We start from the raw sequence: 72089 nt of genomic DNA, 5'->3' as shown, positions 1-72089 counted from the left end.
AAACTCTTCCATGAAGTATTGTGTGTGTGTGTTTGTGTGAAGGAGTGCACTCGTGCATGCTTGTGAGAACTTGTGAGAACTTGTAAGAACTTGTGAGAACTTGTGAGAACTTGTGAGAACTTGTAAGAACTTGTAAGAACTTGTGAGAACTTGTGAGAACTTGTAAGAACTTGTGAGAACTTGTGAGAACTTGTAAGAACATGTGAGAACTTGTGAGAACTTGTGAGAACTTGTGTGCCCGTTCTGAAATACATTATGTAACTGGTACGTCATGCCACAATATTGGATTATTCCCACGTTGAGATGTTAAGATTCACTAATAAGACCTTACAGCTGCTTTTCATGTACCGCCACTTCTTACAACATCTCTCTGTGTTGGTACCAGCTCATCTACCACCAATGTTATCAATTCCCTGCATAATGGCATGCCATTGCTGCCCTTTTCTCATAGAAGCTGTAAGGTCCACTACCACTACCGTTGTTATTATTGTGTTACACAGGTAAAGATCTCAGCTGTTTTGGTTGACAACTGGAAGAGAAGAGGCAGAGGTCTCAGATGTTTTGGTTGACAACTGGAAGAGAAGAGGCAGAGGTCTCAGATGTTTTGGTTGACAACTGGAAGAGAAGAGGCAGAGGTCTCAGCTGTTTTGGTTGACAACTGGAGGAGAAGAGGCAGAGGTCTCAGCTGTTTTGGTTGACAACTGGAAGAGAAGAGGCAGAGGTCTCAGCTGTTTTGGTTGACAACTGGAGGAGAAGAGGCAGAGGTCTCAGCTGTTTTGGTTGACAACTGGAAGAGAACAGCTGTGTTCCTTAGTCTCCACTAGAGGACTCTTCAGCTTTTCCGTTTACTTTGGTTTCCTCCATGAATTAATACAATGATAAAAACGCACACACACACACACACACACACACACACACACACACACACACACACACACACACACACACAGACACACACACACAGACACACACACACACACACACACACACACACACACACACACACACACACACACACACACACACACACACACACACACACACACACACACACACACACCCACACACACACACATGTAATGTGTTGCTCATTCAATGGCTTTACAACAGTTTAGTTCATATTATCTCATGCTGCGTCGGTCCTTTCCCACCCTTCTCTCTTCCCCTCTAGTATCGTGTTTACATGTCTCCCCACAGTGGAAATACAGTGGAGAAGGAAACCGAGTGAGATTTAACAGTCAAGACAGAGTCATTTCTAACGGGCCAACCTCACCCACATCTCAACGTGGGTCTTTCAGACCTGCCAATGTGCAGACAGAGGAGCATGAACACGGATCAGAACCACTGGTTGAGAGAACAAGAGTGTGCAAAGCTTTCATCAAGGCAAAGGGGGGCTACTTTGAAGAATCTCAAATATAAAATATATTTTGATTTGTTTAACACTTTTTCATTACTGCATGATTCCATATATGTTATTTTATAGTTTTGATGTCTTCACTATTATTTTTCAATGTAGAAAATAGTCAAAATGAATGAGTAGGCATGTCCTAACTTTTGCCTGGTACTGTTCAAGTGTTTTACTCAACTGTTCTGCCTGCGGCTACGGAACCCTGAACTGTTCACCGGACGTGCTTCCTGTCCCAGACCTGCTGGTTTAAACTGTTCTGCCTGCGTCTACGGAACCCTGACCTGTTCACCGGACGTGCTTCCTGTCCCAGACCTGCTGGTTTCAACTGTTCTGCCCGCGGCTACAGAACCCTGACCTGTTCACCGGACGTGCTTCCTGTCCCAGACCTGCTGGTTTCAACTGTTCTGCCTGCGGCTACGGAACCCTGACATGTTCACCGGACGTGCTTCCTGTCCCAGACCTGCTGGTTTCAACTGTTCTGCCTGCGGCTACGGAACCCTGACCTGTTCACCGGACGTGCTTCCTGTCCCAGACCTGCTGGTTTCAACTGTTCTGCCTGCGGCTACTGAACCCTAACCTGTTCACTGGACGTGCTTCCTGTCCCACACCTGCTGGTTTCAACTGTTCTGCCTGCGGCTACGGAACCCTGACCTGTTCACCGGACGTGCTTCCTGTCCCAGACCTGCTGGTTTCAACTGTTCTGCCTGCGGCTACGGAACCCTGACCTGTTCACCGGACGTGCTTCCTGTCCCAGACCTGCTGGTTTCAACTGTTCTGCCTGCGGCTACGGAACCCTGACCTGTTCACCGGACGTGCTTCCTGTCCCAGACCTGCTGGTTTCAACTGTTCTGCCTGCGGCTACGGAACCCTGACCTGTTCACCGGACGTGCTTCCTGTCCCAGACCTGCTGGTTTCAACTGTTCTGCCTGCGGCTACGGAACCCTGACCTGTTCACCGGACGTGCTTCCTGTCCCAGACCTGCTGGTTTCAACTGTTCTGCCTGCGGCTACGGAACCCTGACCTGTTCACCGGACGTGCTTCCTGTCCCAGACCTGCTGGTTTCAACTCTCTAGAGACAGTAGGAGCGGTAGAGATACTCTCAATGAAAAGCCAACTGACATGTACTCCTGAGGTGCTGACCTGTTGCCCCCTCGACAACTACTGTGATTATTATTATTATTATTTGACCATGCTGGTCATCTATGAACATTTGAACATCTTGGCCATGTTCTGTTATAATCTCCACCCGGCACAGCCAGAAGAGGACTGGCCACCCCTCATAGCCTGTTTCCTCTCTAGGTTTCTTCCTAGGTTCTGGACTTTCATGGGAGTTTTTCCTAGCCACCGTGCTTCTACATCTGCATTGCTTGCTGTTTGGGGTTTTAGGCTGGGTTTCTGTACAGCACTTAGTGACATCAGCTGATGTAAGAAGGGCTTTATATATAAATACATTTGATTGATTGATACTGTATATATTCTACATGTAATGGTATGGACAGCATGGAAAAGGTGTGTACAGCATCAGTTACATTGGATGAGCCGTGACTAGAATACAGTATATACATATGAAGTGGGTAAAACAGGATGTAAACATTATTAAAGTGACCAGTGTTCAATGACTAGGTACGTCACAGGAGGCTTCTGTAGGGAGGGCGGCTCAAAATAATGTCCGGAACGGAGCAAATGGAATGGTATCAAACACATGGAAACCATGGAAACCATGGAAACCATTCGTTAAAATGGATTTGATACAATTCCACCTATTCCACTTGGTCATTAACACCAGCCTATCCTCCCCAATAAAGGTGCCTCCAACCTCCTGTGATGTACACAGGACAGCTGTCTCTAAGTGGCAGGCTAGAGTATGGGGTTTTCAGGAGGATAGTAACAGTGACTAAGTTCAGGGTAGGGTACTGGGTAGAAGCCGGCAAGTGGTGGATGTTTAACAGTCTGATGGCCTGGAGATAGAAGCTGTTTTTCAGTCTCTCGGTCACAGCTTTGATGCACCTGGACTGTCTCCGGCCTTGTAGTTGGTAGTGGGGTGAACAGGCCATGGCTCGGGTGGCTGAGGTGCTTGATGGGTTAGGGTTAGGATTGAGTTAAAAATGGCCCCTGAAGTGTAGAGTTTTAGTGATGTAGGTGGGGTTGCATCGCTGGCGTAGGCGTGGAAGGATACCATCCAGTACAGATAGTGTTAAACAGGATGCTCCAGACTGACAGCCAGCTGTTGTGCTAACTAAGTAAAACTGAGTTCAGCTTTCAATGTGTCTGAAATAGCACCCTATTCCCTATATAGTGCACTATTTTTTTTTACCCTGTTCTCTAGAGTGTTGGTTAAAAGTAGTGCACTATGTAGGGTCCAGGCTGCCATGTCAGAGAGTCTGGATCAGCTGCTGTCTCTCTACTAGAATAGATCAACCCTGTTCTCTCTACTAGAATAGATCAACCCTGTTCTCTCTACTAGAATAGATCAACCCTGTTCTCTCTACTAGAATAGATCGACCCTGTTCTCTCTAATAGAATAGATCAACCCTGTTCTCTCTACTAGAATAGATCGACCCTGTTCTCTCTACTAGAATAGATCAACCCTGTTCTCTCTACTAGAATAGATCGACCCTGTTCTCTCTAATAGAATAGATCAACCCTGTTCTCTCTACTAGAATAGATCAACCCTGTTCTCTCTCTACTAGAATAGATCAACCCTGTTCTCTCTACTAGAATAGATCAACCCTGTTCTCTCTACTGGACTAGATCAACCCTGTTCTCTCTACTAGAATAGATCATCCCTGTTCTCTCTACTGGACAAGATCAATACTGTTCTCTCTCTACTGGACTAGATTAACCCTGTTCTCTCTCTACTGGACTAAATCAACCCTGTTCTCTCTCTACTGGAATAGCTCAACCCTGTTCTCTCTCTACTGGACTAGATCAACCCTGCTCTCTCTCGACTGGACTAGATCAACCTTGTTCTCTCTCTACTGGACTAGATCAACCCTGTTCTCGCTCTACTGGACTAGATCAACCCTGTTCTCTCTCTACTGGACTAGATCAACCCTGTTCTCTCTCTACTAGAATAGATCAACCCTGTTCTCTCTCTACTGGACTAGATCAACCCTGTTCTCTCTCTACTAGAATAGATCAACCCTGTTCTCTCTCTACTGGACTAGATCAACCCTGTTCTCTCTCTACTAGAATAGATCAACCCTGTTCTCTCTCCTCCTGGAATAGATCAGCGCTGTTCTCTCTCTACTAGAATAGATCAACCCTGTTCTCTCTCTACTAGAATAGATCAACCCTGTTCTCTCCTCCTGAAATAGATCAACCTTGTTCTCTCTCTACTGGACTTGAACAACCCTGTTCTCTCTCTACTGGACTAGATCAACCCTGTTCTCTCTCTACTGGACCAGATCAACATTGTTCTCTCTCTACTGGACTAGATCAACCCTGTTCTCTCTCTACTAGAATAGATCAACCCTGTTCTCTCCTCCTGGAATAGATCAGCGCTGTTCTCTCTACTGAAATAGATCAACCTTGTTCTCTCTCTACTGGACTAGATCAACCCTGTTATCTCTCTACTAGAATAGATCAACCCTGTTCTCTCTCTACTGGACTAGATCAACCCTGTTCTCTCTCTCTCTACTCCTGGAATAGATCAGCACTGTTCTATCTCTCTCTACTCCTGGACTAGATCAACCCTGTTCTCTCTCTCTCTACTCCTGGACTAGATCAACCCTGTTCTCTCTCTCTCTCCTCCTGGAATAGATCAGCGCTGTTCTCTTTCTACTGGAATATATCAACCTTGTTTTTTCTCTCCTCCTGGAATAGATCAATTTTGTTCTCTCTCTGCTGGACTAGATCAACCACGTTCTCTCTCTACTAGAATAGATCAACCACGTTCTCTCTCTACTAGAATATATCAACCACGTTCTCTCTCTACTAGAATAGATCAACCACGTTCTCTCTCTGCTGGACTAGATCAACCATGTTCTCTCTCTACTAGAATATATCAACCATGTTCTCTCTCTACTAGAATGGATCAACCATGTTCTCTCTCTGCTGGACTAGATCAACCACGTTCTCCCGCTCAGAGAGTTGGTGGGTGAGATGGTGGGGTAGGACTGGCAAACTCTTTGCTGCCACACATTTATTCAAATATCCTTTTGTAAACAACACCACGGGTTCCCTATAACAATGTATGTGGTTAGAAATGATAAACAAAGGCCTTCAGTACATTGTGTACTATATCTGTATTTCTCTACCTGACATTATGAACTGCTGTAGGCAATGTGATACCTTATGATAAGCTGTAGACCACACTCTCTACCAAGAGAGCTCTCATCTGTATTATTCGTAGCCGTCTATGTACCACCACAAAGCGAAGCTGACACTAAGACCGCTCTCAACCAACTCTATAAGAACATAAGCAAAGAAGAAAATGCTCACCCAGAAGCGGCGCTCCTATTGGCTGGGATTTTAATGCAGGCAAACAAATCAGTTTAACCATATTTTTACCAGCATGTCACATGTGCAACCAGGGAAAACAAAATCCTAGACCACCTTTACTCCACACACAGAGATGCATACAAAGCTCTCCCCCGCCCTACATTTGGCAAATCTGACCACAATTCTATTCTCCTGATTCCTGATTATAAGCAAAAACTAAAGCAGGATGTACCAGTGACTCGCTCAATAAGGAAGTGGTCAGATGACGAGGATGCCACACTAAACCAGTTTATAATAACAGATAACACAACAGTGAGCTAAACCAGTTTAGAAAAACAGATAACACAACAGTGAACTAAACCAGTTTAGAAAAACAGATAACACAACAGTGAACTAAACCAGTTTATAATAACAGATAACACAACAGTGAGCTAAACCAGTTTAGAAAAACAGATAACACAACAGTGAGCTAAACCAGTTTAGAAAAACAGATAACACAACAGTGAGCTAAACCAGTTTAGAAAAACAGATAACACAACAGTGAACTAAACCAGTTTATAATAACAGATAACACAACAGTGAGCTAAACCAGTTTAGAAAAACAGATAACACAACAGTGAACTAAACCAGTTTATAATAACAGATAACACAACAGTGAACTAAACAAGTTTATAATAACAGATAACACAACAGTGAACTAAACCAGTTTATAATAACAGATAACACAACAGTGAACTAAACAAGTTTATAATAACAGATAACACAACAGTGAACTAAACCAGTTTATAAAAACAGATAACACAACAGTGAACTAAACCAGTTTATAATAACAGATAACACAACAGTGAACTAAACCAGTTTAGAAAAACAGATAACACAACAGTGAACTAAACCAGTTTATAATAACAGATAACACAACAGTGAGCTAAACCAGTTTAGAAAAACAGATAACACAACAGTGAACTAAACAAGTTTATAATAACAGATAACACAACAGTGAACTAAACCAGTTTATAATAACAGATAACACAACAGTGAACTAAACAAGTTTATAATAACAGATAACACAACAGTGAGCTAAACCAGTTTAGAAAAACAGATAACACAACAGTGAACTAAACCAGTTTATAATAACAGATAACACAACAGTGAACTAAACCAGTTTATAGTAACAGATAACACAACAGTGAGCTAAACCAGTTTATAATAACAGATAACACAACAGTGAACTAAACCAGTTTATAATAACAGATAACACAACAGTGAACTAAACCAGTTTATAATAACAGATAACACAACAGTGAACTAAACCAGTTTATAATAACAGATAACACAACAGTGAACTAAACCAGTTTATAATAACAGATAACACAACAGTGAGCTAAACCAGTTTATAATAACAGATAACACAACAGTGAGCTAAACCAGTTTTGAAAAACAGATAACACAACAGTGAGCTAAACCAGTTTTGAAAAACAGATAACACAACAGTGAGCTAAACCAGTTTTGAAAAACAGATAACACAACAGTGAGCTAAACCAGTTTAGAAAAACAGATAACACAACACTGAGCTAAACCAGTTTATAATAACAGATAACACAATGGTGAACTTAACTAGTTTCTAACAGCTGCTATGAGTCCCTGAGGGATTCATTGATCATAACAGGAATACACTCAGTTAGTGGACAAAGCAGGAAGGAGGTGTGAGCAGTAGCCAAGGGGTCACGTTTTGGGTTGTCTTGTGTTTAGCTCAGCTGAAGGGAGAACTGTGGATTTCTACGGGGCTGGGATCCAATTCTCTGTTTGGCTATAAGTGGTGTTGGCCAGAGTAACATTTTAAAACACTGCTGTGGATTTCTCATACAGAGAGAGAGAGACAGAGTGAGAGAGACAGAGAGAGAAAGAGTGAGAGATGCCAAAAACTGCAGTACAATGCTGGTTTGCTTGCAGGTCCTGGTTAGAGGAGGGGTTAGCCATGTTGAAAAGAAGCAGTTTGTTTGTGGAACAGTCAGCCAGACAGGCAGCAGGTAGTGGTTATGGGGCAGTGGGCATGGAGCACTGGGACTAGCTGTGTTACTTATGGGCCTTGGCAAAGTTGGCATGAAGCATTGTGCCTGTGTTATGGAATATGTGTGTGTGTGTAAGCAATGAATTCTGTGTGCCACACCATGCCGCAACAAGCTGCTAGGCTGGCAGATAATTAGCCATGCCTGGCAACGGCATAACCACTCCTGGAGTGTTGGAATGGACGGCCTCATAATCTGTTGTGAGGGAGACATGACAAGACATATCGCTAAACAGCTGATCACAGATATGCATCTTTCAAAATACCACCCTCCCTCCTCTTCAGGAAAGAGACCAGTTGTTTAGCGATGCATCTTGTGTCGTGTCATTACTATCGTTAAATTGAACACTTATAGTTTTTATCAAAGATTCTCTGTAATTAGTATTACGAGATCAACTGATTAATCATGTAACTGTAATTAACTAGGAAGTCGGGGCACCAAGGAAAAATATTCAGATGACAAAGTTGTCATTTCCTAAAATAACTTTTCAGATATTTTATCTGATCAATTAGTCTTCGAATTAATTAATTATTTACTTTACCTCATGTTAGTCTCATTCCAAACGTCGTAAATTGTTGGTTATCTGCACGAATCCAGTCTTCACTATGAGCCATCTATACATCAATTGTCTTAAATCATTTATTTATTACTAACTAATTCACAGAAATGCATAAACAAACAGTAAATGTGGTTACAAGAAATGATAGGAGAATGTGCCCTAGTGGGCTAAACCGGCATGGTGGCTTGTTAGACAAAGGGGGAAGTGGGGGTCGACTAAGAAGTCACTACAGAGTGATAATTCTAACAATTGAAATGCTAATCCTTTGCACATGAACGCTCACTCATTCGGGAACAATTGCAATCGATGTATATATTTACGCTCAGTGTGTCGTCTTGATCGCTGGTGAAAAGTTTGTTTATTTTGTAGAATTGTCAGGGTTTATCACTACTGTCTGCTATAATCACTACCCTGCATACCTCTACCACTGTAATACAGGGTTTATCACTACTGTCTGCTATAATCACTACCCTGCATACCTCTACCACTGTAATACAGGGTTTATCACTACTGTCTGCTATAATCACTACCCTGCATACCTGTACCACTGTAATACAGGGTTTATCACTACTGTCTGCTATAATCACTACCCTGCATACCTGTACCACTGTAATACAGGGTTTATCACTACTGTCTGCTATAATCACTACCCTGCATACCTCTACCACTGTAAAACAGGGTTTATCACTACTGTCTGCTATAATCACTACCCTGCATACCTCTACCACTGTAAAACAGGGTTTATCACTACCCTGCATACCTCTACCACTGTAAAACAGGGTTTATCACTACTGTCTGCTATAATCACTACCCTGCATACCTCTACCACTGTAATACAGGGTTTATCACTACTGTCTGCTATAATCACTACCCTGCATACCTCTACCACTGTAAAACAGGGTTTATCACTACTGTCTGCTATAATCACTACCCTGCATACCTCTACCACTGTAAAACAGGGTTTATCACTACCCTGCATACCTCTACCACTGTAAAACAGGGTGTATCACTACTGTCTGCTATAAACCACTGTAATACAGGGTTTATCACTACTGTCTGCTATAATCACTACCCTGCATACCTCTACCACTGTAAAACAGGGTTTATCACTACCCTGCATACCTCTACCACTGTAATACAGGGTTTATCACTACTGTCTGCTATAATCACTACCCTGCATACCTCTACCACTGCAAAACAGGGTTTATCACTACCCTGCATACCTCTACCACTGTAAGACAGGGTTTATCACTACCCTGGATACCTCTACCACTGTAATACAGGGTTTATCACTACTGTCTGCTATAATCACTACCCTGCATACCTCTACCACTGTAATACAGAGTTTATCACTACTGGCTGGCACCTATAATCATAACCTGCTCCCCCCTACCATCTCCCCTCCTCTCCCCTCCCCACCACCCTACACTGGCTCCCATTTGGGAGACCATTTAAAATGTTATTTATAATGTTTCTCAGCATGGTAGATGGGAAAGAAGCGTTAATGCAGATTCCTGCCGTTGTCATTGTGTGTGTATGTATTTCCCCCAAGCCTCCAGGCAGAAGCAAGTAATTAGCTCACCCCATCCTGATTAGCATGTACTTAACCAGTAGATATTACCTCTACAGTCTTAACTAGTAGAGACCACCTCTACAGTCTTAACCAGTAGAGACCACCTCTACAGTCTTAACCAGTAGATATCACCTCTACAGTCTTAACCAGTAGAGACCACCTCTACAGTCTTAACCAGTAGATATCACCTCTACAGTCTTAACTAGTAGAGACCACCTCTACAGTCTTAACCAGTAGAGACCACCTCTACAGTCTTAACCAGTAGATATCACCTCTACAGTCTTAACCAGTAGAGACCACCTCTACAGTCTTAACCAGTAGATATTACCTCTACAGTCTTAACTAGTAGAGACCACCTCTACAGTCTTAACCAGTAGAGACCATCTCTACAGAGTCTTAACCAGTAGATATTACCTATACAGTCTTAACTAGTAGAGACCACCTCTACAGTCTTAACCAGTAGATATCACCTCTACAGAGTCTTAACCAGTAGATATCACCTCTACCGTCTTAACCAGTAGAGAACACCTCTACAGAGTCTTAACCAGTAGAGACCACCTCTACAGAGTCTTAACCAGTAGATATTACCTCTACAGTCTTAACCAGTAGAGACCACCTCTACAGAGTCTAAACCAGTAGATATTACCTCTACAGTCTTAACCAGTACAGACCACCTCTACAGAGTCTTAACCAGTAGATATTACCTCTACAGTCTTAACCAGTAGAGACCAACTCTACAGAGTCTTAACCAGTAGATATCACCTCTACAGTCTTAACCAGTAGATATCACCTCTACAGTCTTAACCAGTAGAGACCACCTCTACAGGGTCTTAACCAGTAGAGACCACCTCTACAGAGTCTTAACCAGTAGATATTACCTCTACAGTCTTAACCAGTAGAGACCACCTCTACAGTCTTAACCAGTAGAGACCACCTCTACAGTCTTAACCAGTAGAGATCACCTCTACAGTCTTAACCAGTAGAGACCACCTCTACAGAGTCTAAACCAGTAGATATTACCTCTACAGTCTTAACCAGTAGAGACCACCTCTACAGAGTCTAAACCAGTAGAGACCACCTCTACAGAGTCCCACCACCTTCAATAAACAGATCACCTCCTGATAATTAACCCATTCAGTTACACTAGGACCAATGGACAACAGGTAGGTGTGTGCGTGTGCGTTTGTACGTGTGTGTGTCTGAAACAACATTCAGGTGTAGGATCATCAACAACAGGATGACGAAGATCAAAACCTCAACTCCCACTGACTTCCTCTCCTCTATCACACCCAACGCTGGGGGGCAGGGAGAGAGAGAGAGAGAGAGAGAGAGAGAGAGTGTGTGTGTGTGTGTGTGTGTGTGTGTGTGTGTGTGTGTGTGTACGTCGTCACCTCCTTTTGGTTATATCCTCTGAATACCTGGTGTTTCTTTACTGGGTTAATCTGTCCCACGGCTGAATACATACCCTGAGCCCCTATACTACCAATCAGGTTTGAGTAACTTTGGTCAACTCTGAGTTCATCTCGGAATAACCGGTCATACAAAAGTGCCTCACCTTTAAGCCAGGTTAATTTCTACGGCAATGAAACCTTCAGAACTAACCTGCTCTGGGGCAGACTGACTCACGGCTAACTCCGCTCACTCTGAACGAAATGACTGAGCTGCAAGTTGAGGACCAAATCAGATTCCCTCCCTCTCGCAAAGATTGCATCATCATCCCATTGTCACGCCCTGACCTTAGTTATCTTTGTTTTCTTTATTATTTTGGTTAGGTCAGGGTGTGACGAGGGTGGTTGGTTTAGTTTTTGTACTGTCTAGGGGTTTTGTATGTCTAGGGGTTTTTGTATGTGTAGGGGTTTTTGTATGTCTAGGGGTTTATATGTCTATGGTTGCCTAGATTGGTTCTCAATAAGAGGCAGCTGTTTATTGTTGTCTCTGATTGGGGACCATATTTAGGTGGCCATATTCCTTGGGTATTTTGTGGGTTGTTATTCTATGTTTAGTTGCCTGTTTGCACTAGTCACATAGCTTCACGGTTCGTTATCTTGTTTTGTATAGTTTGTTCAGTGTTCTCTCTTTCATTAAAGAAGCTGTACGCTTACCATGCTGCGCCTCGGTCTCCTCCATATGACGACCGTGACAGAACAACCCACCATAAAAGGACCAAGCAGCGTGAAAAGGAGGAACAGCGCTTAATGGGGAAATGGACCTGGGAGGAGATATTAGATGGAGCAGGACCCTGGACGCAGCCGGGGGAGTATCGTCATCCTAAGGAGGAGATAGAGGCAGCGAAAGCGGAACGGCGGCGATACTACGAGGAGAAATTCCGGAGAATAGAGGAATGGCGACGATATGAGGGTACACGGCTAGCACGGAAGCCCGAGAGGCAGCCCCAATAATTTTTGGGAGGAGATTGCATGAGTCAGGTCGGAGACCTGAGCCAACTCCTCGTGCTTACTGTGGGGAGCGTGTTACTGGTCAGGCACCGTGTTATGCGGTGGAGTGCACGGTGTCTCCAGTGCGCTATTCCAGCCCGGTGCGCTATTCTAGCCCGGTGCGCTCTATTCCAGCTCCTTGCATTGGCTGGGCCAGAATGGGCATCCAGCCAGGAAGGAGGGTGCCGGCTCAGCGCTCCTGGTCTCCAGTATACCTCTTTGGACCATCCTGCGCCAGCTCTGCGTACTGTGTCTCCGGTGAGTCTGCAGTGCGTCCTGTGCCAGCACCCTGAAAATTAACATCCAGCCAGGATTGGTTGTGTCAGCTCTACACTCCAGACCTCCAGTGCGCCTCCACAATCCAGTACGTCTTGTGCCTGCTCCCCGCACTCGCCCTGAGCTGCGTGTCACCAGCCCAGTACCACCAGTGCCGGCACCACGCACCAGGCCTACAGTGCGCCTCGGCAGTCCAGTACGCCCTGTTCCTGCTCCTCGCACTCGCCCTGAGGTGCCTGTCTCCAGCATGGTACCACCAGTGCCGGCACCATGCACCAGGCCTACAGTACCCAGTCCAGAGCGTCCGGAAACAGTACCCAGTCCAGAGCGTCCGGCGACAGTACCCAGTCCAGAGCGTCCGGCGACAGTACCCAGTCCAGAGCGTCCGGCGACAGTACCCAGTCCAGAGTATCCGGCGACTGTACCCAGTCCAGAGTATCCGGCGACAGTACCCAGTCCAGAGCGTCCGGCGACAGTACCCAGTCCAGAGTATCCGGCGACTGTACCCAGTCCAGAGTATCCGGCGACAGTACCCAGTCCAGAGAGTCCGGCGACAGTACCCAGTCCAGAGAGTCCGGCGACAGTACCCAGTCCAGAGAGTCCGGCGACAGTACCCAGTCCAGAGAGTCCGGCGACAGTACCCAGTCCAGAGTATCCGGCGACAGTACCCAGTCCAGAGTATCCGGCGACAGTACCCAGTCCAGAGTATCCGGCGACAGTACCCAGTCCAGAGTATCCGGCGACAGTACCCAGTCCAGAGTATCCGGCGACTGTACCCAGTCCAGAGTATCCGGCGACAGTACCCAGTCCAGAGTATCCGGCGACTGTACCCAGTCCAGAGTATCCGGCGACTGTACCCAGTCCAGAGTATCCGGCGACAGTACCCAGTCCAGAGTATCCGGCGACTGTACCCAGTCCAGAGAGTCCGGCGAAAGTTCACAGACCGGAACCTCCAATGACGGGCCACAGTCCGGAACCTCCAACGACGGGCCACAATCCGGAACCTTCAAGGACGGGACACAGTCCGGAACCTCCAAGGACGGGACACAGTCCGGAACCTTCAAGGACGGGACACAGTCCGGAACCTTCAAGGACGGGACACAGTCCGGAACCTTCAAGGACGGGACACAGTCCGGAACCTCCAAGGACGGGACACAGTCCGGAACCTCCAAGGACGGGCCACAATCCGGAACCTCCAAGGACGGGACACAGTCTGGAACCTCCAACGACGGTCCCCAGCCGGGGGTCTCCAGCGACGGTCCCCAGCCCGGGGTCTCCAGAGACGGTCCCCAGCCCGGGGTCTCCAGCGACGATCCCCATCCCGGGGTCTCCAGCGACGGTTCCCAGCCCGGGGTCTCCAGCGACAGTCCCCAGTCCAGAACATCCATAATTCAAAAGCTTAAATTCTTGTTAATCTAACTGTGTTGTTCGATTTACAATAGGCTTTACAGCGAAAGCATACAATGCGATTGTCTGAAGATGGTGCACCACATCAACATATTTTTCAACCAGCACAGGCTTCACAAAATCACAAATAGCGATTAAATAAGTCACTTACTTTTGAAAATCTTCCTCTGTTTGCAATTCCAAGGGTCCCAGCTACAACAAAAATGGTTGTTTTGTTAGATAAAATCATTCGTTATATCCCAAAAAGTCTGTTTAGGTGGTGCCATCGATTTCAGTAATCCACTCGTTCAACATGAAGACAAAGGAATCCAAAAAGCTACCTCTAAACTTCGTCCAAACAAGTCCAGCATTTCTATTTAATCCTCAGGTACCATAACATGTAAATAAACTATAATATTTCATATGGCAAGTAGTATGTTCAATAGGAAAGTAAAATTAGTAAGCACGCACCCTCTTCCTCGTGTGCTGAAAGACTGATATTGTTCCGGTGGTCTCTTCACAAAAACTCAAAATTCTTGCTCATTTTTGAAGAAACAAGCCTGAAACCTTGAATAAAGACTGTTGACATCTGGTGGAAGCCATGGGAATTGCAATCTGGGAGCCGGAATTACATAGGATCCATAGTTTTCCATTATAAAAGTCTGGGACCTAAAAAAAAAATGTCTGGTTGGTTTTTCTCCAGATTTTCGCTTGCCATATAAATGATGTTATAGTCTCCTACATTATGTTAACATTTATACAAACGTCAGAGTGTTTTCTTTCCAATGGTACCAATTATATGCATATCTTGGTTTCAGGGTCTGGGCAACAGGCAGTTTACTTTGGGCACGTCAGTCAAGCGGAAATGGAGACAAATATACCCTATTCTGAAGAAATTTTAATGGGCAAAAGAACACAGACACTGGATAAAGGAACTCTGCCTAGAAGGCCAGCATTCCGGAGTCGCCTCTTCGCTGTTGACGTTGAGACTGGTGTTTTGTGGATAGTATTTAATGAAGCTGCCAGTTGAGGAATTATGAGGCATCTGTTTCTCAAACTAGACACTCTAATGCACTTGTACTCTTGCTCAGTTGTGCACTGGGGCCTCCCACTCCTCTTTCTATTCTGGTTAGAGCCAGCTTGCGCTGTTCTGTGAAGGGAGTAGTACACAGTGTTGTACAAGATCTTCAGTTTCTTGGCAATTTCTCGTATGGAACAGCCTTCATTTCTCAGAACAAGAATAGACTGACGAGTATCAGAAGAAAGGACTTTGTTTCTGGCCATTTTGAGCCTGTAATTGAACACACAAATGCTGATGCTCCAGATACTCTACTAGTCTAAAGAAGGCCAGTTTTATTGCTTCTTTAATCAGGACAACCATTTTCAGCTGTGCTAACATAGTTGCAAAAGGGTTTTCTAATGATCAATTCGCCTTTTAAAATTATAAACTTGGATTAGCTAACACAATGTGCCATTGGAACACAGGAGTGATGGTTGCTGATAATGAGACTCTGTACGCCTATGTAGATATTCCATAAAAAATCAGCCATTTCCAGCTACAATAGTCATTTACAGCATTAACAATGTCTACACTGTATTTCTGATCAATTTGATGTTACTTTAATGGACAAAAAATGTGATTTTCTTTCAATAACAGGGACATTTCTAAGTGACCCCAAACTTTTGAACGGTAGTGTATATATACAGTATAACAATCATCAGATATATATAGATAACAACCAGCAATGGCATGTAAATAACACGTATTAATTTATCAAATATGATACAATCGCCTTCAAGAGCTCTGATCCTTTATGGCACAGGAGATAGCTAGTGTACTTAACCTACAATCACAGGGTTGTGTGTGGGTGTTTGCGTGTGTGTGTGTGTGTGTGTGTGTGTGTGTAAACATAGCCCGTTTCTCTTCGCTAGGCTCTGTGAGAGTGCTCTACCCCCTGACAGGTCAGCCTAGCAACAGGCCTAGCAACATGCCTAGCAACAGGCCTAGCAACAGGCCTTCCTCTGCTTCCATTTTCACAGGGGTTCTCCAAATAACTCAGCTGGCGAGCCTGCAGCGGTCTCTCTTCCTTTTGATCCCCCTCTCTTCTCTCTCAGCCAGCTGTCTCTGTGTCTGGGAGACGGAGGGATGGAGGGAGAGGGAACGGAAGAGAGAAAGAGAGGGAGTTGCCTGTGTTTTCACAAAAACAAAATAACCACGCAAACTCATATCCTGTGCTTTCATGGACTTTATTGACTCAATCTACAGTACGCCATTTCCTCTGTTACTTTCAATATGTAAATAATTCTCAATATTGTGGTTGTCATCAACATCACCAAGACAAACGATAGAGAATCCAACCCAGGCCCCATACATTGACTTTGACCCATTGATAGCCTTCCTCTTTAACTGATCCTTGATGAGGATTCCCTGTCTCATCACGCAACAGCCCTGCAGCCGCTACAGAAACTGGATTGTGGCTCAGAATCACAGGGGCCCAAAGGTAGAAACTGGACCACGGCTAATAGAATCTCAGAGAATCACAGGGGCTCGAGGGTAGAAACTGGGCCGTGGCTCAGTAAGAGAATCCAAGCCCAGGGGCCCAAGGGTGTCTTGTTTAACCATCTTGGATGCCTCAGCAAAAGGTAGGCCGTGTTGTTGCGTGACAGTTTATCCGTAATGAATGGACCACAACGCAGGCCTGCTGAATGGAAGTAAACAGGAAATTAATGGAAGTGAACGGGAGTGGAAGCAGAGGGTAGAGGGGACCAAGCTATAGGTAAATCCTCTAGAAGAATGTCCCGGGCCCCTAGGGCCCTCCAGGGCCCAGCCCCTCACATCTCCCTGTGTGTTCTCCGTGTTCTCCTTTCAGCATTAACTGGGCTGGCTGGCTCTATCGGTGCTGGAGAGGGAAGAGTTGGGAGAGAAAGAGGGATGTTGGTTGGGATGAGAGAGGGAGGAGAGAGAAAGAGGGGGACTTTGGTTTTGCTGCTTCAGTGCTTAGCAGAAACTCTAATCCATTTGGCCCCCACGCAAGGGCCAGCCAGAATCTCTCTTCCTCCCCTCCTCTCATCTCCTCCTCTCCTCTCCTCCTCCCCTCCTCCCCTCCTCTTTCTCCTGCCAGTTTCACATCGCTGGGCAGTGTGCCAACCCAACTGTCTCTCTGTGGGTGACATCACTGCTTGGCATAAAGGGGCAGGGGGCGGGAAAGGGGGGTAATTAGGTTTAGTTGGTTGAAGTAACCGTGTGTGTGTGTGTGTGTGTGTGTTGTGATGGGAACAAGGCTTTACGCAGTGTAGAGCACGTAGATGGCTGGCGCTGACGATGGAAGGAGAATCCGGTTCAGAAAGTGGGTATAAACATTTTGTCAATAAGACACACTATGGATATCATTTAACTCACTTTTAATTCCCTTGTTTTCCTCAAAATGTTATTTGGGTTCCTCAAAATAATCAAACAATCAAAAATGTAAGAAAAAAATAAGTCCTTTTCTCGGATACTGCACCTGATGCAGGGTATACTAAAATGTTCTAGAATGTGTTAGAACACAGAAAATGGAATTGAAAGACAATCTGACCAAGGTTCTAGAATGTGTTAGAACACAGAAAATGGAACTGAAAGTCAATCTGACCAAGGTTCTAGAATGTGAGCTGTGGGGTTAGTTTGTTTGCAGTGATGGGGGAGAAGGGAGGTGCAGTGTGAGACCTTGCTTTAATGACCCACTGTAGACTCTATACATGACCATCCTAGTACAATACTCCTTCAGGCCGCTACCCTCCACCCCTCCTTCACCCACCCTGCACCACTCTGCTCTGCCTGACTATACACAGCCCTAGCCCAACACCCCACTATACACACAGCCTATTTAAAGGTCATGTCTTTGTGTATGCAACTCACTTTGTCAACCTCTATTTACGACTTCCTTTACAAGGCCCCGGTCCTTTGAATATGAACTATGTGAGCGGTCCTGCCACACAGACAGCCTCCTCCAGATACAAGGACTACTGCATCCCAAATGGCACCCTATTCCCTACATAGTGCATTACCTTTGACCAGAGCCCCATGGGTAGTGCACTATATTTGGAATTGGGAGCCATTTGAGATGAAACTTTTCCAGAGAGATCCCCTGTGAACTCCAGATCCAGCCCAGCACTCAGCCTCAGATTGGGGTCTTTGTGCTCCAAACTACTGCTTCCATGGATGTCCCAGTGCCATTCATTAAGCACTTGAGTTTAGTCAACGGCCAATTGGTAGGGAGGGGAGAATTAATTATACATTTGATAATTTACATTGTGTAATGATTGATCCATTGTATGGTCTGGGAGCACACATTGCACCAGACATTATCTACAGTATGACTGAGGAGTCGGTTTCAGTTTTAATCATTACAGGTACTGAGAATGAAACAATTAAATAAAAACAAGAGGGAGCAAAGAGAAAGTCAGTAAAAGGAGGAGAAGAGATGAGATTTGTTCATGTCAACGTGTGTCATTGTGTGTCATTGTGTGTCATCGTGTGTCATCATGGAGTGAGACTGTAGAGTGATGACACAACAACATAAATACTGTGAGTCATAGAGCCTCTCATAAACAGCAACTCACACACACACACACACACACACGCATGCACGCACGCACACACACACACACACACACACACACACGCACACACATAGCGGGGGCAGGAAGGGGACAGGGGAGCAGTAGTCAGTCTGGGCTGGTGGTTTCTCTCAGTCAATAAGCCCTTTTACTGAGTCTCAGGAAATCCTAATTGGAGTCAGAAGTGGCTCCAACAGCCAGATGAAAAATGAGGGAGGGAGGGAGGGGGGAGGGAGGGGGTAGGACAGGGAGGAGGGAGGGAGTAGGACAGGGAGGAGAGCGGGAGTAGGACAGGGAGGGAGTAGGACAGGGAGGAGGGAGGGGGTAGGACAGGGTGGAGGGAGGGGGTAGGACAGGGAGGAGGGAGGAGGGAGGGAGGGGGTAGGACAGGGAGGAGAGCGGGAGTAGGGAGGGAGTAGGACAGGGAGGAGGGAGGGGGTAGGACAGGGAGGAGGGAGGAGGGAGGGAGGGGGTAGGACAGGGAGGAGAGCGGGAGTAGGGAGGGAGTAGGACAGGGAGGAGGGAGGGGGTAGGACAGGGAGGAGGGAGGGAGTAGGACAGGGAGGGAGTAGGACAGGGAGGAGGGAGGGGGTAGGACAGGGTGGAGGGAGGGGGTAGGACAGAGAGGGAGTAGGACAGGGAGGAGGGAGGGGGTAGGACAGGGTGGAGGGAGGTGGTAGGACAGGGAGGAGGGATGGAGGGGGTAGGACAGGGAGGAGGGAGGGGGTAGGACAGGGAGGAGATATGGAGGGGGTAGGCCAGGGAGGAGGGAGGAGGGAGGGAGGGGGTAGGACAGGGAGGAGGGAGGAGGGAGGAGGGAGGGAGGGGGTAGGACAGGGAGGAGAGCGGGAGTAGGGAGGGGGTAGGACAGGGAGGAGGGAGAGAGTAGGACAGGGAGGGAGTAGGACAGGGAGGAGGGAGGGAGTAGGGAGGGGGTAGGACAGGGAGGAGAGAGGGAGTAGGACAGGGAGGGGAGAGGGAGTAGGACAGGGAGGAGGGATGGAGGGGGTAGGACAGAGATGAGGGAGGGGGTAGGACAGGGAGGATGGAGGGAGTAGGACAGGGAGGAGAGAGGGAGCAGGACAGGGAGGAAGGTGAGAGTAGGACAGGGAGGGAGTAGGACAGGGACGAGGGAGGGAGTAGGGAGGGGGTAGGACAGGGAGGAGAGAGGGAGTAGGACAGGGATAGGGGAGGGAGTAGGACAGGGAGGAGGGATGGAGGGGGTAGGACAGAGATGAGGGAAGGGTTGGACAGGGAGGATGGAGGGAGTAGGACAGGGAGGATGGAGGGAGCAGGACAGGGACAACACCAAAACACTCATTCTCTCTCATTCACCCACCGTCTCAACACCAAAACCCACCTTGTCTCAACACCACAACACTCATTCTCTCTCATTCATAGGAACCACATCCCCTCAGTGAAATGGCCCTTTCTCACCCTGTCCATTCTGACACACAAACACCCACATGCACATTTATTCACAGCAGAACAGAGCCTCAAGCTCCGAGACTCACTGTTATGCAGAAATGGAAACGGGGTCAGTCCACCACAGACTGTGTTGTTATCACTGTGAAGCACTGTGTCTCAATAAAGCACAAATATAGTGTGTGTGTGTGTGTGTGTGTGTGTGTGTGTGTGTGTGTGTGTGTGTGTGTGTGTGTGTGTGTGTGTGTGTGTGTGTGTGTGTGTGTGTGTGTGTGTGTGTGTGCATGCGTGTACAAGGCCTATACAACAGCTTTCTTTCTTTGTATTTTGAAACCTGTACTCATAGTCTGGGGAGTGACGGACTGAACTGACTGGTCAGAAAGATATGTCTCCTGAGAGTTAGTTTAGTCTGGCACATTCTCGCCATAACCACAACACACCCCAGTGGATGGACAGAGTCAGAGAGTACAATGGCTGGCGCTGAGAGCTCATAATCTCCTAATTAACTACTACAGCCTCTGACGTGTTGAGTTGTGTCTGTCACCGTGCCGTGTAAAAGAGGCAACCACAGGTGACATGGGTCCAGGAGCACCCTGGACGCCCAAGCACATCCAATGAAAGGCCAGTGTTGTGGCTTTACACCCCATGTGTCAACAGCCTGTCTTGATTTCTAGCTTCTTGGTTTTCAGGCTTTATCCCTTCACACACTCACTTTAATTCCTCTCCCTCTCTCTCTCCCCCCCTCTCTCTCTCTCTCTCTCGCTCTCATTACTCTCTCTCTCTCCCTCTCTCATTGCTCTCCCTCTCTCTCATTACTCTCTCTCTCTCTCTCTCTCATTACTCTCTCTCTCTCTCTCGCTCTCATTACTCTCTCTCTCTCCCTCTCTCTCTCCCCCCCTTTCTCTCTCTCTCTCTCTCTCTCTCTCTCTCATTACTCTCTCTCATTACTCTCCCTCTCTCTCATTACTCTCTCTCTCTCTCTCCCTCTCTCATTACTCTCCCTCTCTCTCTCTCTCTCTCTCTCTCTCTCTCATTACTCTCTCTCTCTCCCTCTCATTACTCTCTCTCGCTCTCTCTCTCCCTCTCTCATTACTCTCTCTCTCTCTCTCTCCCTCTCTCATTACTCTCTCTCTCTCTCCCTCTCTCATTACTCTCTCTCTCTCTCTCTCTCTCCCTCTCTCATTACTCTCTCTCTCCCTCTCTCATTACTCTCTCTCTCTCTCTCCCTCTCTCATTACTCTCTCTCATTAATCTCTATCTCTCTCTCCCTCTCTCATTACACTCTCTCTCTCTCTCCCATTACTCTCTCTCTCTCCCTCTCTCATTACTCTCTCTCTCTCCCTCTCTCATTACTCTCTCTCTCTCCCTCTCTCATTACTCTCTCCTCTCTCATTACTCTCTCTCATTACTCTCTCTCTCTCCCTCTCTCATTACTCTCTCTCTCCCTCTCTCATTACTCTCTCTCTCTCCCTCTCTCATTAATCTCTATCTCTCTCTCCCTCTCTCATTACTCTCTCTCTCTCTCCCATTACTCTCTCTCTCTCCCTCTCTCATTACTCTCTCTCTCTCCCTCTCTCATTACTCTCTCTCTCTCTCTCTCTCATTACTCTCCCTCTCTCATTACTCTCTCTCTCTCTCTCTCTCTCATTACTCTCCCTCTCTCATTACTCTCTCTCTCTCTCTCTCTCATTACTCTCTCTCTCTCCCTCTCTCATTACTCTCTCTCTCTCCCTCTCTCATTACATTACATTAAATAAATTAACAAGGTGTGAAGAAATAGGGAATTATTTAAGAAAATTGCAAGGGTGCCAATATATTTGGCCGCAACTATATCTATACAGTATATTCTAATGGCACTTTCTATATCATTTTCATGGGTACACTTTTTTACTCACAATTATGTGTGAATGAGTGTGTAAACCCGTTATAAATGTTCCCAGGGTATTCTAAATGTTCCCAGGGTATTCTAAATGTTCCCAGGGTAATCTAAATGTTCCCAGGGTATTCTAAATGTGCCCAGGGTATTATAAATGTGCCCAGGGTATTATAAATGTGCCCAGGGTATTATAAATGTGCCCAGGTATGCAGTCGCCTCCACTGGAATGGTCAATGAAGTACCTGTTTGTCCATCACATGGCAAAGTTGGGCGGAAACAACGCAAAAAGATCAGGAACCACGTTCAGTGGCCAAACGTCGTCAAAACTTGCAGATAGAAATGCATGAATAGAGGCGACGTGATTCCTTATTCTACATGTCAGAGTGGCATGTTTGTTCTACTTAACATATTTATATCTGAATGTTCCAAAACGTTGCGTCCAGATAAACTTGTCCCTGGGCAAATCAAGGACGACGCGGCGGGCATGCGCGTTGCTTCAGCGCTGGGAAAGTTTTCCTGCAAATTGAGCGGAGCAGAGGAGAACACTTGAAACTGCGGAGCAGCACAATGCATTGGCTTGAGTGAGGAGGCAAGCAACAGAGAACGAAATAAAACAATACGTTTTTCATTGAAGTTTACAACAATAAATAAGGATTTGTAAAATACGTTTTGGCAATAACTTTGTAAAGTTGGATATCGCATTATAACGCACTGTAAGTAGCATATGGTTTTGTTTTTAGGGATTTTCTTGCAGGAAAAAAAATGGAAATAACCATGAGAGGATTACGATTAACCGGGGAATTGCAAGGCATTATAGGGTAATTATAAAGTAATTTAGCCTACATTTCATTGAGAAAAAACATGTGCAGAGATTTAATTTAAAACATCCAGGTGGCTAAGTGTTTTAAATTAAAGTCTATTTTGGGAACTGACACCGTTTAGGCTAAATTTGACAATTGGATGTGTTTGTTTTGGGCGTGTCCACAGAAAACCAGTCCTGTAACCTAAGGCTTTACTAGTCTTCTTTCCTCCTTGATTTAAACCATCAGGCTTTGCGTTGCGAAGTGGAACAACTAACTTGGCATTGATCAAGCGCCTCAGTGCCCCAGTGTTGTCATTCATGCAGAGAAAACCAAATGACAAGGCTCACATGTTGACATTTATGATTGATACATTTTTATATTTTCAATCAGATGAAATAGAACATGCACTTGAAACATGTATGACTCATTTGTGTAATTGCAGGTTAGGCCTAAACTTTCCAGTGGGTGTGTGACGCTTATTGCTACATTTTGGAGTCTGTTTAATATTCGTGACTAGACGTGTCTTATCTAATCATAATCTAGTAATATTATACCCGAGAAATGTAGGGACATTTTCGTTAACTCTATAATGTGTGTGTCTGAGAGAGATGATAATCTGTTTCAATACACCTCTCTCCTTCGGATGTCTAAATTTGCAATAATTAGAAGGAAATGCAACAGGCAGGGCATTGTGGAGGTGTGGACTTGAGGCAGGCATCAGGGTGAAACCCCCCCCCCCCTCTCCCCAAGTACTTTGCCCAACACCTTGAACTTCCTATGAGAGTGTAGCCGACCTGGAGAGTGTAGCCTAACTGGAGAGTGTAACCGACCTGGAGGGTGTAACCAACCTGGAGAGTGTAACCTACCTGGAGAGTGTAACCGACCTGGAGAGTGTAACCAACCTGGAGAGTGTAACCTACCTGGAGAGTGTAACCTAACTGGAGAGTGTAACCTAACTGGAGAGTGAAACCTAACTGGGGAGTGTAACCTAACTGGGGAGTGTAACCTAACTGGAGAGTGAAACCTAACTGGAGAGTGTAACCGACCTGGAGAGTGTAACCAAACTGTAACCTAACTGGAGAGTGTAACCGACCTAGAGAGTGTAACCGACCTGGAGAGTGTAACCTATCTGGAGAGTGTAACCTACCTGGAGAGTGTAACCTACCTGGAGAGTGTAACCAACCTGGAGAGTGTAACCGACCTGGAGAGTGTAACCTACCTGGAGAGTGTAACCTAACTGGAGAGTGTAACCGACCTGGAGAGTGTAACCTACCTGGAGAGTGTAACCTACCTGGAGAGTGTAACCTAATTGTAACCGACCTGGAGAGTGTAACCTACCTGGAGAGTGTAACCTACCTGGAGAGTGTAACCTAATTGTAACCTACCTGGAGAGTGTAACCTACATGGAGAGTGTAACCTACCTGGAGAGTGTAACCGACCTGGAGAGTGTAACCGACCTGGAGAGTGGAACCTAACTGAAACCTAACTGGAGAGTGTAACCTAACTGGAGAGTGTAACGTAACTGGAGAGTGTAACCTAACTGGAGAGTGTAGCCTAACTGGAGAGTGTAGCCTAACTGGAGAGTGTAACCTAACTGGAGAGTGTAACCTAATTGGAGACTGTAACCTAATTGTAACCAAACTGTAACCTAACGGGAGAGTGTAACCTAACGGGAGAGTGTAACCTAACGGGAGAGTGTAACCTAACTGGAGAGTGTAACCTAACTGGAGAGTGTAACCAAACTGAAGAGTGTAACCTAACTGGGGAGTGTAACCTAACTGGAGAGTGTAACCTAACTGGAGAGTGTAACCTAACTGGAGAGTATAACTGACCTGGAGTGTGTAACCTAACTGGAGAGTGTAACCTAACTGGAGAGTGTAACCGACCTGGAGAGTGTAACCTAACTGTAATCTAACTGGAGAGTGTAACCGACCTGGAGAGTGTAACCGACCTGGAGAGTGTAACCTACCTGGAGAGTGTAACCGACCTGGAGAGTGTAACCTAACTGGAGAGTGTAACCTACCTGGAGAGTGTAACCTAACTGAAGAGTGTAACCTAACTGGAGAGTGTAACTGACCTGGAGAGTGTAACCTACCTGGAGAGTGTAACCTAACTGGAGAGTGTAACCTAACTGGAGAGTGTAAGCTAACTGGAGAGTGTAACCGACCTGGAGAGTGTAACCGACCTGGAGAGTGTAACCGACCTGGAGAGTGTAACCTAACTGAAAATTGTGTAACCTAACTGGAGACTGTAACCTACCTGGAGAGTGTAACCAAACTGGAGAGTGTAACTGACCTGGAGAGTGTAACCTAACTGAAAATTGTGTAACCTAACTGGAGACTGTAACCTACCTGGAGAGTGTAACCTAACTGAAAATTGTGTAACCTAACTGGAGACTGTAACCTACCTGGAGAGTGTAACCAAACTGGAGAGTGTAACCAACCTGGAGAGTGTAACCTACCTGGAGAGTGTAACCTACCTGGAGAGTGTAACCTACCTGGAGAGTGGAACCTAACTGGAGAGTGTAACTGACCTGGAGAGTGTAACCGACCTGGAGAGTGTAACCTAACTGGAGAGTGTAACCTAACTGAAGAGTGTAACCTACCTGGAGAGTGTAACCAAACTGGAGAGTGTAACCGACCTGGAGAGTGTAACCTGACTGAAAATTGTGTAACCTAACTGGAGAGTGTAACCTAACTGGAGAGTGTAACCTACCTGGAGAGTGGAACTTAACTGGAGAGTGTAACCGACCTGGAGAGTGTAACCGACCTGGAGAGTGTAACCTAACTGGAGAGTGTAACCTAACTGGAGAGTGTAACCAAACTGGAGAGTGTAACCTAACTGAAGAGTGTAACCTAACTGGAGAGTGTAACCTACCTGGAGAGTGTAACCTACCTGGAGAGTGTAACCTACCTGGAGAGTGTAACCTACCTGGAGAGTGTAACCTAACTGGAGAGTGTAAGCTAACTGGAGAGTGTAAGCTAACTGGAGAGTGTAACCGACCTGGAGAGTGTAACCGACCTGGAGAGTGTAACCTAACTGGAGAGTGTAACCTAACTGGAGAGTGTAACCTAACTGAAGAGTGTAACCTACCTGGAGAGTGTAACCTACCTGGAGAGTGTAACCTAACTGGAGAGTGTAACCTAACTGGAGAGTGTAGCCTAACTGGAGAGTGTAGCCTAACTGGAGAGTGTAACCTAACTGGAGAGTGTAACCTAATTGGAGACTGTAACCTAATTGTAACCAAACTGTAACCTAACGGGAGAGTGTAACCTAACGGGAGAGTGTAACCTAACGGGAGAGTGTAACCTAACTGGAGAGTGTAACCAAACTGAAGAGTGTAACCTAACTGGGGAGTGTAACCTAACTGGAGAGTGTAACCTAACTGGAGAGTATAACTGACCTGGAGCGTGTAACCTAACTGGAGAGTGTAACCTAACTGGAGAGTGTAACCGACCTGGAGAGTGTAACCTAACTGTAATCTAACTGGAGAGTGTAACCGACCTGGAGAGTGTAACCGACCTGGAGAGTGTAACCTACCTGGAGAGTGTAACCGACCTGGAGAGTGTAACCTAACTGGAGAGTGTAACCTACCTGGAGAGTGTAACCTAACTGAAGAGTGTAACCTAACTGGAGAGTGTAACTGACCTGGAGAGTGTAACCTACCTGGAGAGTGTAACCTACCTGGAGAGTGTAACCTACCTGGAGAGTGTAACCTAACTGGAGAGTGTAAGCTAACTGGAGAGTGTAACCGACCTGGAGAGTGTAACCGACCTGGAGAGTGTAACCGACCTGGAGAGTGTAACCTAACTGAAAATTGTGTAACCTAACTGGAGACTGTAACCTACCTGGAGAGTGTAACCAAACTGGAGAGTGTAACTGACCTGGAGAGTGTAACCTAACTGAAAATTGTGTAACCTAACTGGAGACTGTAACCTACCTGGAGAGTGTAACCTAACTGAAAATTGTGTAACCTAACTGGAGACTGTAACCTACCTGGAGAGTGTAACCAAACTGGAGAGTGTAACCGACCTGGAGAGTGTAACCTACCTGGAGAGTGTAACCTACCTGGAGAGTGTAACCTACCTGGAGAGTGGAACCTAACTGGAGAGTGTAACCGACCTGGAGAGTGTAACCTAACTGGAGAGTGTAACCTAACTGGAGAGTGTAACCTAACTGAAGAGTGTAACCTACCTGGAGAGTGTAACCAAACTGGAGAGTGTAACCGACCTGGAGAGTGTAACCTGACTGAAAATTGTGTAACCTAACTGGAGAGTGTAACCTAACTGGAGAGTGTAACCTACCTGGAGAGTGGAACTTAACTGGAGAGTGTAACCGACCTGGAGAGTGTAACCTAACTGGAGAGTGTAACCTAACTGGAGAGTGTAAACTACCTGGAGAGTGTAACCTACCCTGAGAGTGTAACCAAACTGGAGAGTGTAACCTAACTGGAGAGTGTAACCGACCTGGAGAGTGTAACCGACCTGGAGAGTGTAACCTAACTGGAGAGTGTAACCTACCTGGAGAGTGTAACCTACCTGGAGAGTGTAACCTACCTGGAGAGTGTAACCTAACTGGAGAGTGTAACCAAACTGGAGAGTGTAACCTACCTGGAGAGTGTAACCTAACTGAAGAGTGTAACCTAACTGGAGAGTGTAACCTACCTGGAGAGTGTAACCTACCTGGAGAGTGTAACCTAACTGGAGAGTGTAAGCTAACTGGAGAGTGTAAGCTAACTGGAGAGTGTAACCGACCTGGAGAGTGTAACCGACCTGGAGAGTGTAACCGACCTGGAGAGTGTAACCTAACTGAAAATTGTGTAACCTAACTGGAGACTGTAACCTACCTGGAGAGTGTAACCTAACTGAAAATTGTGTAACCTAACTGGAGACTGTAACCTACCTGGAGAGTGTAACCTAACTGAAAATTGTGTAACCTAACTGGAGACTGTAACCTACCTGGAGAGTGTAACCTAACTGAAAATTGTGTAACCTAACTGGAGACTGTAACCTACCTGGAGAGTGTAACCAAACTGGAGAGTGTAACCGACCTGGAGAGTGTAACCTACCTGGAGAGTGTAACCTACCTGGAGAGTGTAACCTACCTGGAGAGTGTAACCTACCTGGAGAGTGGAACCTAACTGGAGAGTGTAACCGACCTGGAGAGTGTAACCTAACTGGAGAGTGTAACCTAACTGAAGAGTGTAACCTACCTGGAGAGTGTAACCAAACTGGAGAGTGTAACCGACCTGGAGAGTGTAACCTGACTGAAAATTGTGTAACCTAACTGGAGAGTGTAACCTAACTGAAGAGTGTAACCTACCTGGAGAGTGGAACTTAACTGGAGAGTGTAACCGACCTGGAGAGTGTAACCTAACTGGAGAGTGTAACCTACCTGGAGAGTGTAACCAAACTGGAGAGTGTAACCTAACTAGAGAGTGTAACCGACCTGGAGAGTGTAACCTAACTGGAGAGTGTAACCTAACTGGAGAGTGTAACCTACCTGGAGAGTGTAACCTACCTGGAGAGTGTAACCTACCTGGAGAGTGTAACCTAACTGGAGAGTGTAACCAAACTGGAGAGTGTAACCTAACTGGAGAGTGTAACCTAACTGGAGAGTGTAATCTACCTGGAGAGTGGAACCTAACTGGAGAGTGTAACCGACCTGGAGAGTGTAACCTAACTGGAGACTGTAACCTAACTGGAGAGTGTAACCTACCTGGAGAGTGTAACCTAACTGGAGAGGGTAACCTACCTGGAGAGTGTAACCTAACTGGAGAGGGTAACCTACCTGGAGAGTGGAACCTAACTGGAGAGTGGAACCTAACTGGAGAGTGTAACCGACCTGGAGAGTGTAACCTAACTGGAGAGGGTAACCTACCTGGAGAGTGGAACCTAACTGGAGAGTGTAACCGACCTGGAGAGTGTAACCGAACTGGAGGTTATATATCCCAGGCAGTGTAACAGCCAGTTAGATCCGCTGTAGAGATATAACAGGCATAACCATGCTGCTAATTAAAGGACTAGTCAGGTGTCGGTATTAGTAGCTCTCGGGCCAGCACACTGGAATATTCCAAATTATTTTAGAAAAACCATAAATATTGGTCTTCGCCTTGTATATAATTTTTTTTCTTTTTTATTCATAAAGAATACAGACGAATAAGAAATACTTTATTATTTGCAAATGTGTTTTGTCAATCACAATACACAACACAAGTTACATAGTTTCCAAATGCCATCGGTTGATGTAGGCTGAGGCTCAACTTTTTACATCAGGTAATCACAATGAGTGACAATGGAACACTTTACTTCCGAATCGCCGTAAATGTCTGGTAACTAAAAGACATGCCTCGTTAAATAAAACAATTACATAGGAACTAAAAGACATGCCTCGTTAAATAAAACAATACATAGGAACTAAAAGACATGCCTCGTTAAATAAAACAATTACATAGGAACTAAAAGACATGCCTCGTTAAATAAAACAATTACATAGGAACTAAAAGACATGCCTCGTTAAATAAAACAATTACATAGGAACTAAAAGACATGCCTCGTTAAATAAAACAATTACATAGGAACTAAAAGACATACCTCGTTAAATAAAACAATTACATAGGAACTAAAAGACATGCCTCGTTAAATAAAACAATTACATAGGAACTAAAATACATGCCTTGTTAAATAAAACAATTACATAGGAACTAAAAGACATGCCTCGTTAAATAAAACAATACATAGGAACTAAAAGACATGCCTCGTTAAATAAAACAATTACATAGGAACTAAAAGACATGCCTCGTTAAATAAAACAATTACATAGGAACTAAAAGACATACCTCGTTAAATAAAACAATTACATAGGAACTAAAAGACATGCCTCGTTAAATAAAACAATTACATAAGAACTAAAAGACATGCCTCGTTAAATAAAACAATTACATAGGAACTAAAAGACATGCCTCGTTAAATAAAACAATTACATAGGAACTAAAAGACATGCCTAGTTAAATAAAACAATTACATAGGAACTAAAAGATATGAAGACGTTAATGTCAAGCCCAGGACTAGACCAGACTAGACAGGGCCTCTATTTATAATGTGTGTCTGTCTGTCTTTTAAATAAGCCATGTGATCATGGAGACTGGGTGAAATGCTTCATTACATTGTCTGATACCAGCGTGGCCTACACTGCTATTAGCATAATCAAGATGTGGCATGAGAGGTATTCTTAGGTATGTATGTCAATGTCTGAACTTTACTGAGAGTTGATTTCCCTGTGTTGTTGTTTTCCTAGATTGGAGAGACTGAGACTTGCACCACTGTGAGAAGAAAATAGAGAAGAGGACACACCTTGGTTGAGTAGAGACATTAAAGCTACAGCCTAACTAGCCGCCATACCTTACATCTCAATATCCATCTATCCATGTTGAACACTGGCTATCTGCAATGCTAGTCCACAACCAGTCCCAGTCCTAAACCCTAGTTGAGCCCTATCCTAACTCCCAACTAGCCTCCATGCTCTTCAACCAGTCCTAAACCCTAGTTGAGCCCTATCCTAACTCCCAACTAGCCTCTATGCTTATCAACCTAACCGTGTCCATCAAGGAGTCCTGTGCCTTTCATGGAACGCCACCCGCCAGCCCTCGCGGTGTTGCACCCCTCGTCTTGGAAGTGACAGCTATGGACACCCTTCCTGGCCTTACCTCTGCTCCCCTAACCCAAACCCCTCCTCCGCCCCCTCCTCCGCCCCCTCCTCCGCCCCCACCTCCCTCCACCTCCTGCTCCTCTCCTCTGACCCGTATGGACTCGGCCCATCGCAGCCGGCTGAGGAAGCTGAACTGGGAGCAGATCCCTAAGGAGAAGGTGGAGGGGAGGAAGAGTGTCTGGAGTGGAGCGGCTACGGAGGAGGAAGAGTTCCCTATAGACCTCCACTCTCTGGATGAGCTGTTTGGACAGAAGGACAGTAAACCTCAGGACAGAGCCAGGAGTTTGAGACGCAGGTCTGTGCTGATGCGATGCAGTTCACCCCAGGACAACACCACAGATAAGGTGAGATAGTTAGGAGAGGAGAGGGCTGGAGATGGGTGGGAGAGGAGAGGGCTGGAGATGGGTGGGAGAGGAGAGGGCTGGAGATGGGTGGGAGAGGAGAGGGCTGGAGATGGGTGGGAGAGGAGAGGGCTGGAGATGGGTGGGAGAGGAGAGGGCTGGAGATGGGTGGGAGAGGATGAGAGGGCTGGAGATGGGTGGGAGAGGAGAGGGCTGGAGATGGGTGGGAGAGGATGAGAGGGTTGGAGATGAGTGGGAGAGGATGAGAGGGCTGGAGAAGGGTGGGAGAGGATGAGAGGGCTGGAGATGGGTGGGAGAGGATGAGAGGGCTGGAGATGGGTGGGAGAGGATGAGAGGGCTGGAGATGGGTGGGAGAGGATGAGAGGGCTGGAGATGGGTGGGAGAGGATGAGATGGCTGGAGATGGGTGGGAGAGGATGAGAGGGCTGGAGATGGGTGGGAGAGGATGAGAGGGCTGGAGATGGGTGGGAGAGGATGAGATGGGCAGGGATGGGTGGGAGAGGATGAGAGGGCTGGGGATGGGTGGGAAAGGATGAGAGGGCTGGGGATGGGTGGGAGAGGATGAGAGGGCTGGAGATGGGTGGGAGAGGATGAGAGGGCTGCAGATGGGTGGGAGAGATGGGTGGGGATGGGTGGGGGAGAGGGTGAGATGGGCTGGGGATGGGTGGGGAGAGGGCTGGGGATGGGTGGGGGAGAGGGCTGGGGATGGGTGGGGGAGAGGGCTGGGGAGAGGGCTGGGGATGGGTGGGGTAGAGGGCTAGGAGAGACAGCACCAGAGACAAGGTATGGGATCGGAGTGCAGTATGAGTTACTGCCAGTCTGTCTCCATTCAGCAGTGGTATGTTGTTGCTGTGCCAAGACAACAGCATACTGGCTAGAGGCAGCCACTGACTGGCACAGAGGCTAGGTGTAGTTTAAACTGCCAGGTAGCCTATATTGATGGAATGTGTTGTCTGTAAAGTTGAAAGAGATACTGTAGAAAGATACTGCAAATACCACACAGGAGGTTGGTGGCACCTTAATTGGGGAGGACGGGCTCGTAGCTATGGCTGGAGTGGAATAAGTGGAACGATATCAAACACATGGTTTCCATCCGCGCCGTACCAGCCATTATTATGAGCCGTCCTCCCCTCAGCAGCCTCCACTGATATACCGGTAGACTACCAACTATCATTCCACCTTGATAGTATCTGACGTTGTTCTCTGCATCTGTATTTGCAGGTCTCACTACTGGACTCCAAACGCAGTATGAATGTGGGAATATTTCTACGGCAGTTTAAGACGTAAGGATCTACTACCATTTCCTCAGCACTTTCATTTATTTTATTTTGTTGTTGTTGTTGTTGTTGTTGTTGTAATAAATAGAAGGTACTAGAGAGTACGTGGTGCTCTGGTATCAGAGGTCAACACCATGAATCAGAAAAGCTATTACAGTCTGTATGGAGGGGATAGGATAGCACCCAGGGGAACAATCCTTCACACTAGAGAGGATGAGCATTTGTCAAGGAGTGGGAAGTGTGTCTGCGTGCAAGTGTGATTGCACGTAAGTGTGTTAGTGTGAAGACGGGTGGTGGAGGGGGGGGGGGGGGGGGGGGGTTGTCGAAGTATGAGGGGACAAAGGGTGTCAAGGAGGTGACAGGTGCCTAGGAGATGGCAGGACTGTAGGGGAGCACAGGGTGGGTGGGGGGTCAGATGGTGACCCAGGGGGTCAAAGTTGACACCTGCTCAGACCCTCAAGGAGAGCTGCCCTCCAGTAGAGGCAGTCAGACATAGGGGGCTATGTGGGACACACTGATAGTCCTCATCCTCTACTCTGTAGTTTATGATTCTGGAAATTACTTTCAAAACAACTAGTTGTGCTTTTCTACAGCTTGATGTTTTCACTTTAATTTTATGTAGAGTTTAGATGTTAGATTTAAAATCGGTGGACAGTTTGGAAGTAATGTCTCTTTGTTGATGCTGCAGATATGGTTGGTGTCTGTGTGTACTGTTTTTATTTTTGTTGTCAAATGTGTCTCGTTTCGTCGACAGAGACGATCAAGTCTGTCTATCAGCCGATGGTCCCCTATAGCTCGAGAGCACCATGCCTTCTCCACAGTCTATACTTCCTTATTGCTAGCTCTAGCCTGCCACAAGGAACCACTGAACTCACTGGGAGTCTGGTCTGCATCATGTTAGCTCCTCTCTCATTCTGTCCTGAACCACTGGGAGTCTGGTCTGTATCATGTTATCTCCCCTCTCATACTGTCCTGAGGAACCACTGGGAGTCTGGTCTGTATCATGTTATCTCCCCTCTCATACGGTCCTGAACCACTGGGAGTCTGGTCTGTATCATGTTAACTCCCCTCTCATACTGTCCTGAGGAACCACTGGGAGTCTGGTCTGTATCATGTTATCTCCCCTCTCATACTGTCCTGAGGAACCACTGGGAGTCTGGTCTGTATCATGTTATCTCCCCTCTCATACTGTCCTGAGGAACCACTGGGAGTCTGGTCTGTATCATGTTATCTCCCCTCTCATACTGTCCTGAGGAACCACTGGGAGTCTGGTCTGTATCATGTTATCTCCCCTCTCATACTGTCCTGAGGAACCACTGGGAGTCTGGTCTGTATCATGTTATCTCCCCTCTCATACTGTCCTGAGGAACCACTGGGAGTCTGGTCTGTATCATGTCATCTCCCCTCTCATACTGTCCTGAACCACTGGGAGTCTGGTCTGTATCATGTTATCTCCCCTCTCATACTGTCCTGAGGAACCACTGGGAGTCTGGTCTGTATCATGTTATCTCCCCTCTCATACTGTCCTGAGGAACCACTGGGAGTCTGGTCTGTATCATGTTATCTCCCCTCTCATACTGTCCTGAGGAACCACTGGGAGTCTGGTCTGTATCATGTTATCTCCCCTCTCATACTGTCCTGAGGAACCACTGGGAGTCTGGTCTGTATCATGTTATCTCCCCTCTCATACTGTCCTGAGGAACCACTGGGAGTCTGGTCTGTATCATGTTATCTCCCCTCTCATACTGTCCTGAGGAATCACTGGGAGTCTGGTCTGTATCATGTTATCTCCCCTCTCATACTGTCCTGAGGAACCACTGGGAGTCTGGTCTGTATCATGTTATCTCCCCTCTCATTCTGTCTTGAGGTCATGGGTCTTAAAGAGAAGAGATTGATTCTTCTATGCAAATGATGTTGATCAGTACAATAAGTCCTAAATGGAAGGTATTGTAAACAGTTTTACATCTGTAGCCACCAATCAGCCAAAACAAGCTGAATAACTCGATGCATGTGCGCACACTTATTGAATAATATGTATTGGTTACATATTGATTCACCACAGTTTATCAATAGAGATTTACCATTCAAATACATGATTACCATTATGTTGTTATGTGGTTAGATTGGGTGAAAAAAAACATTCACATTGCCTGTATAATTGATTCATTAATTCTTACATCAAAACAATTATAATGTAATAATATTAAACTCAAAAGATCTGTCTGGATCAAGTGCCATTCTGTGACTTTGGATAATATGTATTATCTATTTATTTACAGTGCCTTGCGAAAGTATTCGGCCCCCTTGAACTTTGCGACCTTTTGCCACATTTCAGGCTTCAAACAAAAAGATATAAAACTGTATTTTTTGTGAAGAATCAACAACAAGTGGGACACAATCTTGAAGTGGAACGACATTTATTGGATATTTCAAACTTTTTTAACAAATCAAAAACTGAAAAATTGGGCGTGCAAAATTATTCAGCCCCTTTACTTTCAGTGCAGCAAACTCTCTCCAGAAGTTCAGTGAGGATCTCTGAATGATCCAATGTTGACCTAAATGACTAATGATGATAAATACAATCCACCTGTGTGTAATCAAGTCTCCGTATAAATGCACCTGCACTGTGATAGTCTCAGAGGTCCGTTAAAAGCGCAGAGAGCATCATGAAGAACAAGGAACACACCAGCCAGGTCCGAGATACTGTTGTGAAGAAGTTTAAAGCCGGATTTGGATACAAAAAGATTTCCCAAGCTTTAAACACCCAAGGAGCACTGTGCAAGCGATAATATTGAAATGGAAGGAGTATCAGACCACTGCAAATCTACCAAGACCTGGCCGTCCCTCTAAACTTTCAGCTCATACAAGGAGAAGACTGATCAAAGATGCTGCCAAGAGGCCCATGATCACTCTGGATGAAATTCAGAGATCTACAGCTGAGGTGGGAGACTCTGTCCATAGGACAACAATCAGTCGTATATTGCACAAATCTGGCCTTTATGGAAGAGTGGCAAGAAGAAAGCCATTTCTTAAAGATATCCATAAAAAGTGTAGTTTAAAGTTTGCCACAAGCCACCTGGGAGACACACCAAACATGTGGAAGAAGGTGCTCTGGTCAGATGAAACCAAAATTGAACTTTTTGGCAACAATGCAAAACGTTATGTTTGGCGTAAAAGCAACACAGCTCATCACCCTGAACACACCATCCCCACTGTCAAACATGGTGGTGGCAGCATCATGGTTTGGGCCTGCTTTTCTTCAGCAGGGACAGGGAAGATGGTTCAAATTGATGGGAAGATGGATGGAGCCAAATACAGGACCATTCTGGAAGAAAACACGATGGAGTCTGCAAAAGACCTGAGACTGGGACGGAGATTTGTCTTCCAACAAGACAATGATCCAAAACATAAAGCAAAATCTACAATGGAATGGTTCAAAAATAAACATATCTAGGTGTTAGAATGGCCAAGTCAAAGTCCAGACCTGAATCCAATCGAGAATCTGTGGAAAGAACTGAAAACTGCTGTTCACAAATGCTCTCCATCCAACCTCACTGAGCTCGAGCTGTTTTGCAAGGAGGAATGGGAAAAAATGTCAGTCTCTCGATGTGCAAAACTGATAGAGACATACCCCAAGCGACTTACAGCTGTAATCACAGCAAAAGGTGGCGCTACAAAGTATTAACTTAAGGGGGCTGATTAATTTTGCACGCCCAATTTTTCAGTTTTTGATTTGTTAAAAAAGTTTGAAATATCCAATAAATGTCGTTCCACTTCATGATTGTGTCCAACTTGTTGTTGATTCTTCACAAAAAATACAGTTTTATATCTTTATGTTTGAAGCCTGAAATGTGGCAAAAGGTCGCAAAGTTCAAGGGGGCCGAATACTTTCGCAAGGCACTGTATGCCGTGTCATCTTTTTGATATCGACTATCGTGTTACTAAATCTGGTACTGAACTAATGATTCTAGTATTGTGACAACACTAGTGGGTATGACGGTAGCTACGAGGCCATGGCCCCTTGCAGAGCAGGTATGTTGTCATGCGTGTACAGTACACAGAGTTCAGAGATTCAGTTGTGCCAATCCTAATTGAAGAGAGCTTTTCTCTCTAAACAACATATGCCAGAACATGTAGTTGAAAGCCTTTATGACGACAGAAGAGCCTCTCCTATGAACAGAAGCATTTGTCTTCTTACATAGAGCTTGTTTGCCTTGTGTGAGTGTTGTAACAAGGTACTGTTAGATTTGGGGTGTGGGTGGGAATAGTTTGAACAGATTGGTCCCTTCGTGAGGCACTATGGTATTAGTACGTGTACAGTCGTGGCCAAACGTTTTGAGAACGACACAAATATTAATTTCCACAAAGTTTGCTGCTTCAGTGTCTTTAGATATTTTTGTAAGATGTTACTATGGAAAACTGAAGTATAATTACAAGCATTGTATAAGTGTCAAAGGCTTTTATTGACAAATACATGAAGTTGATGCAAAGAGTCAATATTTGCAGTGTTCTTTTTCAAGACCTCTGCAATCCGTCCTGGCTAGCTGTCAAATAACTTCTGGGCCACATCCTGACTGATGGCAGCCCATTCTTGCATAATCAATGCTTGGAGTTTGTCAGAATTTGTGGGTTTTTGTTTGTCTACCCGCCTCTTGAGGATTGGCCACAAGTTCTCAATGGGATTAAGGTCTGGGGAGTTTCCTGGCCATGGACCCAAAATATTGATGTTTTGTTCCCTGAGACACTTAGTTATCACTTTTGCTTTATGGCAAGGTGCTCCATCATGCTGGAAAAGGCATTGTTCGTCATCAAACTGTTCCTAGATGGTTGGGAGAAGTTGCTCTCGGAGGATGTGTTGGTACCATTCTTTATTCATGGCTGTGTTCTTAGGCAAAATTGTGAGTGATCCCACTCCCTTGGCTGAGAAGCAACCCCACATGAATGGTCTCAGGATGCTTTACTGTTGGCATGACACAGGACTAATGGTAGCGCTCACCTTGTCTTCTCCGGACAAGCTTTTTTCCGAATGCCCCAAACAATCGGAAAGGGGATTCATCAGAGAAAATTACTTTACCCCAGTCCTCAGCAGTCCAATCCCTGTACCTTTTGCAGAATATCAGTCTGTCCCTGATGCTTTTGCTGGAGAGAAGGGGCTTCTTTGCTGCCCTTCTTGACACCAGGCCATCCTCCAAAAGTATTCACCTCACTGTGCGTGCAGATGCCCTCACACCTGCCTGCTGCCATTCCTGAGCAAGCTCTGTACTGGTGGTGCCCCGATCCCGCAGCTGAATCAACTTTAGGAGACGTCCTAGTGCTTGCTGGACTTTCTTGGGCGCCCTGAAGCCTTCTTCACAACAACTGAACCGCTCTCCTTGAAGTTCTTGATGAGCCGATAAATGGTTGACTCAGGTGCAATTTTACTGGCAGCAAAATCCTTGCCCTTTTTGTGCAAAGCAATGATGACGGCACGCGTTTCCTTGCAGGTAACCATGGTTGGCAGAGGAAGAACAATGATTCCAAGCACCACCCTCCTTTTGAAGCTTCCAGTCTGTTATTCGAACTCAATCAGCACGACAGAGTGATCTCCAGCTTTGTCCACGTCAACACTCACACCTGTGTTAATGAGAGAATCACTGACAATGATGTCAGCTGGTCCTTTGTGGCAGGGCTGAAATGCAGTGGAAATGTTTTTGGGGGATTCAGTTAATTTGCACAACAAAGAGGGACTATGCAATTAATTGCAATTCATCTGATCACTCTTCATAACATTCTGGAGTATATGCTAATTGCCATCATACAAACTGAGGCAGCAGACTTTGTGAAAATTAATATTTGTGTCATTCTCCAAACTTTTGGCCACGACTGTACTACTTCCCTCTGTCTTTTCATTATGCTGTATTTCAACTGTGTCGACTATTATTGTATCCAGCATTCAGGTCTGCATAGGACAAAGGCAGAGGCAAAAAAAAACGTTTTTATTGAACTCTTATTAATCAGGATAACCCCAGTTGAGCCCCGTGCAGTTCATTAAGGTTAGTATTATCTGTGATTCAGACATAGCCATGGTATGAGTGAACACAGGGCCAACAGAGCCATGGTATTAGTGAAGATAATCCATTAACTTGACAGGTGTGGCATATCAAGAAGCTGATTAAACAGCATGATCATTACACAGGTGCACCTTATGCTGGGGACAATAAAAGGCTACTCTAAAATGTGCAGTTTTGTCACACAACACAATGCCACAGATGTTTTTGAGGGAGCGTGCAATTGGTATGCTGACTACATGAAGGTTCTTTTCTCTACCATAAGCCGCCTTCAACGTTGTTTTAGAGAATTTGGCAGTATGTCCAACCGGCCTCACAACCGCAGACCACGTGTAACCACACCAGCCCAGGACCTCCACATCCGGCTTCTTCAGCTGTAGGATCATCTGAGACCAGCCACCCGGTCAGCTGATGAAACTGTGGAAGAATTTCTGCACAACTGAAGAATTTCATTAACCGTCTCTGGGAAGCTCATCTGCATGCTTGACATCCTCACCAGGGTCTTGACCTGACTGCAGTTCGGCGTCACAACCAACTTCAGTGGGAAAATGCTCAGCTTCGATGACCACTGGCACGCTGGAGAAGTGTGCCCTTCACAGATGAATCCCGGTTTCAACTGTACCGGGCAGAAGGCAGACAGTGGACGGCGTTGTGTGGGCGAGCGGTTTGCTGATGTCAACATTGTGAACAGAGTACCCCATGGTGGCGGTGGGGTTAGCGTATGGGCAGAAATAAGCTACGGACAACGAACACAGTTGCTTTTTATTGATTTTGCAATTTGAATGAACAGAGATACCGTGACGAGATCCTGAGGCCCATTCATCTGCCGCCACCACCTGATGTTTCAGCATGATAATGCACGGCCCCGTGTCGCAAGGATCTGTACACAATTCCTGAAAATGTCCCAGTGGCTTACATATTGTCCAGACATGTCACCCATTCAGCCTCTTTGGGATGCTCTGGATCGACGTGTACGACAGCAGGTTCCAGTTCCTATCAATATCCAGCAACTTAACACAGCCATTGAAGAGGAGTGGGACAACATTCCACAGGCCACAATCAACAGCCTGAACAACTCTATGTGAAGGAGATGTTTCGCACTGCATGAGGCAAATGTTGGTCACACCAGATACTGACTGGTTTTGTGATCCAAGGTCCTTTTTGTTTTAAGGTATCTGTGACCAACATATGCATATCTGTATTCCCAGTCATGTGAAATCCATCGATTAAGACCTAATTAATTGATTTCCTTATGAACTGTAACTCAGTAAAATCTTTGAAATTGTTGCATGTGGTGTTTTTATATTTTTGTTCAGTGTATGTATGTAATAAGGGAAGGGAAAGAAAGAGTAGGAGAGAGGGAAGTCAGGGAAATAGTGGGGGGAGGGGAAAATAACCGAGAGAGAGAAAGTCCGGTAAAGAGGGGGTAGAAGTGGAGGGAGTCAGGCAGATGAAAGGAGAGCGGTATCTCTAATGGACTCCTGGCTCCTGGAGGGGTTGAGTCACCTGGACTGATTCATCATTTGGAGGGAGTCAGGCAGATGAAAGGAGAGCGGTATCTCTAATGGACTCCTGGCTCCTGGAGGGGTTGAGTCACCTGGACTGATTCATCATTTGGAGGGAGTCAGGCAGATTAAGGTAATGGACTCCTGGCTCCTGGAGGTCATAATGTCAGGAACTGGCTAGTTTCTGCTCTTTCTGTCTGGCGGTATCTCAACCTCTAAGGACCTGTGTGTGTGTGTGTGTGTGTGTGTGTGTGTGTGTGTGTGTGTGTGTGTGTGTGTGTGTGTGTGTGTGTGTGTGAGAGAAGTCATCCATAGAGCTGATGTGTGTTGTCATGTTTCTACAGGGCTGTCCAGGAGATAGTGGAGGATATCCGGCAGGGGGTCGGGACCCGCTACGGGGCCGAGAAACTGTCCGAGCTCTGCAAACTGCTGCCTGACGCAGACGAGGTAAAGTCTCTGCTCTGTGTCCTCTCCGACACACCGTAGCTCCTACTGCAACAACGCTGACTAGCCTGTAGCCCCCCCACTCCTCTCATCATCTGGTTCTCCTTATCCTGATCAACAGTTTGCCATTACATCATCATTGAGAAATGCTTACTGATAATACATGTTGTAAAAGATGTTGCCAATGACTGCACGTGTTGTATATGGACATGGTTATAATAATATAACAGTCATAAGAATCACCTTGGGTGATGGGGGTTTTACCACTGGACTCACCCTGGGTGATGGGGGTTTTACCACTAGACTCACCCTGGGTGATGGGGTTTTTACCACTGGACTTACCCTGGGTGATGAGTTTTTTACCATTAGACTCACCCTGGGTGATGGGGTTTTTACCATTAGACTCACCCTGGTTGATGGGGGTTTTGCCACTGGACTCACCCTGGGTGATGTTTTTTTTTTACCAGGGTGATGGGGGTTTTTACCACTAGACTCACCCAGGGTGATGGGGGTTTTTACCACTAGACTCACCCAGGGTGATGGGGGTTTTTACCACTAGACTCACCCAGGGTGATGGGGGTTTTTACCACTAGACTCACCCAGGGTGATGGGGGTTTTTACCACTAGACTCACCCAGGGTGATGGGGGTTTTTACCACTAGACTCACCCAGGGTGATGGGGGTTTTTACCACTAGACTCACCCAGGGTGATGGGGGTTTTTACCACTAGACTCACCCTGGGTGATGGGGGTTTTTACCACTAGACTCACCCAGGGTGATGGGTGTTTTTAACACTGGACTCACCCAGGGTGATGGGGGTTTTTACCACTAGACTCACCCAGGGTGATGGGGGTTTTTACCACTAGACTCACCCAGGGTGATGGGGGGTTTTAACACTGGACTCGATTAAAGCTGTGTGGAATTCCCAGTAAAAGTAATGAGGCTTGTAGAATTGAACAGAACTGACTGATCACTTCTCTATGCTGTCCATCTGGGTATTTTCACAGGAGGCTCGTCTGAAGAGGTTCAAGGCCGAACGCAGTGGGCTTGGGGAGCCTGACCTCTTCATGATTCTGCTAGTGGAAGTCCCCAGGTATACCACTCAATCCTTAGAACTTTCAGCACCTCGTGTTTTACAATGATTACAAACCCTGATCCTGAATTTCTAACTATGGTGCAAAATATTCCAATTGATCTGCTTTTCTCAGGGTGACGGTCTATCTCCTCGTTTTGCAGTGACCCCTCCCTCCACACACTACTGGTTGATTCACTAGCTTTGCACTGATGTGTGTGTCTCTGAGGATCGATTAGGCTCTAACCACTTCCATCCTCCCCCTCCTCCTCTTCTCTCCTCTACCTTCTCCTCCCCCTCCTCCTCTTCTTTCCTCTACCTCCTCCTCCCCCTCTTCTCTCCTCTACCTCCTCCTCCCCTCCCCCTCCTCCTCTTCTCTCCTCTACCTCCTCCTCCCCTCCCCCTCCTCCTCTTCTCTCCTCTACCTCCTCCTCCCCTCCCCCTCCTCCTCTTCTCTCCTCTACCTCCTCCTCCCCTCCCTCTCCTCCTCTTCTCTCCTCTACCTCATCCTCTCCTCCCCCTCCTCCTATTCTCTCTTCTACCTCCCCCTCCTCCTCTTCTCTCCTCTACCTACCCCTCCTCCTCTTCTCTCCTCTACCAACTCCTCCCCTCATCCTCTCCTCCCCCTCCACTTCTACCTCCCCTTTCACCTCATCCTCTCCTCCCCCTCCTCCTCTTCTCTCCTCTACCTCCCCCTCCCCCTCTTCTCTCCTCTACCACCTCCTCCCCTCATCCTCTCCTCACCCTCATCTTCTACCTCCCCTTTCCCTCATCATCTTCTCCCCCTCCTCCTCTTCTCTCCTCTACCTCCTCCTCCCCCTCCTCCTCTTCTTTCCTCTACCACCTCCTCCCCTCATCCTCTCCTCCCCCTCCTCCTCCTCTACTCTCCTCTACCTCCTCCCCCTCCTCCTCTTCTCTCCTCTACCACCTCCTCCTCTCCTCCCCCTCCTCCTCTTCTCTCCTCTACCTCCTCCTCCTCTCCTCCCCCTCCTCCTATTCTCTCCTCCACCACCTCCTCCCCCTCCTCCCCTTCTCTCCTCTACCTCCTCCTCTACCTCCCCCTCCTCCTCTTCTCTCCTCTACCACCTCCTGCCCTCATCCTCTCCTCCCCCTCCTCCTCTACCTCACCTTTCCCTCATCCTCTCCTCCCCCTCCTCCTCTTCTCTCCTCTACCTCCTCCTCCCCTCATCCTCTCATCCGCTCCTCCCCCTCCTCTCATCCTCTCCCCCCCCCTCCTCTTCTCTCCTCTACCTCCTCCTCTCCTCATCCCTCCTCTCCTCCCATTTTCTTCCCCATTAGCTTTCGTCTGCGTCTGGATGCCATGATCCTGCAAGAGGAGTTTGACCCTGCCGTGACCTCTCTCTGTTTGGCGGCCAGATGTCTGAGGGAGGCGGCCAGAGGTAAACCGTCAGCACGGCCTTTATAGTTAAGTGTTCGTCCCAAATGGTACCCTATTCCCTATATAGTGTACTACTGTTGACCAGGTTCCATAGGGATCTGGTCAAAGGTTGTGCACTATGTAGGGCATAGGGTGCCATTTGGGATGAACCCTAGGCCTACTCTACTCCCAATTACTGCCCCTTTTTAAACTCCTTTATGTGGCTGTTCACGTCCATACCAGTCATGTCCCGTTTTAGTGCTCTTGTTTCAGTTTAGTATGAAATGGTGAAAGTAGGTTTTTAGATTAGGCCTACTCTACTCCTCATCACTGTCTCTTTAAACCCTTTTGTGGCCCATCCACTTCCCTTTTTAGATAAGACCAATGGTTTTTAGTTTCCCCTTTAATCACCAGCAGGGGTTTTTATTTTCCCCTTTGAGTTCTCAGTCTTGTTTGAGTTTAGTCTGGGAAGGTAATCTAAAGTTTGTCCAGAATTAGTGATGCTTTGTACTGTAGGCCACAGATGGGCCACAGGCGTTGGATTTGGCACGTGGCTTTTCGTCTAATGAAGATATGAGTTTTATTCACCAGTTTTATACAGGGTCGCTGACAGACGACATCTAAGTCATCAGAAACTTTGAAGTTAGCATTAAGTGATGTTTGATGTTTATTGGTGTAAAACCGAATGACTAACTCATTAATTTCTTAACATGTATGTCTCTTGGTCTGTCTCTTTCTCTCTCTCTCTCTCTCGGTCTGTCTCTCTCAATTCAATTCAATTCAAGGGCTTTATTGGCATGGGAAACATGTGTTAACATTGCCAAAGCAAGTGAGGTAGATAATATACAAAAGTGAAATAAACAATAAAAATTAACAGGAAACATTACACATACAGAAGTTTCAAAACAATAAAGACATTACAAATGTCATATTATATATATATATATACAGTGTTTTAACAATGTACAAATGGTTAAAGGAAACAAGATAAAATAAATAAGCATAAAAATGGGTTGTATTTACAAAGGTGTTTGTTCTTCACTGGTTGCCCTTTTCTCGTGGCAACAGGTCACACATCTTGCTGCTGTGATGGCACACTGTGGAATTTCACCCAGTAGATATGGGAGTTTATCAAAATTGGGTTTGTTTTTGAATTCTTTGTGGATCTGTGTAATCTGAGGGAAATATGTCTCTCTAATATGGTCATACATTGGGCAGGAGGATAGGAAGTGCAGCTCAGTTTCCACCTCATTTTGTGGGCAGTGAGCACATAGCCTGTCTTCTCTTGAGAGCCATGTCTGCCTACGGCGGCCTTTCTCAATAGCAAGGCTATGCTCACTGAGTCTGTACATAGTCAAAGCTTTCTTTAAGTTTGGGTCAGTAACAGTGGTCAGATATTCTGTATTCTATATATTCTATATAGACTCTCTTTTTATAGATTATTGTTTGCACTGATTTATTTTGTTAATTCTTTCCAAATCTTTCTCTCTCGGTCTCTCGATATTTCTCTCAATGGTCTCTCTCTCTCTCTCTCTCTCTCTCTCAGAGCTGTTGAGCTGTCCTGAGCTGCACTCCATCCTCCGTCTGGTTCTGAAGGCAGGAAACTACATGAATGCTGTGAGTATTCATGTTTTCTTTTTTCTCCTCCTTTCTTTTTACCTTTCAGATGAAAGAGAGAGACGTTCTTTATCTGTGTGCACAATGCTGCTGGTGTTGGACTGGGGTGTGGACTGCGGTGTTGGACTGGGGTGTGGACTGGGGTGTTGGACTGGGGTGTTGGACTGGGGTGTGGACTGGGGTGTTGGACTGGGGTGTTGGACTGGGGTGTTGGACTGGGGTGTTGGACTGGGGTGTTGGACAGGGGTGTGGACTGGGGTGTTGGACTGGGGTGTGGACTGGGGTGTTGGACTGGGGTGTTGGACTGGGGTGTTGGACTGGGGTGTTGGACTGGGGTGTTGGACTGGGGTGTGGACTGGGGTGTTGGACTGGGGTGTTGGACTGGGGTGTTGGACTGGGGTGTGGACTGGGGTGTTGGACTGGGGTGTTGGACTGGGGTGTTGGACTGGGGTGTGGACTGCGGTGTGTTCCAGAGCATCACTCTGACGGCATCTGTGTTTTGTAATGTGTTTGTTTAAGATGTCAGGTTTGTGTGTGACCTCTTTTCACTGACCTACTGTATTTGACCTCAGGGTGGGTACGCAGGCAACGCAGCAGGGTTTCGAATCCCTTCCCTGCTCAAACTGGCCGACACTAAAGCCAACAAACCAGGCATGAACCTCCTGCACTTTGTGGCCATGGTAAGATCTGATCTAGGATCAGGTATCTATTACTCATATACTGTAGCTGTATTCATTATCATCTAAAGTGCCAAACTGATCCTACTGTACTTCAGCACCCCTCGCCCCGACGTCGTCAAATATACACCTTCCTAATATTGAGTTTCACCCCGACCTTTTTTGCCCTCAGAACAGCCTCAATTTGTCAGGGCATGGATTTTACAAGGTGTGGAAAGCGTTCCACAGGGATGCTGGCCCATGTTGACTCCAATGCTTCCCACAGTTGTGTCAAGTTGGCTGGATGTCCTTTGGGTGGTGAACCATTCTTGATACACACAGGAAACTCTTGAGCGTGAAAAACCCAGCAGCACTGCAGTTCATGACACACATCGGTGCGCCTGTCACCTACTACCATACTCCTTTCATAGGCACTTAAAGATTTTGTCTTGCCCGTTCACCCTCTGAATGGCAAACATACACAATCCATGTATCAATTGTCTCAAGACTTAAAAGTTATTATTTAACCTGTCTCCTCCCCTTCATCTACACTGATTAAAGTAACAAGCAACATCATTAAGAGATCATAGCTTTCACCTGGTCAGTCTGTCATGGAAAGAGCAGCTGTTCATAATGTTTTGTATACTCAGTGACCCTTGAAGTGCTTGACTTTAGTTTATCTTTCAGTCAAGACCTACTTATAGCTGTAGCAGTAATATTCCACACATCTAAATTAATTCTCTCCAGATGTAGTTCAAAGACAACAAAATTCATCCCTTTTATTGAAGACTAACAACCATCTGACAGACTGCTCATTTAGTTTCCTTTGGAAAAACTAGATACTTTTTCTTATTTAGCTAAATTGTTCAACTGGCACAGATAAAACAGGTCTTCAAAATCTCTTTCAAACTATTTGTTGTATTTGACCAACCATGAATTCACAATAACCACATCAACACACTGAATTGTGACACAATGCAATGATTCATCCAGAATTATGAGGGCTCACTGTGTGAAACAATAGCTGGATCAGCTCTGTCTCTGTCTCCACAGGAAGCAGTGAAAAAGGACCAGAGTTTACTGTCGTTTCCCGGCCAACTAGGACACGTCGGCCCCGCCTCCAGGTCAGTAAGAGCCAATAATATAGATCCCTCCCAAGATTAGAAATGCTTCCCTTCCTTCCTCATAGGGGACTGGGCAACGTTCAGTTGCCAGACGCTGTCAAACTTTGCAAATAGAAATGCCACAAATAGAGCCAACATGATTCATTGTTCTACATGTCAGAGAGGCATGTTTTTTCTATATTACATAGTTCTATCCGAATGTTCCAAAACATTGCCACACTGAACGCGCCACAGTTCTAATAGTTTGAAAATCTACCTGGTGGGAAAAACAGATATTTGCTTGATCTGCATATAAAGTAAGATTTTCACTTCATTGCTATTAACCAATCCAGTAGATCTGTACTGAATTAGTTAATTAAACGGAGGAAAGAAGGAAGGAAGCAATCGGAAGTGTTTGAACGTGGCCCGTGGTGTTTTGGCTGCTTCTGGGGAGCATATGAGATCCGCAGGCTACACACACACACACACACACACACACACACACACACACACACACACCCCTCCAACTGGACTGTATTGTGTTACGGTACTGTCCAGCTGTTAGTGATATAGCTATCCCCTTGTCATGAGCAACATGTCTGTTTCAATATCACGGCTCGGTTGGGTTTGGTTAGCTATGTAGGACCCTTAGATTGAGTCCACAAGTGGCACCCTATTCCCTATATAGTGCACTACCAGAGCTCTAGATATAGTGCACTATAAAGGGAATAGGGTGCCATTTGGGAAACACTCTTACTGTCAGTTACTCTGTGGGTATCGGTGTCTGTATTTATTAAGGATCCCCATTAGCAGCTACCTGGGCTCCAGCAAAATTAAGACAGTTCATACCATTTTAAAAACAGTACAATACATTCAGACTGTGTGCCCTCAGGCTCCTACTCCACTACCACATATATACAGTACAAAATCCATATGTACGTGTGTGTATAGTGTGTATGTTATTGTGTGTTTGTATGCATGTGTCTGTGCCTGTGTTCGTATTGCTTCACAGTCCCCGCTGTTCCATAAGGTGTTTTGTTTTAATCTGTTATTTACTGCTTGCATGAGTCACTTGATGTGGAATAGAGTTCCATGTAGTCATGGCTCTATTTAGTACTGTGCGCCCTCTATAGTCTGTTCTGGACTTGGGGATGGGTGTCCGAGCTGTGTGCCTATAGTTCAGACAGACAGCTCGGTGCATTCAACATGTCAATACCTCTCATAAATACAAGTAGTGATGAAGTCAATCTCTCCTCCACTTTGAGCCAGAAGAGAATGACATGCATATTATTAATATTAGCTCTGTGTACATCCAAGGGCCAGCCTTGTTGCCCTGTTCTTAACCAATTGCAATTTTCCTAAGTCCTTTTTTGTGGAACCTGACCACACGACTGAACAGTACTCTAAGTGCGACAGAACTAGGGCCTTTAGGACCTACTTTGTTGACAGTGCTGTCAAGAAGGTAGAGCAACGCTTTACCATGGACAGACTTCTCCCCATTTTAGCTACTGTTGTATTAATATGTTTTGACCATGACAGTTTACAATCCAGGTTAACTCCAAGCAGTTTCATCACCTCAACTTGCTCAATTTCCACATTAGTCATTACGAGACGTAGTTGAGGTTTAGGGTTTAGTGAATGATTTGTCCCAAATACAATGCTTTTAGTTTTAGAAATATTTAGGACTAACTTATTCCTTGCCACCCACTATGAAACTAACTGCAACTCTTTGTTGAGTGTTGCAGCCGTTTCAGTCACTGTAGTAGCTAACATGTATAGTGTTGAGTCACTCGCATACATAGATACACTTTACTCAAAGCCAGTGGCAATTCATTAGTAAAGATTGAAAAATGTAATGGGCCTAGACAGCTGCCTTGGGGAATTCCTGATTATTTTCATTAAAGAACACCTGTGTTCTGTTAGATGGGTAACTCTTTATCCACAATATAGCAGGGGGTGTAAAGCCATAACACAAGTTTTTCCAGCAGCAGACTATGATCGACAATGTCAAAGGGCACACTGAAGTCTAACAAAACAGCCCCACAATCTTTTTATAATCAATTTCCCTCAGCCAATCAAATCAAATGTTATTAGTCACCGAATACAATGAAGTGAAATGCTTACTTACATGCTCCTAACCAACAATGCAGCTGAATTTTTTTAAAAATAAGAATAAGAAATGAAAGGAATAAGTCATTTAAGAGCAGCAGTAAAATAACAATAGCAAGGCTATATACAGGGGGTACCGGTACAGAGCCAAATAATATGGTGGTAGTAAACCCAAAATGGCTTTGTAAATAAAAGTGACTGATCCTACGATTGACTAGAGAAGGCCAGCCAATCTTTGTTCATAAAGTGCAGTGGTGCGTAAGGGTTTTGCAGTTTAAAATAAATCTCAAAGTGCCATGGTAAAGGGTGTCAATTGATCTCAAACACTGAGCGGAAGCGTTCATATATAAAATATCCCATTAAAGGCATAAATGTAGCGGGTACTAGCCTCCTTCTGGCTTCAAAAGAAAAACAGGCCTTATTCCTGAAATAAAATCCCAACTTCAGCTTCAATCTTTTTGTAATTGTTGAATATGCTATTTAAAGGAGGCCGTCATCAATAAAAATTCTAAGGTATTTATGAGGTTACAACCTCAATCTCATTGCCCTGGCAAGTAGTATTAGGGGAAAGGTTGAGATGTCTATTTCTTGCTTTAGAAAGCACCATTAGTTTAGTTTTGTCAGTATTGAGGATAAGCTTCAGTTGACACAAGGTACAGTTGAAGTCGGAAGTTTACATACACTTAGGTTGGAGTCATTAAAACTAGTTTTTCAACCACTACACATTTCTTGTTAACAAACTATAGTTTTGGTAAGTCGATTAGGACATTTACTTTGTCCATGACACAAGTCATTTTTCCAACAATTGTTTACAGACAGATTATTTCACTTCAAATTCACTGTATCACAATTCCAGTGGGTCAGAAGTTTACATACAGTAAGTTGACTGTGCCTTTAAACAGCTTGGAAAATTCCAGAAAATAATGTAATTTAAACAAAGCTTTTTGGAGAAATGTCCTCTGGTTTGATGAAACAAAAATAGAACTGTTTGGCCATAATGACCATCGTTTAGTTTGGAGGAAAAAGGGGGAGGCTTGCAAGCCGAAGAACACCATCCCAACTGTGAAGCATGGGGGTGGCAGCGTCATGTTGTGGGGGTGCTTTGCTGCAGAAGGGACTGGTGCACTTCACAAAATTGATAGCTTCATGAGGAAGGAAAATGATGTGGTTATATTGAAGCAACATCTCAAGACATCAGTCAGGAAGTTAAAGCTTGGTCGCAAATGGGTCTTCCAAATGGACAATTACCCCAAGCATACTTCAAAGTTGTGGTAAAATGGCTTAAGGACAACAAAGTCAAGGTATTGGAGTGGCCATCACAAAGCCCTGACCTCAATCCTGTAGAACATTTTTTGGCAGAACTGAAAAACCGTGTGCGAGCAAGAAGGCCTACAAACCTGTGTGGAGTGCAATAGAGATTGCATCATCTGTGGATCTGTTAGGGCGGTATGTAAATTGGAGTGGGTCTAGGGTTTCTGGGATAATGGTGTTGTGAGCCATGACCAGCATTTCAAAGTATTTCATGGCTACAGACGTGAGTGCTATGGGTCAGTAGTCATTTAGGCAGGTTTCCTTAGTGTTCTTGTGCACAGGCACTATGGTGGTCTGCTTAAAACATGTTGGTATTACAGACTCAGACAAGGAGAGGTTGAACATTTCAGTGAAGACACCTGCCTGTTGGTCAGCGCATGCTCGCAGTACACGTCCTGGTAATCCTTCTGGCCCTGCGGCCTTGTGAATGTTGAGAGCGTGATCACATAGTTGTCCAGAACAGCTGGTGCTCTCATGCATGTTTCAGTGTTATTTGCCTCGAAATGAGCATAGAAGTAGTTTAGCTCGTCTGGTAGGCTTGTGTCACTGGGCAGCTCTCTCTCTCAGTGCTTCCCTTTGTAGTCTGTAATGGTTTGTAAGCCCTGCCACATCTGACGAGCGTCAGAGCCAGTGTAATATGATTCAATCTTAGTCCTGTATTGATGCTTTGCCTGTTTGATGGTTTGTCGGAGGGCATAGTGGTATTTCTTATAAGCTTCCAGGTTAGAGTCCCGCTCCTTGAAAGCAGCAGCTCTAGCCTTTAGCTCGATGCTGATATTGCCTGTAATCCATGGCTTCTAGTTGGGGTATGTACGTACGGTCACTGTGCACTTATTAAGCCAATGACTGATGTGGTGTATTCCTCAATGCCATCTGTAGATTCCCGGAACATATTCTAGTCTGTGCTAGAAAAACAGTCCTGTAGCTTAGCATCTGCTTCATCTGACCACTTTTTTATTGGCCGAGTCCCTGGTGCTTCCTGCTTTAATTTTTTCTTGTAAGCAGGAACCAGGAGGATATAATTATGATCAGATATGCCAAAGGGTGAGGGAGATCTTTGTACGCATCTCTGTGTATGGAATAAGGTTGGTCTAGAGTTGTTTTTTTTCTCGCTCTGGTTGCACATTTAACATGCTGATAGAAATTTGGTAAAATGGATTTGTTTCCCTGCATTAAAATCCCCAGCCACTAGGAACGTCTCTGGATGAGTGTTTTCCTGTTTGCTTATGGTGGAATACAGCTCATTCAGTGCGGCCTTACTGCCAGCATCAGTCTGTGGTGGTCTGTAGACAGCTACGAAAAATACAGATGAAAACTCTCTAGGTAGATAGTGTGGTCTTCAAGCTTATCATGAGATACTCTACCTCAGGCGAGCAAAACTTTGAGACTTCCTTAGATATCGTGCACCAGCTGTTGTTTACAAATATAAATAGTCTGCCCCCTTGTCTTACCAGAGGCTGCTGTTCTATCCTGCCGATACAGTGTATAACCAGCCAGCTGTATGTTGATAATGTCGTTGTTCAGCCATGACTCCGTGAAGCATAAGATTTTCATTTTTAATGGCCTGTTGGTAGAATAATCTTCCTCGTAGGTCGTCGATTTTAATTTCCAATGATTACAGGTTAGCTAGTAGAACAGAAGGCAGTGGGGGTTTATTTGATCGCCAACTAATTCTCAGAAGGCAGCCCGAACTCCGTCCTCTTTTTCTCCATCTTCTCTTCACGCAAAGGACGGGGATTTGGGCCTGTTCCCGGGAAAGCAGTATGTCCTTCACGACGGACTCGTTAAATAAAAGCTTCTGCGATAGCCTGCTGGGGCCAAAGGGGAAATCTTGGATGTATTACATTATCTGTTAGAGGAAAATAGCTTGATGTAGGTCACAGCTTGGGAACAGCTTTGAGTTATAATCTTAATTAACAGCATCTTCTACAACAAAGATTCCCATATGGTTTGATTTGCCGCATGCTAGTCTCTCACGGATCACAGCAACAGGTTGGGTTGTGGTTTAAAAACCCATGCTTTTATCCAGAGCCATATATTTCGGCCAACTTTTGGTCACAGAAACTCACAGCGATCACTTTACTATCATCTATGAAGGTAGACTCTGCAAAATGACGTTGCCACGAGCAGCACCGGAGATATTGAGATGAGCGAGATGCAACACACAGTATCTGTGCATGTGTACGGGTTTGCTTCATGCTTTTCACACTCTTAGTTGTTACGGTAATGGACCCACTATGCTGTTTACTTTCTGCATCTATCTCATATTGCCCACCTTTAAAGTCATGTAAAGTGATGCATCTCTCTCGTCTCTGTCTTCCTATAGGTTGTGTGAGGAGTCGGTAGTAGAGGATCTCTCCAGGCTCCACAGGCGTGTGGCATCCCTCAGGATCAGTGTCCAGACGGAGGCAGAGATCCAGCAGCTCACACAGCCTTTCCTGGAGGTATGGACCTGAACTAGATTCTAGTACATGGATTTAGAACACACACTGATCTAGAACTCGCACTGACCTAGAAAATATATAATTCTAGATCTACAGCACATCTATGGTGTCTAGTGAAGTGAGAATTTATGAACTCACAAAGAACAAAACTGAAACTCACATGGCTTTGGTTCTTGAGCTTTTGAGTCTCTTCCCTTCATATTCGTCCTCCTTGGTCGAAAAAAAAAAAAACAGTCAGTCTAATCTTGCTATCTCTCTCTCTCTCTTGCGCGCAATCTCTCCATCTCTCCTCCATGTCTCTCGCGCTCGCTCGCACTCGCGCTCTCTCTTTCCTTTCCTTTCTCTCTCTTCTCTCTCCTCTTCTCCATCTCTCTCTCTAGGTGGCAGAGGAGCGTCTGAAGGAAGCAGAGGATGAAGTGGAGGGGATGAGGATGTCCAGTCAGGCTCTGGTCCAGTTCTTCTGTGAGGATGACAGCACTTTTAAACTGGAGGAGGCCTGCAGGGTCTTCCACTCCTTCTGCCTTCGCTTCCAAAGAGCCGTACAGGTGAGTCCGACTGTTTTACATCAAGCTGTCTGCATGGGTTCCCACTACGTACATATTGTAATGCCTTTTGGTTGTAATTCAAGGTTAGGGTTGGATTTTAAAATAGGATTTTAAGAAGATAATTTGTAGAACTAGGTTGGGCTTCCGACTTTGCAACTTGGGAAGATATTGACGACCCTCTGCATGACAGCAATATGAGGTAGTGGGATGGATGAGTGGGATGGATGTGTGGGATGGATGAGTGGGATGGATGAGTGGGATGGATGAGTGGGATGGATGAGTGGGATGGATGAGTGGGATGGATGTGTGGGATGGAATACCGTAGATGTAGACAGAAGAAAGAAGCGTAGATGCTGTGCTGATAAATGTATACTTGATGTTTCTTCTTTTACCTGAAACTCATTGAACTCGTCCTGTTCCCTCTCAGGAAAACGCTGAGCGGGAACAGAAGGAGCAGAAACGGATGGAGCGTGAGATGGTGGAGAAGCGTCGCTCCGTGGCCGTGTGTACAGGGCTGGACCTGGACCTGGCTGTGGCTACGGGTCGGGTGTCCCCACCGGGAACCCAGGAGAACCAGAATGACCTAGAGAAAACCCTTGAGAACCTGAGCCACACCTGGAGCCGGCGCAGCCTTAGAACCCAGGAGAACCGCAGGCACTCCCACCACCTCCAGAACTACACCTCCGTTCCTATTCAGACATCCCCAGGTTTGGTTAGAAACACACCTCCCCAACTCCACCTTAGATCCTCCAACCTCCAGACCTCTCCAGGGCTACCCTGCCCCACCTACCCCAACCAGGAGAGACCATCCCTGGGGACCGAGACCAAGACAGAGCCCCTGGTCCGTCAGCACCGACCAGTCCTGGAGACTAAGGGACCAAATCATGAAGGGACAACTCAGGCTCAAGTCTCAGAACCGCAACATGAACTGACTTCTAACTTCATTCAAACCCAGTGTGGACATAGATTCAAATTCCCCCAAAACAGGCAGGACACTATTGCCTATGTCACCCAAACCCAACATGGAATATTTAAAAACGTCATTGATAGCCGACATGAACCAACGGCTCGAGTGACTCAAACTCACGATGAACGGACAGTCCCTGACCAGTGTGTACTGACCACTAAGTCTATGGCCAGTCCTTATAGACACTCTTCCACTACCACTACTGCCATCCCCAGTGTGAGAAGAAATACCATTGGTCTTAGACACAGGTATGACCTAGAGGGGACTGATCCTACCACTGTTTCTCAGGCGAAACACACAGACACCTCAGTCAGAGACGCAGCGCATCAGGACCCTGACCTCGCTCAGCTAACAGGGTCAACGGTTACTCAGGTGACTCAGCAGCCCTTCGAGAGCCAATCAGAAACATCAATGGCCACCGCCACCCCAGACGGTGTCCAGTCACAATCCCAGGAGGCTAAGGGAGCCAATGAGACCACACCAGGACGTGCCTTGGAGCTGAGGCTTTCACCTGAGAGCGGACCAACCCAGCAGAGGGAAACCGAATCTGTGGAACAGAGCTGGCTGACTCCGAGCCTACCAGAACTGAGCCCACAGCGGGCACAGGAATGCCCAGAGGTCTCCAGCCCTGACAGGGAGAGGGACCGGTCATACCCATGTGTGGGCGAAACCCTTGAGTGCCACACCCTGGTCCGAGGTCTGCATTCCTACGACAACCTATCCCCTCCTCCCACCCCTACCACAACACTCTCCAGAGCCCCACCCAGCCTCTGCTCCAAGTGGAGGAAAGTGAAGCAGGCGGAGACCCCAGGGGCTGGTTCTGGGTCTCCAATGGGGAAAGAGGACTCTCGGGGCGGGGGGAAGTCTCCTGTTGTCCGAGGTGGGGCTAAGCGGGGCTTGGTACCCCGTGCAGGTCTACCGAACAATACTGCTATCCATAGGGTGCGTTTTATTACCAAACCGGAGACACAGACACCCACCGGCCCCGTTCCAAATCCTAATTTACAGACTACACCACGTTCCACTCATCTGGCGTCCCCGTCCGTACCCAGCGCCTCCATACGCTCCTCCCCCATCACACGCCCTACTACTACCCAGACAGAGGTGAAGCGGCGCGGTAGCACCAGGAGTGAGAGGAGCCAGGCTGGGGGTGAGAACCAGCAGCAGATACCAGGGAAACCCACCATGACCCGCCGGGCATCAGAGAGAGCTGGGCTGGGGCTTGGACCAGAGAGGGAGAGGACTTCTAGCACCAGCACCACTAGTAGCACAGCTACCACCCAGCCAGCCTTTGTCAGAGGCTCTCCTCTCAGGGTCACCAAACGTCTTGCCCCCACCTCCAACTCTGAGACCCAACACTCCTCTCAGCCCCGCTCCACACACAGCCCCTCCTCTGCTACAGCTAAAACCATCCGTACAGCTGTTACAGCTGTGTCCAGGACTAAAACAACCAAGACGAGCCCCAGCACAGATCCCTCTAGAGCTGCTGTCCCTGCCTGCAAAACCCCCACAGCAACACGGATACCTGGGCCTAAAATGGCCCGTCCTGCCTCCTCGCCCATGTGGAAGTGATCGTGGGAGATCATACCACTTTTTCAGTCTTCTGTCCACATGCCTCGGTGTGTTTATGTTTGTGTCCACTGTACATGTATGCGGGTATCAATAAATGACTTGGTGAATTGTATCAGACCTCTCTGTTCTGGAGGGGTAGGCAGTTACTGGTCCATGCAGACTCTATTTAGCTTGTCCAGAATCGATGGGGTGTTTTCACTTGGGTCTGTCTTATTGTAAAGTGCAATTAAGGACGTACGAAGTACCTGCCATACTCGCTCTTGTCTGGCAGGAAGATGACAAAGAACTGCAACGCGAACAAAATGGCTGCCACTACATCACTCTACATTTACCATGTTTTGCAAATGGACAGTAGGTGTACTGTCACTGTAGATATAATTGTCTTCTGTTCTCCACTCTACCTCCATCCACTAGTGTCCTGTCCATGCAACAGGGCACTTCAAGGAGATACTCTAACCACCTCACACCCAACCTGGACTTTGTCAAGCTACTGAAATGGGTGCCTCATTTGTTGTTCAAGAAAATAATTTGTTTAGAATAATTTGCCACTGCGGCCTCCTCTGTGCCTTGGTCTTCCAACAGATCACTCTCATCGACCAGTCTTTTTAGGTTGCATGTTGTATGTTGAAAATGGCGTGTTCGTCTTCAAAGGTTATTTTATTTTACCTGCATCCCAAATTGCACCCTATTCCCCATATAGTGCACAACCTTTGACCAGGGCCCCCAAACAGCTCTGGTCCAAATGAGTGCACTATGTAGGGAATAATTTCCCTCTGTGTTTCGAGCGGCCATTCTTAGAACTGTATTTCTACACCTGTTGTGCTGTTTCATTAGATGCATGGACCAAACTCAGATTGAATAGATGGAATTTCACTTTTGTTGTTTTCTCACCTTGGGCTATCGATTTGCCCAATCAGCAATCAATCGGTGTGATATCGAAGTGATTATTGGTAATTGAGCGATTTTATTGGTTATCCTCATCTCGAATGTGCTCTTCATTCTGACGCACTTTAACAAGTGAAGAGGAGACATGTTGCTAGGATACTCACTGTAATATTCTGCTGCTGTTTATATCAAAAAGATCTTAAAATGAACGGCATGAATTGTTATCCATGGCAACATTGTGTGTATTTGTAAATAACGTATCAAATAAAGTTGCTAATCAGACTCGGGGTGTGGTTGTTTGTTTTAGAAATGACGTCACTAAAGGACTTTCTGTTTAAAGACGACAGAGAAGTCGAAGGCAGGTGTTCTTCAATGCACAGCGCTGCTTATTTGTTTTTTCCTGCAGTTACTATCCTCCACAGTCTGAGTTCCCCCAGACATCTGCAGGGTCACGTACTGCTGTGCCCCTCCCGATGCACCCTGTTCCCTACATAGTGCACTACTTTTGATCAGAAACCTATGTGAACCTTATAGTGAATAGCCTGACATTGGTCACGGTATTTTAGACTAGAGACCTGTCTTGATCACCAAGCAGCATCATGAGACTACTTCCTCCTCCAGAGACAAAGCTGTCCTGCTCTACTAACCAAGCTGCTGGCTCGATATCAGCATCATGAGACTACTTCCTCCTCCAGAGACAAAGCTGTCCTGCTCTACTAACCAAGCTGCTGGCTCGCTATCAGCATCATGAGACTACTTCCTCCTCCAGAGACAAAGCTGTCCTGCTCTACTAACCAAGCTGCTGGCTCGCTATCAGCATCATGAGACTACTTCCTCCTCCAGAGACAAAGCTGTCCTGCTCTACTAACCAAGCTGCTGGCTCGTTATCAGCATCATGACACTACTTCCTCCTCCAGAGACAAAGCTGTCCTGCTCTACTAACCAAGCTGCTGGCTCGTTATCAGCATCATGAGACTACTTCCTCCTCCAGAGACAAAGCTGTCCTGCTCTACTAACACACCATTGTCCTACCATTGTCCTCTTTTCCATCTCCTTTTCTCTCCCTCTCTCCACTGCCTCTCAGCTTCTCTCCTTTTCTCTCCTCCTCTCCATGTCTTGACACAGTCCTCCTCAGGCCTGTAACCGTTGCCATGGTGACACTGCAGGCGTCCTAGAGAATCTCCTTGGAGAATTTGGGTGAGAAGGGTGTGGGTGTAAGAGTCCAGTGGGAGAGTTCTGTTTACAGGCCACAGTGACACGGATGATGCCAGAACCTCCTGGAGGGCAGAGCAACAAACTGGCGCCTCTTTGTCTCCCCTGGTTGTCTGGTGGTTGGTCAGCACTGACCTCTTAACCACTCTCTGTGTCCCAAATTACACCCTACTGTATTCCCTTTATAGTGCACTACTTTTGACCAGGGCAGTGTGCTATATAGGGAAAAGGGTGCCATTTTGGACGTATCCATTGCTTTACCTTGATCAGTGTATAGACGGGAGATGTGACTTCATTGATGAGTCTGCCAGTGGGGGTGGGCTGGTCCATTTTCAGCCCAGTGGGCTTGTTTAACGTATTTCTTTATGCGCAAAACAATAATTATCTGGCTAATACTTGGGTGTGGAAGCTTTTAAGAATAAAATGGACCGGTTTGGGGGCCTTAAGGAAAGAAATGGGCCGGTGTGTTAGAAATGCCAGGCCCGATTTCGGGTCCCAGTCTGCCCCGCTCTGCCAGAGTAGGTCCGACTGAAATAGTGTAAAGTATTCTAAAATGGCTTCCCTTCCTATTCCTTGTCTGCTTGTGATGAAGAGTTACTCACAACCGCTCTGTCACTGTCAACAAACATAAATGTTGCTCTACAAAGTTTATGAACAGAACTGGCCAATGTACCCTACCCTTAAGTTAAAAGTAACCAGTGAAGGCATGTTAGTCGGTGTCAGTTCTCTCCAGAAGAAAGTGGACAAAGCCGATGAGACATGGTAATTAGTAACACTGTGTAATCTGTGCCGTTTGTAATGGTGTCGGAAAACTGATCGTTTTAGCGATCGGTCAAGGGTCACATTTTTGGGAAATGGAGAGGCCTGTCCGACATCCAACCAAATGATTGATGTATTTAAACAGAGATGTCACACTGAGATTTACATCTCTTTTTCAAGCGAGCCCTGATCAAGAGAGCAGCATACATATCATTGAGCAATATGTAACAATGAATGGAAGTTAAGACAGTGAAAGTGCATAAAAGAGCTTAAAAGAGTAGTCAGTCAGGGTGCAGCACCCGTCCAATACTGGATTTAAAATGATCAATCAGAATAAAATATAAACGCAACATGTAAAGTGTTGGTTTCATGAGCTGAAATAAAATATCCCAGACATTTTCCATATACACAAAAAGCTTATTTCTCTTAACTTTAGTGCAAAAATTTGTTTACATCCCTGTTAGTGAACATTTCTTCTTTGCCAATATAATCCATCCACCTGACAGGTGTGGCATATCAAGAAGCTGATTAAACAGCATGATCATTACACAGGTGCACCTTGTGCTGGGGGGCAATAAAAGGCCTCTCTACTACACAATGCCACAGATATCTCAAGTTTTGAGGGAGCGTGCATTTGGCATGCTGATTGCAGGAATGTTCACCAAAGCTGTTGCCAGATCATTTCATTTGAATTTCTCTACCATAAGCCTCCTCCAACATTGTTTTAGAAAATTTGGCAGTACGTCCAACCGGCCTCACAACTGCAGGCCACGTGTATGGTGTTGTGTGGGTGAGCGGTTTGCTGATGTCAACGTTGTGAATAGAGTGCCCCATGGTGGCGGTGGGGTTATGGTATGGGCAGGCATAAACTATGGACAATGAACAGAATTGCATTTTATGGATGACAATTTGAATGCACAGAGATACCGTGACGAGATCCTGAGGTCCATTGTCGTGCCATTCATCCACCAGCATCACCCCATGTTTCAGCATGATAATGCACAGCCCCATGTCGCAAGGATCTGTACACAATTCCTGGAAACTGAAAATGTCTCAGTTCTTCCATGGCCTGCATACTCACCAGACATGTCACCCATTGAGCATGTTTGGGATGCTCTGGATCGAAGTGTACGACAGCGTGTTCCAGTTCCCGCCAAAATCCAGCAACTTCGCACAGCCATTGAAGAGGAGTACACAGGCCACAAGCAACAGCCTGATCAACTCGGAGATGTTTCGTGCTGCATGAGGCAAATGGTGGTCACACCAGATACTGACTGGTGTTCTGATCCAAGCTCCTGCTTTTTTTCAAGGTATCTGTGATCAACAGATTCCTATCTGTGTTAACAGTTAACAGTCATGTGAAATCCATAGATTCGGGCCTAATTTATTTATTTCAGTTGACTGATTGCCTTATATGAACTGTAACATCTTTTATATTGTTAAATGTTGTGTTAATATTTTTGTTCCGTATCATTTTGTGATGAGCCATGCTTGGCTGCCCAATGACTTCTGTTGACTGTAGGCTTACATTTTGGCATGGTCTGACTACTGTTGATTTAGTTGTTGATTTGAGATCTATACATACCGGTTTTATAAAACAATCAAATATATACCAAAATTTGAACGTGCATGTTTAGTGTAAGACATGTTTAAGGTAACGAGCAAGGTTATTTTCTGGGCGAGATCATTATTTATGAAGCATTATGGTTTATAGTGCCATCTAGCGTCCGAATGACTTATCAGCTCTAAATAAGAAGAATAAAAACGACAACTACCATGATGCCTTAATCAACATAGAACGTGGTGGGCGTTTAAGACAGGTCCCCGGATGCAGTTGTGATTGACTGTACACTGCTAAAAAGTTTCGCTCTAGTCGAGAGGTGGTAAGAGAAACAACTTTTTTGAATATAGATACTTCTTGCAAGCCATTGTTATACTTGTATGTATACTAACACTGTGCTAATTGTGGCTGATAGTTACTTATTGTGTTTAGGAAGTAGAAACTTCGAGGAATTCCACATGCTAGTTCCTTAGCTTTCCATCTAGCTGGCTGGCTAGTAACTTATGGGTACGCCCAAAAGTTAACGACCTAGGATAGCAATTTTATTGTTGTCTAATTTACTCAGGCGTTACACTTTATCATAGGTAAATTCTTGTACTTAACTGGTACCTTGCTAATTAAGAAGACTTGAGCAAAAGTTATATAAATAATCAAAACAAAGTCCAGTCAGTGCTCTGCTGCTGATTTCTGTTTCGCCGGCAGGCTCCAGCCGGTGGACTTTGATTTTGAGACAAAGGTTAGAGGAAACTAAAACTGTCCAGCAGTAACAATCAATCAGACATTTACTCCGCTTCTCCTTCTATTCTCTCTCCCTCTCTTTCCTGCTCTCCTCACTTTCTCTCTCCCCAACCTCTCTCTGGTGCCTCTCTCCCCATCCTCTTTCTGTCCAGCGTCTGCAGCCCGTGTGGTAGGTCGGTGTTAGGAAGGCAACAGGACAGGAGACAGAATGCAGAACGTAAAGTGTGTAGTGGTGGGGGACGGTGCCGTGGGTAAAACATGCCTCCTCATCTCCTACACCACCAACGCTTTCCCTGAGGAGTACATCCCCACCGTGTTCGACAACTACAGCGCCCAGGTGTGTGTGTGTGTGTGTGTGTGTGTGTGTGTTACACGTATGTGTTACACAAATGTTTACACACTTGTGTGTTTGTCACAGATGACGGTTGATGGCCGCATCATCAGCCTCAACCTGTGGGACACAGCCGGACAAGAGGAGTACGACCGCCTCCGCACTCTGTCCTACCCCCAATCCAACGTCTTCGTCATCTGTTTCTCCATCGGGAGTCCTTCCTCCCACGCCAATGTCCGCCACAAGTGGCACCCGGAGGTGTCTCACCACTGCCCCAGCGTGCCCATCCTCCTAGTGGGGACCAAGAGGGACCTGAGGAGTGATGGGGAGACGGTGAAGAAGCTGAAGGAGCAGGGTTTAGCTCCCACCACACAGCAGCAGGGGAACAGCATGGCTAAGCAGATAGGAGCGGTGAAGTACATGGAGTGTTCTGCTCTGACGCAGGAAGGGGTCAGGGAAGTGTTCAGCGAGGCAGTACGGGCCGTGTTGTATCCCGTTACCAAAAAGAATGCCAAGAAGTGTGTACTGTTGTAATGGAGGGACACAGATGGGGAGAAGGAGGGAGAGACAATGACGGCGCAAGGTTGAGTTTGTTGGAGGAGATAGACTCAGCCCCCAGGCCTCTCGGCCCCCTCTGCCTCTCGGCCCCCTCTGTCTCTCGGCCCCTTTGCCTTTAAAGACTCTTGATTCAGCTCACTTCTCTCCTTCCTCCAGCCCCTCAAAATCAAATCTGGAACTCAGTCAGTTCCACTGCTTTTTCCCCTAATTCCCCTCTAATCAGGGACTGATTTAGACCTGGGACACCAGGTGGATGATTTCCCTCTAATCAGGGACTGATTTAGACCTGGGACACTTGGTGTGTGCAATTAATTACAAGGTAGAACAGAACCAGTTGTTCGGACCTTTGTAGGGTCAGAGCTGAGTACCCTGGCTCTATTCCTTGTCCTCTGAGTTTAATCCACTTCTAATTCTATCATCACCAAGTTGACTATACCAACAGGGTGCAGATAGCCTCACTCCTCCCAGTCCACTCAAACCTGTGTTAGTGTTATCACTAGATTTTTGTTTATGTTTTGTTGCAATGTTCCAAAGATGCTTCTGCGTAAATAATCGGTCTGTTTTGTTTTGTATGATCCCTTACCATTAAGATGTTTCTTAATATGCCATGTTGGCTGATAGAGCTGGAGAGATGAGCTCTGCCTTAGTAAGAGGTTAATCATGACCTCAATCACAGCCTCTCCAGTCGGTTATTCAGGCTATCCATCAAGGACTGTTGAAAACACACCTGGAAATAGCCTATACGTTTTGGGCATCTTGTTCTGTACGGTTCTCTGCTTTAGCTAGGTGTCCAGTTTACCTTCTTAATGTCCCTTCAGATGGATATTAGCCTAATCCAAGTATGATGCAAGGGCCAAAGCAATGGGTTTGTGTGCAGACATTTTAAAATCAATGAATGGATTGGTTGGATGAATGTTGTGAGTTTGTATGATTTAATGCTGACAGGAATGGTGGAATGACGGACATATCAGATTGTCGTTTCTAGTTATTTATGCCAATTACATTTTAATGTGCCTTATTGTAAGATATCTGACGTTTATTGTATCTACCTTATTGATTATTTGCTTTAGATGCCAAAACTGTTAAGTAGCTGTGTGTGTGTGTGTGTGTGTGAGAGAGATACTAGAGTTGATTAAACTCCACGTTACATCCTCTCAGAAGAACCAAAGCTTTAAATGAAACCAAAGCTTCTTTATCAAAGTTCCATGAAACCACATTACACAATGTTTCTCCCCTCGGTCTACTCTGACGGATGTAGCCCTATAACTGACATCAGAGAAGTGTTGTGGGTGTTGTGGTGTGAACTTGTGTTCACAGCCCTTGGCGTCTGCCTCTAGAATGCTACAACCTATATAATGCTGGTAAATGGAGGCTGGGGTTTGATTACTGGCTGTGATAACTGACAATAACTACAGCAGGAAATAGGGCTGAGATTGCACATTTATTTTGGCATATTTAATTTTTTTGCATTTTATTAAGTAAAGGAAACGTGGGCAGTATAGTCTGGACATTGATAGGGTATCATGCTGAAAATGTACAGGGTCAGACCTATTTACATGTGCATCACAAATGGCACCCTACTGCGTTTTTAGTGCATCAAGTAAGTAATAGGGTACCATTTGTGACTCACTCAGAGTATTAAAGAATAAAACCAAGAGAGCAATTAAAACTCATTCCTATTTTATATCATCTTTAAAAAAAAAATCTATATATTCAGGTGTTCAACTGGTATTTTGAATATAAACTTAACAGTAACCAATCATGGGAGTTCACCCCTAGGTAGGGGGAGAGATGCAAATTATTGTTTGAGAAAAAAATCTGTGTGTGGAAGAAACATGCCACTCCACCTCAAGTTCTAGAGGGAGTTCACTTTTTATTCTGTCATGTGGAGATCCTTCAGGGCTTTGTGGTTGAACATATTGCTGAGACTGTGTTTAGAGTGTTTTTAAGAGAATGAAAGCATGTCTGTCAGTGTAAATGCTATGGGTTGCTTGTTGTGCTACCGTGTCCTGATATTTACTCAGTCTAAACAGAACACACACCTGTGTTTTTTTTGTCTGCGGTCTTACAGCTAGCTGTGTGTGTGTGGGCCCGTGTTTTCAGAACTCCTGCGGCCCCCAAGAGGTTCATGTTTGGTTTTTGCCCTAGCACTACGCAGCTAATTCACATAATCAAAGCTTGGTGATTTTTGAATCAGCTGTGTAGTGCTAGGGCAAAAACCCAAATGTGCACCTCTTGGGGTCCCTGGGACTGAGTTTGGGAAATAATGGTGTAGGCTAGTGTGTATGTGTGGGGAACTCTGTAATACAAGGCTAGTGTGTATGTGTGGGGAACTCTGTAATACAAGGCTAGTGTGTATGTGTGGGGAACTCTAATACAAGGCTAGTGTGTATGTGTGGGGAACTCTATAATACAAGGCTAGTGTGTATGTGTGGGGAACTCTGTAATACAAGGCTAGTGTGTATGTGTGGGGTACTCTGTAATACAAGGCTAGTGTGTATGTGTGGGGAACTCTATAATACAAGGCTAGTGTGTATGTGTGGGGAACGCTGTAATACAAGGCTAGTGTGTATGTGTGGGGAACGCTGTAATACAAGGCTAGTGTGTATGTGTGGGGAACGCTGTAATACAAGGCTAGTGTGTATGTGTGGGGAACGCTGTAATACAAGGCTAGTGTGTATGTGTGGGGAACGCTGTAATACAAGGCTAGTGTGTATGTGTGGGGAACTCTGTAATACAAGGCTAGTGTGTATGTGTGGGGAACTCTGTAATACAAGGCTAGTGTGTATGTGTGGGGAACTCTGTAATTCAAGGCTAGTGTGTATGTGTGGGGAACTCTGTAATACAAGGCTAGTGTGTATGTGTGGGGAACTCTGTAATACACTGGGAACTTGATTTGTTTGTAGAATTTTTGTAATTTCATATATTCTGAACAAAAATATGAATGCATTATGCCACAATGTTTTGGGATTACACTGAGGTACAATTCATATCAGGAAATCAGTCAATTTAAATGAATTAATTAGGCCCTAATCTATGGATTTCACATGACTGGGAATACAGATATGCATCTGTTGGTCAAAGATATCATAAAAAAAAATTGTTTCACGCTATCTCTATGCATTCAAATTCAATAAAAGGATATTGTGTTCGTTGTCTGTAGCTAATGCCTGCCCATACCATAACCCCACCGCCACCATGGGGCACAATGTTGACATCAGCAAACCGCTCACCCACACGACGTCATACACGTGGTCTGCGGTTGTGAGGCTGGTTGGACGTACTGCTAAATTCTCTAAAATGACGTTGGAAGCGGCTTAGGGTAGAGAAATTTAACATTTCATTCTATGGCAACAGCTCTGGTGTACATTCCTGCAGTCACCATGGCAATTGAAACTTCCTTTAAAACATGAGACATCTGTGGAGTAGTGTTGTGAAAAAACTGCACATTTTAGAGTAGCCTTTTATTGCCCCCAGCACAAGGTGCACCTTTGTAATGATCATGCTGTTTAATCAGCTTCTTGATAGGTCACACCTGTCAGGTGGATATGAGAAATGCTCACTAACAGGGATGTAAACACATTTGTGCACAACATTTGAAAGAAATATGCTTTTTGGGATCTTTTATTTCAGCTCATGAAACGTGGGACCAACACTTTACATGGTGTGTTTATATTTTTGATCATTGTATATCAAAAGCCTATTTGTATAAATGAACCATGAAATGATTTTAAACTATGCTAAATAAAATTGTTATAGTTAAATAGGGATATTGTGCTATTTCCTGTGAGGTGTTCTCTGCTTCTGCAGATTGTGAGCCTGTGGGTTCAAAGTGGGTGAACCTGTAGGTGTGGCTGAAGCCACACCTAATGTGACTTATTATTGACTAACCAAATGGAACAGAGCTTAGATCATGTAAAGCTGTGGACATCAAATGATGAACGTGAAATGGAAACTTTTCATTATACAGTAGGGTCTAGAACACAGCTCAATGTTTCAGGTCATGATACAGTAGGGTCCAGAACACAGCTCTATGTTTCATGTCATGATACAGTAGGGTCTAGAACACAGCACTAGGTTTCATGTCATGATACAGTAGGGTCTAGAACACAGCTCTACGTACGTTTCAGGTCCCAAGTGGCTACATGTGCTGTATGTATTCAGTCCTTTTTAAAAGTTACATTTAGGCTACTGTGGCATCTTTATTAGCACAGTCTTTGATGGAAATAAGAAATTGCTGCACTAAAATACATGTATACATGTATTTTGTAGTTTGTGTTGAGTACATAATCATTCTTCAACACAAGATGGCGACAAAGTCCCTCGGTTTTATTCCACATTCCCAGATTGACACTCTCCTCTCGTTTACACTCTGGTGTTACAAAACCTTTTTCATTCAGAGGGTGTGTCCCAAATGGCACCCTATTCCCTTAATAGTGCACTACCTTTTAACCAGTGCCCACATAGGGCTCGGTTCAAAAGTAGTGCACTATATAGGGAATAGTGCCGTTTGGGACACAGTTTCAGACTTAATGTTCCACCCTCCTTACCTCTTCTCTCTGAGTCATCCTTCAACTCAGAAGACACCTACAAGTTCCATCCATTCTTCCTGCTCTAGAATGTCGAAGTGTTGCTAACTCTGAAAAATGTCTGTGACCTTCGTGGGAGTTGTCTCTAAACACATGATAGATGTGTTGAACTTCACCAACAAACTCCCACAACAGTATGCATATTCTCTGTCCTGAAATGTTTTATTCCGTTCAGGTTTGTGTTCTATTCAAGAGGTTGACATTTTTGGCACAGAATATTTATCAGGCCAACATTTAGTAGACACAATATGGACATTAAACTGTTTAGAAGACATAGAAGATGAACCGAAAATGATCGACAACAACCATACCGATCACTTATCGTAGGCCTTTTTCTGATATTGTTCATTACGATACATAGCCTATACTAGAGACATTTAACGTTTTAAATAAAATACATCTGCTAATATGGGTGATTGTTAATGGGACAATTAATGGCATCAACCATCAAACTAGTAGTATTTATTTAATAGTTTAAAGGTTCGTTTTAAACTTGTGGTTTACAGGTAGTCAGCTAGTCTAGTGGTTAGAGCGTTGGACTAGTAACCAAAAGGTTGCAAGATCAAATCCCTGAGCTGACAAGGTAAAAATCTGTTGTTCTACGCCTGAACAAGGCAGTTAACCCTATGCCGTCATTGAAGATAATAATTTGTTTTTAACTGACTGAATTTAACTGAGTTAAATAAAGGTAAAATAAAAATAAACATTTATGTTATAAACTTATCGTTCTATTTATCGGTATCACATAAGTTCAGACAATTTATAGCAATATGTACAGTTGAAGTCAGAAGTCTCCAACTGTACATTGGTTGGAGTCATTAAAACTTGTTTTTCAACCACTCCACAAAGTTCTTGTTAACAAACTATATTTTTGGCAAGTCGGTTATTACATCAACTTTGTGCATGACACAATATTATTTCACTTATAATTCACTGTATCACAATTCCAGTGGGTCAGAAGTTTACATACACTAAGTTGACAGTGCCTTTAAACAGCTTGGAAAATTCCAGAAAGTGATGTCATGGCTTTAGAAGCTTTTGATAGGCTAATTGCGATCATTTGAATCAATTGGAGGTGTACCTGTGCATGTATTTCAAGGCCTACCTTCAAACGCATTGCTTCTTTGCTTGACATCATGGGAAAATCAAAAGAAATCAGCCAAGACCTCAGAAAAAGGACCTTGTGAAGATGCTGGAGGAAACAGGTACAAAAGTATCTATATCCACAGTAAAAACGAGTCCTATATCGACATAACCTGAAAGGCCACTCAACAAGGAAGAAGCCACTGCTATAAAACCATCAAGATCGTACTTTTTGGAGAAATATCCTCTGGTCTGATGAAACAAAAATAGAACTGTTTGGCCATAATGGCCATCGTTATGTTTGGAGGAAAAGGGGAGGCTTGCAAGCTGAAGAACACCATCCCAAACTTGAAGCACGGGGGTGGCAGCATCATGTTGTTGATGTGCTTTGTTGCAGGAGGGACTGGTGCAATTCACAAAATAGATGGCATCATGAGGACGGAAAACTATGTGGATACATTGAAGCAACATCTCAAGACATCAGTCAGGAAGTTAAAGCTTGGTCGCAAATGGGTCTTCGAAATGGACAATTACCCCAAGCATACTTCCAAAGTTGTGGCAAAATGGCTTAAGAACAACAAAGTCAAGGTATTGGAGTGGCCGTCACAAAGCCCTGACCTCAATCCTATAGAACATTTGTGGGCAGAACTGAAAAAGCGTGTGCGAACAAGGAGGCCTACACACCTGACTTAGCTCTGTCAGGAGGAATGGTCCAGAATTCACCCAACTGATTGTGGGAAGCTTGTGGAAGGCTACCCGAGACGTTTGACCCAAGTTAAACAATTTAAAGGCAATCCTACTTGAGTGTATGTAAACTTATAACCAACTGGGAATGTGATTTTTTTTTTAACTAGGCAAGTTAGTTAAGAACAAATTCTTATTTTTAATGACGGCCTAGGAACAGTGGGCCTTGTTCAGGGAAGAACGACAGATTTGTACCTTGTCAGAGGGCTGGGGGATTCAAACTTACAACCTTTCGGTTACTATCTCAATGCTCTAACCACCAGGCTACCCTGAAATAAAAGCTGAACTAAATCATTCTCTCAACTATTATTCTGACATTTCACATTCTTAAAATAAAGTGGTGATCCTAACTGACCTAAAACAGGGAATTTTTACTAGGATTAAATGTCAGGAATTGTGAAACACTGAGTTTAAATGTATTTGGCTGAGGTGTATGTAAACCTCTGACTTCAACAGTAATTGTATTGATATTTCCCAGCTCTTCAAAACATCCATTTAAACTTCTAGATGCAACTAATTAAAACCAATGTTTGAATTGGCCACCCCTCATAGAGGACTGGCCACCCCTCATAGCCTGGTTCCTCTCTAGGTTTATTCCAAGGTTCTGGCCTTTCTAGGGAGTTTTTCCTAGCCACTGTGCTTCTACACCTGCATTGTTTGCTGTTTGGGGTTTTATACTGGGTTTCTGTACAGCACTTTGAGATATCAGCTGATGTACGAAGGGCTTTATAAATACGTTTGATTTTGATTTGATATAAAGTCAGGAACACCTTCATCTATAGGCCTACAAACATGCATGAACATTCCTCTGGTACTGAGCTGAAGACAGCTAAGTTATTCTGGTACTGAGCTGACGACAGCTAAGTTACTCTGGTACTGAGCTGAAGACAGCTAAGTTACTCTGGTACTGAGCTGAAGACAGCTAAGCTCCTCTGGTACTGAGCTGAAGACAGCTAAGTTACTCTGGTACTGAGCTGATGACAGCTAAGTTACTCTGGTACTGAGCTGAAGACAGCTAAGCTCCTCTGGTACTGAGCTGAAGACAGCTAAGTTACTCTGGTACTGAGCTGAAGACAGCTAAGCTACTCTGGTACTGAGCTGAAGACAGCTAAGTTACTCTGGTACTGAGCTGAAGACAGCTAAGCTCCTCTGGTACTGAGCTGAAGACAGCTAAGTTACTCTGGTACTGAGCTGAAGACAGCTAAGTTACTCTGGTACTGAGCTGACGACAGCTAAGTTATTCTGGTACTGAGCTGAAGACAGCTAAGCTCCTCTGGTACTGAGCTGACGACAGCTAAGTTATTCTGGTACTGAGCTGAAGACAGCTAAGCTCCTCTGGTACTGAGCTGAAGACAGCTAAGTTACTCTGGTACTGAGCTGAAGACAGCTAAGTTATTATGGTACTGAGCTGAAGACAGCTAAGTTACTCTGGTACTGAGCTGAAGACAGCTAAGCTCCTCTGGTACTGAGCTGAAGACAGCTAGGTTACTCTGGTACTGAGCTGAAGACAGCTAAGTTACTCTGGTACTGAGCTGAAGACAGCTAAGCTCCTCTGGTACTGAGCTGAAGACAGCTAAGTTACTCTGGTACTGAGCTGAAGACAGCTAAGTTACTCTGGTACTGAGCTGAAGACAGCTAAGCTCCTCTGGTGCTGAGCTGAAGACAGCTAAGTTACTCTGGTACTGAGCTGAAGACAGCTAAGTTACTCTGGTACTGAGCTGAAGACAGCTAAGTTACTCTGGTACTGAGCTGAAGACAGCTAAGCTCCTCTGGTACTGAGCTGAAGACAGCTAAGATACTCTGGTACTGAGCTGAAGACAGCTAAGTTACTCTGGTACTGAGCTGAAGACAGCTAAGCTCCTCTGGTACTGAGCTGAAGACAGCTAAGCTCCTCTGGTACTGAGCTGAAGACAGCTAAGCTCCTCTGGTGCTGAGCTGAAGACAGCTAAGTTACTCTGGTACTGAGCTGAAGACAGCTAAGTTATTCTGGTACTGAGCTGAAGACAGCTAAGTTATTCTGGTACTGAGCTGAAGACAGCTAAGCTCCTCTGGTACTGAGCTGAAGACAGCTAAGTTACTCTGGTACTGAGCTGAAGACAGCTAAGTTACTCTGGTACTGAGCTGAAGACAGCTAAGTTACTCTGGTACTGAGCTGAAGACAGCTAAGCTCCTCTGGTGCTGAGCTGAAGACAGCTAAGTTACTCTGGTACTGAGCTGAAGACAGCTAAGCTCCTCTGGTACTGAGCTGAAGACAGCTAAGTTACTCTGGTACTGAGCTGAAGACAGCTAAGTTACTCTGGTACTGAGCTGAAGACAGCTAAGTTACTCTGGTACTGAGCTGAAGACAGCTAAGTTACTCTGGTACTGAGCTGAAGACAGCTAAGCTCCTCTGGTACTGAGCTGAAGACAGCTAAGATACTCTGGTACTGAGCTGAAGACAGCTAAGTTACTCTGGTACTGAGCTGAAGACAGCTAAGCTCCTCTGGTACTGAGCTGAAGACAGCTAAGCTCCTCTGGTACTGAGCTGAAGACAGCTAAGCTCCTCTGGTGCTGAGCTGAAGACAGCTAAGTTACTCTGGTACTGAGCTGAAGACAGCTAAGTTATTCTGGTACTGAGCTGAAGACAGCTAAGTTATTCTGGTACTGAGCTGAAGACAGCTAAGCTCCTCTGGTACTGAGCTGAAGACAGCTAAGTTACTCTGGTACTGAGCTGAAGACAGCTAAGTTACTCTGGTACTGAGCTGAAGACAGCTAAGTTACTCTGGTACTGAGCTGAAGACAGCTAAGCTCCTCTGGTGCTGAGCTGAAGACAGCTAAGTTACTCTGGTACTGAGCTGAAGACAGCTAAGCTCCTCTGGTACTGAGCTGAAGACAGCTAAGTTACTCTGGTACTGAGCTGAAGACAGCTAAGTTACTCTGGTACTGAGCTGAAGACAGCTAAGTTACTCTGGTACTGAGCTGAAGACAGCTAAGCTACTCTGGTACTGAGCTGAAGACAGCTAAGTTACTCTGGTACTGAGCTGAAGACAGCTAAGCTCCTCTGGTACTGAGCTGAAGACAGCTAAGTTACTCTGGTACTGAGCTGAAGACAGCTAAGTTACTCTGGTACTGAGCTGACGACAGCTAAGTTATTCTGGTACTGAGCTGAAGACAGCTAAGCTCCTCTGGTACTGAGCTGACGACAGCTAAGTTATTCTGGTACTGAGCTGAAGACAGCTAAGCTCCTCTGGTACTGAGCTGAAGACAGCTAAGTTACTCTGGTACTGAGCTGAAGACAGCTAAGTTATTATGGTACTGAGCTGAAGACAGCTAAGTTACTCTGGTACTGAGCTGAAGACAGCTAAGCTCCTCTGGTACTGAGCTGAAGACAGCTAAGTTACTCTGGTACTGAGCTGAAGACAGCTAAGTTACTCTGGTACTGAGCTGAAGACAGCTAAGCTCCTCTGGTACTGAGCTGAAGACAGCTAAGTTACTCTGGTACTGAGCTGAAGACAGCTAAGTTACTCTGGTACTGAGCTGAAGACAGCTAAGCTCCTCTGGTGCTGAGCTGAAGACAGCTAAGTTACTCTGGTACTGAGCTGAAGACAGCTAAGTTACTCTGGTACTGAGCTGAAGACAGCTAAGTTACTCTGGTACTGAGCTGAAGACAGCTAAGCTCCTCTGGTACTGAGCTGAAGACAGCTAAGATACTCTGGTACTGAGCTGAAGACAGCTAAGTTACTCTGGTACTGAGCTGAAGACAGCTAAGCTCCTCTGGTACTGAGCTGAAGACAGCTAAGCTCCTCTGGTACTGAGCTGAAGACAGCTAAGCTCCTCTGGTGCTGAGCTGAAGACAGCTAAGTTACTCTGGTACTGAGCTGAAGACAGCTAAGTTATTCTGGTACTGAGCTGAAGACAGCTAAGTTATTCTGGTACTGAGCTGAAGACAGCTAAGCTCCTCTGGTACTGAGCTGAAGACAGCTAAGTTACTCTGGTACTGAGCTGAAGACAGCTAAGTTACTCTGGTACTGAGCTGAAGACAGCTAAGTTACTCTGGTACTGAGCTGAAGACAGCTAAGCTCCTCTGGTGCTGAGCTGAAGACAGCTAAGTTACTCTGGTACTGAGCTGAAGACAGCTAAGCTCCTCTGGTACTGAGCTGAAGACAGCTAAGTTACTCTGGTACTGAGCTGAAGACAGCTAAGTTACTCTGGTACTGAGCTGAAGACAGCTAAGTTACTCTGGTACTGAGCTGAAGACAGCTAAGTTACTCTGGTACTGAGCTGAAGACAGCTAAGCTCCTCTGGTACTGAGCTGAAGACAGCTAAGTTATTATGGTACTGAGCTGAAGACAGCTAAGATACTCTGGTACTGAGCTGAAGACAGCTAAGCTCCTCTGGTACTGAGCTGAAGACAGCTAAGTTACTCTGGTACTGAGCTGACGACAGCTAAGTTATTATGGTACTGAGCTGAAGACAGCTAAGCTCCTCTGGTACTGAGCTGACGACAGCTAAGTTATTATGGTACTGAGCTGACGACAGCTAAGTTATTATGGTACTGAGCTGAAGACAGCTATGTTACTCTGGTACTGAGCTGAAGACAGCTAAGCTCCCCTGGTACTGAGCTGAAGACAGCTAAGTTATTCTGGTACTGAGCTGAAGACAGCTAAGTTACTCTGGTACTGAGCTGAAG

At 45.5% G+C, this 72089-nt stretch overlaps 2 protein-coding genes across 4 annotated transcripts; both read left to right on the top strand.

The window, feature by feature from the left end:
- Positions 1-22348: 22348 nt before the first annotated feature.
- LOC110489150 (uncharacterized) lies at positions 22349-56127 on the top strand. 2 transcript variants are annotated; one of them, XM_036943334.2, is made up of 12 exons: positions 22349-22756; positions 30143-30897; positions 32136-32197; positions 40088-40190; positions 41194-41279; positions 42558-42658; positions 44183-44253; positions 44826-44933; positions 45963-46033; positions 51759-51876; positions 52257-52421; positions 52849-56127. In XM_036943334.2, exons 2-12 carry the CDS (start codon positions 30424-30426, stop codon positions 54958-54960), a joined length of 3471 nt encoding a protein of 1156 aa, XP_036799229.2. In that variant the 5' UTR covers positions 22349-22756; positions 30143-30423; the 3' UTR covers positions 54961-56127. The 2 variants fall into 2 exon arrangements, with proteins under 2 accessions (XP_036799229.2, XP_036799230.2); XM_036943335.2 differs by having other exon boundaries at positions 22560-22861.
- A 3484-nt stretch (positions 56128-59611) lies between these two features.
- Positions 59612-64768, top strand: LOC110489151 (rho-related GTP-binding protein RhoG). Of its 2 annotated transcripts, none has more exons than XM_021561757.3 (3): positions 59612-59699; positions 60277-60452; positions 60534-64768. In XM_021561757.3, exons 2-3 carry the CDS (start codon positions 60324-60326, stop codon positions 60978-60980), a joined length of 576 nt encoding a protein of 191 aa, XP_021417432.1. In that variant the 5' UTR covers positions 59612-59699; positions 60277-60323; the 3' UTR covers positions 60981-64768. The 2 variants fall into 2 exon arrangements, with proteins under 2 accessions (XP_021417432.1, XP_021417431.1); XM_021561756.3 differs by having other exon boundaries at positions 60268-60452.
- Positions 64769-72089: the final 7321 nt, after the last annotated feature.

The sequence above is a fragment of the Oncorhynchus mykiss genome, chromosome 14, assembly GCF_057628025.1.
Source record: "Oncorhynchus mykiss isolate SJ-2025 chromosome 14, ASM5762802v1, whole genome shotgun sequence".
Taxonomy (NCBI): Eukaryota; Metazoa; Chordata; class Actinopteri; order Salmoniformes; family Salmonidae; genus Oncorhynchus; species Oncorhynchus mykiss.
The sequence above is the reverse complement of the archived record's forward strand: the minus strand, read 5'-3'. Positions and strand labels throughout refer to the sequence as shown.

Bases quoted from the DNA above. Each gene is read 5' to 3' on its own strand.
- LOC110489151 (XM_021561757.3), top strand. From the start codon at position 60,324: ATGCAGAACGTAAAGTGTGTAGTGGTGGGGGACGGTGCCGTGGGTAAA. The intron at 60,453-60,533 runs GTGTGTGTGTGT...TGTTTGTCACAG, and splicing joins TCGACAACTACAGCGCCCAG to ATGACGGTTGATGGCCGCAT.
- LOC110489150 (XM_036943334.2), top strand. From the start codon at position 30,424: ATGCTTATCAACCTAACCGTGTCCATCAAGGAGTCCTGTGCCTTTCAT. The intron at 40,191-41,193 runs GTAAAGTCTCTG...GTATTTTCACAG, and splicing joins TGCTGCCTGACGCAGACGAG to GAGGCTCGTCTGAAGAGGTT. The intron at 42,659-44,182 runs GTAAACCGTCAG...TCTCTCTCTCAG, and splicing joins TCTGAGGGAGGCGGCCAGAG to AGCTGTTGAGCTGTCCTGAG.